The following is a 72,089-nucleotide window of genomic DNA, read 5'->3' on the forward strand; positions in this document are numbered from 1 at the left end:
AACTTACCATGAATATGTAGGTGTCTGCCCACAATACCGTACACAGCTGCAGTCACCCTTGTCCCCCAAGACATCACTGTGTGCAGGAATGTCCATCTGACAGTACATGAGGACAGAAAACAACACAGTGTATAAAATTTCACATCTGAACATCTCTTCTAACAGCAGTACCATGTAGCTGAAGCAGCACAGACACAATCACCTACAGTACACACTATCCCCTGTACACTTTGTCCCCATATTGCCAAATGATCAATGGCTACCCTGCAGAAACAGTTTGCTACCTGTAGGTGTACAACACAAAGGTCTGACTGGAGTACAAACTACCTGTAATTGATCCACATATTCAATACAGAAGGGAATACTGGGCATGCTCACACACTTAGAGAAATGAAGGCAATGTCAGATAATAACATACTGAAAGGTCATACTGGGCATGCTCACATACTTAAACAAATGAAGCCCATGTCAGCAAACAACAGTGAACCATACATATTTGGCAGTTGCAGATGTTAGTGAAGGCACTTCTCAGTATGCACCAGCCGTGCTTTACACACACACATTGGATAGGAATACAGACATATATCCAAGGACGACACACTATAATAAGCCAAAAGTAGATGTACATAGATGTGTGGAAGAGAGTGACTGTGACAAGAAGCCATCCAGTATGAGGCCTGTCCCACCCAGCACACAGCCAAATAGCTATAACCACATGAGATCTAAATGTCACTCACTATAGACATTAGCCTCCAGTATCCGTCAACATTACAGACTATGTGGTGCAAGTGTTAGCTGTGCAATATGACTGTACAAGGAAGTAGTCATCTAGCAGCTGTATACATGTACCTGCAGAATATAACCCTGTGTGTGACTGCATGTGGTGTGTCAACCTCTAGATGAATGGGTTATGGCCCATGCACACACACTGCCCTCCCCATTGCCCTACTTTGGCAAGGCTGATGATGTCATTCACTGTGAAATACACCTTTGGGAAAGGTTCAGTGCAGTAATTTCTGTGGCATGTCCTATAACTGCATAGTGCTGTAGTGTGATAAACTAGTTAGATAGGAGTTCTAATCCCAGACATGGCAACTGTGTGTGAGAGAGAGAGTGTGTGTGTGTGTGTGTGTGTGTGTGTGTGTGTGTGTGTGTGTGTGTGTGTGTGTGTGTCTCTGTTTGTGTAGAGGGCAATGCTTTTTAGGCTAGTCACACTCACTACAATCCAAATGCCCTACTTTGGCAAGGCTGCTGATGTCATTCACTGTGAAGTGCACCTTTTGGAAAGCTGTAACGTAGTAATCTGTGTGGTGCATCCTATAACTGCAAACTGCTGTAGTGTGATAAACTAGTTATGTAGGAGTTTTAATCCCAGACGTGGCAACTGTCTGTATGTGTGTGTGTGTGTGTGTGTGTGTGTGTGAGTGTGTGTGTGTCTGTGTAGAGAGAAATGCTGTTTAGGCTAGTCACACTCACTACAGTCCAAATGCCCTACTTTGGCAAGGCTGCTGATGTCATTCACTGTGAAATACACCTTTTGGATAGCTGTAGCCCAGTAATCTCTGTGGCATGTCCCATAACTGCATACTGCTGTAGTGTGTTAAACTAGTTAGGTAGGAGTTCTAATCCTAGACATGGCAACTGTTTGTGTGTGTGTGTGAATGTGTGCATGTGTGAGTGTGTGCGTGTGTGTGTGTGTGTGTGTGTGTGTGTGTGTGTGTGTGTGTGCGCACGTGTGTGTCTCTGTCTGTGTATAAAACAATGCTTTTTAGGCTAGTCACACTCACTACAATTCAAATGCCCTTCTCTGGCAATCCTGCTGATGTCATTCACTGTGAATTACACCTTTGGGGAAGAGTACTCCAGTAATCTCTGTGGCATGTTCTATAATTGCATAATGTTGTAGTGTGATATAGAACTCTGGTAGGGGTTCTATTCCCACACATGGCAGGTGTGGATGTTTGTATATGTGCTCCAAGTCTGTGTAGGAAGCAATGCTTTTTAGGCTTGTCACACTCACTACAATTCAAATGCCCTACTTTGGCAATCCTGATGATGTCATTCACTGTGAAATACACCTTTGGGGAAGGAGTACACCAGTAATCCATGTGGCGCGTCCTATAAATGGGTAGTGCTGTAGTGTAATAAACTAGTTAGGTAGGAGTTCTAATCGCAGACATAGCAGGTGTGTATGTGTGTCTGTTTGTCATTCATATCCTGTGTGGAGTTGGTTGTGAGTGTGTTACAACTGGACTCACTGTGGAGTGGGTTTTGCAAATTTCTTATATGGTGGCCCTAGTATATGTCACAATGTCCACCATACAGTTTGGAGGGCTCCTCAACATGTAACCTATGTGGTGCATCCAATAACTGCATAGACATGTGATAGCAATACATAGTCAGTCAGGGGTTTGATACTCTGTACTGGTAGGTGTGTGACACAAACATTCTTAAGTTTTACTCTCCAGCCCCTCCCTGACTTATCTTTGCCTCTGTCTGCCTCTCACACTCCCTTTCTGGTGAATGTGGAGACTTACCTGCTTTGCTTAGGCAGCAGCATTTGTATTGTAAGTGATGCTCATCATCAGCTGATGACCTCTGTATGAATTTCAGCCCAACTCTAGCTGATTGCATGTGGAACAGTGTGGTAACATTCCTTTAGCCAATTGCATGGAAACACACCCAATATCTAGTAACATCATGTTGGTGTTGGGCCTTTTCATTCACTGTGAGCAGGAACTAGATCTGTTTGGCAAACAGCATCACAGATGGACTGGGGATTTACCTCTAACAACATACACTGTGGAAACAGGCCAGCTCACAGGAGGTGGATGTCCCTGACTTGACTACAGACTGTAAGTGCTGCTATACTGCATTTGGAGTAATGTTGGTTTAACAGGGTGTGTGCGGATATAGCTGCCCTGCGGGTTTTAATACCTGTAATGTCAGTGCTATGTTTATGAGGAATCCCCATCTGTAGGGTCATCTGCAGACTGGGAAATGTGTGATGCCTTGTGTTTCTTGTGCTACCCACAGACCACCTATCTGTGAACTGCAGAAGGTAGTGTGAGGATTGCAGTCAGTAGATAGTGACAGCTATGAGAGTTACTGACCTCATATCCCTCATAGAACATATGTTGCAACAAGCCCTCTTAGAACAATAAATGATTGAGGTTATCACAACAACATGTCAATATTGGCCCTGTGTTTGTGCCTCCAGCCTCAACTCTGTCAACCTTTGTACATATGTCATGCAGTAAGAGGTGCATATGTTCAGTATACCATATTTATTTACATTGTACCTGATAACAAACCAGTGAGATATCAGACTGCTACACATGTTATGTATAGTAGGGTTATATTTGAGGACATAACCTGGGCATTCTGTGGTTGTGTGTACAGCACTGAGGTCTGTGTACTTATGGTGATTGTTGACAGTGTGTGTATTGTGAATAAGTACCGTGGCTTGTGTACAGACTGTGGTAGATGTCACTGTTCTTGGTCCTGTTCTATCTGATGTTACATGCTGCTCCACTGTATGTTACTTTATCGGCCTACATTTGTCTAGGGCCAAACACACACATGTCCCATACCACAGACAGGCATTGGACCACACTTTGTAGCAGCCCAGTATATGTAGGGTTGGTGTGTGAGTGGCACATATGAGGATCGTGTTGATCAGATAGTCCATATACTATAATATTACACTAGCTTACCATATGTGGCTGTGGCTTTCAAATTGGTTGTGGTTATGCACTTTCACACAGGTGTCTGTTACTCTGTGCTGTGACATGCATGTAGAGCCTGCTATCTATGCAGGTACGTGTGTATTCCCCCATAGGAAATGTAGGCCAGTGTTGAGGCAGTCTGCCTGTAGCCTGCACAGTGCTTTGTTACATGCCTGGCATAGTGTACTTACCCAGTGAGAAGTCATGTCCAGATACTTGCCAGATGTACTGCTGCCAGGCTACCATAACAGTCATATATGTTAGACAAAGCAGTGGGATGCTGTACATATGTATGTCACTAACTAGTGGGTAGTATGTGGCCATGGCACCTCTGTACCAGTGGTCATTATGTGTCAGGACAGTCAGGGGTGTGTGAATGCATAACCTATGGGGGAAAATGTATACCAGTATTTACGTGATATACCCATCTACATGGCTGTTAACATCCACATTGTCAGACTTGGTCCACATGTCCTGCACTAAGGGGTTCTGTGTATACCTGTGGCCTGACCAGAGTGTGTCAAACTGTCCACATGTATTGGCCATATCTCTGCTGTAGTACACAGGAGCATTACTGTGCTAGCAGTGGTACTGTACAATGATGTCCTCAAGATGTCTGTCAGTAGCCAATGGCGCACATGTTAAAAGCAGATGTGACCTCCCACACACCATGTCTGTGAAGACAATCCCTATTACAGTAGCAATAGTCTACAAATATACCTGCAATACATACCTGACATCACCTTGCACTAAGAGGTTGGGACTATTGGGGCTGAGGTAGGGCTCCACTCCATGTTCAGGACATATGGTGAACATATATGTATATATAATTATCCATATATCTATATAGATATATACACATACACATATTGACATACATAGATGGATTTGTATATGTACACACACACACACACACACACACATATATATATATATATATATATATATATATATATATATATATATATATATATATATATATATATATATATATATATACACTCAGATATATACATATACACAGCAGTATATGTCTACACATATACAGATAGAGATACATATGCGCATATACATATGGATATCAACATATATATATTGACAGTAATTAAGTATATCAGACTAGATATGTATGCACATATAGTTATAAATATCTACATATATACACACATAAATAGGCATATCTGCATATCTGTACACATAGGATGTGCATACATATACAGCTATATATACATATATCTATATATGGGTCTACTTCATAAGATCAACAGACCATTTGATCGACATTCATTTGGTTGACAGCTCATTTGGTCGACAACCAGTAGTCAAGGCAAAAACCAGGGAATTCCCCCCCCCCACCAATGTTGTGTGACCCTGGAGTTGATATATATAGTTAGGGGAGTATTGGGGGTGTGTCGGTCAAAGTCCCTACCTATTTCCATTTAAAACATGAAAATACAACAAAAACTATACATTTTAAACAAAAATAGGTGGGGGGCTTTTCCTCCCACACCCCTAATATGGGGGGCTGTGCCCCCACACCCCCCTAACTATATATATTAACTCCAGGGTCATACAACATTGGGGAGGGGGACAATTCCCTGTTAAGGGCCTTGAATACTGGTTGTCGACCAAATGAGCTGTCGACCAAATGAATGTCAATGAAATGGTCTGTCAATCTTATGAAGTAGATCCCTATATATACATATATGTATGTATGTGCATATATATATATATATATATATATATATATATATATATATATATATATATATATATATATATATATATATATATATATATATATATATATATATATATATATATATATGTACATAGGAAGAGATGTACACATGGCCATATATATATGTTGCGCTGTACAGATGTGTATACAGACATATGCATGAGTATACATGTGTATGTAGACATATATAGACCTATTATATGTATATAACCATATTCCTATCATGTGTAACCCTCACGTTTGCGTGTACCCTTCCAGATGTATCTCACCGTATGTATCTGCTATGTGTACATTATGATAAAACAACATATGTGATGCAACAGTCATATTAATAACAAGGACTACACAATTTAGAAAGTAAAGGCAATTGTTCAATACTACTCAATATGTGTATTGACAGCTATATTGGTAAAACAACAGCTGTATTCACAGTGGTCATGGCGTAGTGTTTAAGTGTTGTGACTTTAGTGTACAGGGCTCTGGGTTCAGGACCTGCAAGGGCTGTTCATTTTGTTGCTGGGCAAAACAAGGGCTGTTGGATAAAGAGTGGTTAAGGTTGTTTTGAGCAGCTTTAAGTGGGTTTGCATGGGTTTGTGCAAAGCTAGGTGGTGCTAAGCTATGGGTAAACGTACGAGCGCTTACACAGTGTAGACTTTGCTTACCAGTGCGCAAATCAGCTCAGCTGTTATTTTGCATCAATGTTGATACTTGCTAAGCATGGCTTAGCCCTGGTAACCAGGTCACACCACCCAGTCTGATAACATAGCAGAATAATGACATCTGTAATAAGTGTATGTAATGCCATGTACAATACATGCATCTATGTGCTATCATTGCAGTAACAAGGGCTGTGAGTGTCATGTGTGGGATACAGACATGTATGAGGCCTGTACAGCACTGTTATCCATGTGAATGTGTTACATGCAGGGGTTGTAGCCCAGAGTATATGCTGTCACAATGGCATGTAGTATATCATGGCAGTACCACTGTTGACAGTGCTTACCCAAGCAAGAGCAGAGTGTTAAATGTAGCACTGACGACAGGCACACCTGCAGGCATAGCAGGACACTGAGGCCTCCCGGTTGTATCCCTGGTGTGTGAGTTGTGTGACAGTATATACCCCTTACTGGGCAATGATCTGTCATGTAGAATGTAACTGTAGACTACCGTCTGTACAGCACTTTAGTGACGGCTTCTGACATGTAGTTATGACATACATATTGTTGTCAAACATCTATCTGTCAACACACTCATTCTACTGCATAGCTACTTGCCAAGCTAATGACTGTCAGTCCCAGTACAGATGTGCAGATGGCAGGTATCCAGCTGGGATATGTACATCCAACCTAAGCTTGATTGACACTGACATCTCTGCCCAGCTGTGTAAGAACAGGCACATATAGGAGATGTCACCATGTACGCACCACATGCCACGGGTACCTCCACTACACTACCACAGTCAACAGAAAATGCTTGGGTAAAGGTCTCCATCACAGACACTAACCATGTGTTGTAATGCATGATGCATACATGTCAACTTGATCACCTCAGTGGCTATGTGCAGGAGGCACCTGGAGGATAAGCTGATGCATGTCATTCTCACCCTGAGGGCCACCACAGTAATGTCTGTTGATATATTGCCTGCTGCCACCTGACAGGTGGCAGGATACCTGTGTACGCACAACCCCTATACAACCCATCTTCCCTTGGACAATAGCTAGGTACACAGCTATGACTACCTGCAGCGATGCACCCCTGTACTGACACGTGTATGTGTGCATGACTGAGTATAGCAGTGTATGTGTGTTAGCACACCTGCACTTGGGAATTCCATGAGGGCCTTCATAACCAATGCAACACACATTGCCATAGTCAGATGTGGCTGCTTCTGTATGGAACATTACCTGTACCCTGCTAAGCTCCTCCCCATACTGGCTACATGAGTTTTGCAGTACCAGCACAACAGTGTTTTACAAATGAGTTGATAGGCATGGGATACCCATTGTGTTCTCACTTGTGTGTGTAGTTGTGCATGTCCTTATATCTGTAGGGTACAGCATTCTGAGGCCACATACTTCTGTTACAATACCCATTGCCTCACAATAGTACAGATAGTGTTGTTGCTGCCCATAAGTGAGGCATGGCAATGCAACACTATACTATGCGTGTAGCATGTGCATGAGATGCATAGTCCTGTAGTACCACTGTTGGGGTATATTATGGGTTGTATCATAGTTGCGGCAAATGTGTGATGGTGGATATGGCAGAGTGTCATCTTGGGTTTCAGGGAGTACAATATCCACTGGTGGATGTGGGTGCTGTGTACACGGTCATTACACCAAGGTTCACCCGGTATATGTCCCATGTACCACGTTATGTTTACCACTGTCACCATCAATCATACATGTAACTGATACCACAATCCAAGCCAGTTATGCATGTGCTGTGTGCAGCCTAGCTGTAACACATTGGACACATGGTCAAGTTAGTTATCAGCGATAGGCCCTGGCATCTCGGATGTGTGTCTGCCTGTTATGTGTCTGTTTATCTGTATATGAAGATATGTCACACTACATATTGTACATATACACCCATTTTATCTCCCATTAGCATACTGTACATGTCTGGGGATGTTCTGCATGTAACATGTAACCTGGGACACACCTCAACCTAAATGCTGTGTTGTGTGTGCAATGTAAGCCACACACTTCATTATCACTACATAGCTAGGTAGGAGTCTAGTCCCAGTGTTGCCAACAGTGTGCGTGTATGTGGATGGGTCTACATCAGGTTTCAGGGTATACACACCTCAGCAGGTCACCTGTCCTTGTGGCACAGGCAACAACCATTTTAGTAACCTGTGACATGTGTTCAATTGTACCCCAGTTATGTCACAGCCATGGTGTCACCACAGTGCCATACCCCATTGTGGAATATGACTGCAGACTATCCTTGTGCTGACACATGTACACCTACAACACAAATGGATAACATTACAGAGACCACAACCAACCAGTGTTACTAACAGCTATAATGCATCATTGCTGGATTGCTACACTACCTGTCATATATGCAGTACACTTTACTTCTTACAACATTTTACACTGCAGTACTGTGGTACACTGTAGTACAGTCACCTTGTGCATCAGAACCATATTAGCCTGTTACTGCATTGATGGTATGGATGACAGGGATGTGGCACAGGTGTGATGCCCGTGCCCTGGCCCAGCAATCAAGGAGCCTTAATCCTCATCACTAACACCAGACAGTGCATCTCATATATGAGGAAAGGATAACAAATACACACAGTAAAGTGCAATTTCCCTTAAGAGCACACAGAGCTCACAGTCATTCCGGGGCTGCTTGCTCCCTTGCTCTCAATGTTGCCAATAAGACTCCCCACTGGCACAACTATAGGGTCCAGATCTCAGCCTAGTGGGAAAGCTAAAACCTCTAGCACCCTCTCTGTCCAACCAGTGCTTCATGTCCCTGTCCAAGTCACACACACTTTGAGAATAGTTTTTACAACCACACAGACATTCCTGGGGAAGGCTGGCACAGGTACTCCAGCTTTGCCCCTTTTTCCCAGACTATACAGTAGTACCAGCTGCCACCACCCACTAATACTTATCAGCTACTTAAAGGCCTTAAAAGGGAGTACAATTATTACTATCCAATATTATTATCCAATTGGTAAGTGTGACTAATCAGTCAAGGCTTATTTGGACTGACTTGGACAGTAAACTCTATAAATATGCAATGTACTCTAGAGCTTAACTTATCTCTACACAAACCAGCCACTGTTAAAAGGTTTTAAAATATTTAATAATAAATAATTAAAACCACAAGGCAATACTTTCTACTACACAGTGCTATTCAAAGCGTTCAGAGATCACACAGAAATGCTTAACATAAATCAGTAGTACAGTTCTGACATCACAGAAAAACACTTAGTCTAATCTTTCTAGTTCCTAGCTATTTCTGAAAGAAAACACAAGTCTAAGATAACTTGCATATGAACAAGACAATGCTGTGAGTTGGATGATCAAGACAAAAATGCTTAATGCCTTCTGATTCTCTCTGTTTAAATTGAAATTGCAGTTTTTTTTTTTTTTCCCAAAAACACTTTTATTAAATGTTGTTAATGAACATGGACATAAAGTATTAAAAATAAACAATATAAAACATAATAATTATATATACTATATACAAACATCCATGATAAACATTTGTTTTTTCCAAGAAAGGTAATAAATATTTATCTAACAATCTCTCCAATTTTTGGCAAGCTAGTCTTTTGTATGTTACATTTGATGATCTCTGATAAATGGTTTGCATTTCTTTTTTACATACAGATTTTGCTATTGAAATAAACTCAGTAAGCATAAGATCTTGCTTATTTTTCCAGTTCAATGTAATTATTTTTCAAGCAATAGCTAGAATTAACCAAAGAACAGGTAACCGATGTCTAGGAATTACACTTGGGTAGGGACATTGAATAATATCAAAGATCTAGTAATTTGACAGTTGTCAGATCACAGAACTTTTCCAAAATGTCTAAAATCACTCCAGTATTGTGTGAGAGTTCTACATTCGATGAACATATGAACCCAGTTGGCTTCAAGAATATCACCACACCTCCAGCATTTGCTTTCATTACCCTTGGTTATAAGGTCAATTCTATGTGGAGTGTAAAAGCTTCTATGAATAAATCCCCAGGTATGTAGTCTCCAATATAAAGATGATGAAGTGTTTCTTATTGAATTTAATAACTGTTTCTTATTATAGTTAGATAAAGGTTCACCATTAATCTTTATGGAGTAATTCCAAAAGCTTGGTCAGAAGTAATCAAGTCTTCTCGTAGGATTGTATATACAGGTGATATGCTTAATTTATCTTCAATGTTCATCAAACTGCACCATATGAATAGTTGTATCAATCTGGGTATAATATCAGTTTCCAGATTTATTGACACTCTCACTTTATTTTCAGCAAACTGTCTTAAATATTGAATACAGAGCCAATTATCTTAACAGACATTATATCTGGCTTAGAGAAAGTTCATTGTTTGGATGTTCTTATTGTCTATAAACTGGTGCCAAAACTTTAGATTATTCTCTTTAAGATTCCGCATCTTATTGATATTGAAGGTATCTAGGCAATCTCATGTATAAGCTATGGGAAATGTAATGAAAAAGGTGCTCTTTAGACTATAATTGTTGTTGATTATATTTTTGAAAATATAAAATATTTGGTTTATACCATGTAAGAAGTGGCTACATTTCTTATTATATAAGCAATGTTCACGGCGTATCCAACATATTTTAATCCCAAAGGTTTCCTTAAACTGGGTTTCTGAGTTCTCAGAGGAAGGTATATGTATTTCATGCAGTTGTTTCCAGCTAGAGGTGTATATGGATGAAATCCAGTGTAGTATTATGTTAACAATAACAGATTTGGAATATAATTCTATGTTGGGAAAGCCAATCCCATTACTGTCCCAGGCTGTAACATGCCATTTATAGGCTATTCTTGATTTCTTTGGGAACCATAGAAAAGTTAGTAATAGGGAATCTATTTGTTTAAAGAATTTCTTAGGAGGAGGTAAAATCAATGATTGCATGTAAAATAAAATCTTGGGCAAAATAATCATTTTTATTAATGTAAGTCTGTCTTCCATGGTGAAAAACATTTTGTTCCACTTTTTAGTCAAGTCACTGATTATAGCTACTAGTTTAGTGAAGTTAAATTTAATAGTCTCATTCCATTTATTCTTAATGCTTATTCCTAGATAATCTATCTTATTGTTTTCCCAGTTGAATGTATTGCATTTTTGCAAATTGCTATTTATTTTTTTATTGATTAAAAGTGTTTTGGTTTTATTTTGGTTAAAAATTGAGCCCTGAGATTTTTCCAAATAGAGTTATGGCATTCATGATATGTTGTAAAAAGCTTTCTATGTCACTGGATGTTAGTAGAATACCATAAGCAAAAACCTGATCTTTTGGACAGTATTCCTCTTTAACTTGAAATCCTTTGATATTTGGGTTATTTCTAATAAATGAAGCAAAAGTTTCCACTGATAAAGCGAAAAATAATGGGGATAGAGGGCAACCCTGTCTAGTTCCCTTATGAATTTTTACAGGGGATGTAAGACATGAACCATTCTTAACAAATGCTTTAGAATCACTATAAATATTTAATATCAATTTAGTGAAATCTGAAGTAAAGTTAAATTCTTTAAAGATTTTTTGTAAGTATGACCAACTAAGGGAATCGAATGCTTTAGCAATATCCAGACTAATAATAGTTAATTGTTTCTTGGTTTTGTTCGCAATGTCTATTAGAGATAGTAGCTTAATAATATTGCTGTGTACTTTTCCATGTAAGATAAAGCCAGTTTGATCAAAGTGTATTAGATTGGGTAATATATTATTTAGTCTTTTGGCCAGGGTAGACATGAAAATGTTATAATCAATATTTAACAATGATATGGGTCTATAGGATACACATAGTTGGGGGTCCTTGCCTTGTTTCAGAATGGGGGAAATTATTGAGTACATCCACGAGGGAGGGAAAATTAAGTCTTGTTTAACTATGGAGAATGTGTTTAATAATAACTTTATTGTGTGCTCTGGAAGAATTTTATATATTTCTGGGATTATTCCATCTATCCCTGGGGATTTATTATCCTTCAGATTTCTAACTTGTTCTTTCACTTCTGCTAAGGTTATTTGTTTATGCAGGATACTATTTTGTTGTTTTGATAGCTTAGTCCTGATATTTTCCTGTAGAGATGTATCTATTACATCGTCTGAATCTAGTGGTGATTGCATGTCATTGATTGACCGATAATGATTTCTAAAGGCTTCTAATATACCTCCTAAATCAGTTGTTCTTTTGTATTTAATTTCAATAATGTGATTTTATTTATTAATTTGTTTGGATCTGATCTGGAACTGCATTCCAAAACTTATTCAGATTGCAAGACTATTGACGTCATTTACTTTTGTTTTGGCCAGCAATGTCCTGCCTTCTACGTTGGCAAAACTAATAGGCTTTTTAAAGATAGAATTTTAGAACATATCCGTGACATTAGGAATAATAAGCAAACAAATGCACTTGCTAATCATGTTATGTGCACAGATTCTTCTCATTCCTTCAAATTCTTTGTCTTGCAACACATATATAGAAATCTGAGAGGTGGAGATCTAGAAAATGTTACAGAGAGCCATGAACAGAAATGGATACTGAAACTTAATGTAGAAAGATACCCAAGCCTCAATGGCACCACCTCTTTGATTCCATTCTTGAAAGCTAGACGCCTTAAACATTGACAGTTTTTATTGTTCATTTTTATTTTTGTTACTTTTATTATATTACATTTTATGCATATGCAAATGTATTTTATGCAGTATTTATTCAGCATTTTATATCTTATTCATACCATTACTATGCTCATGTTGTAACTGTCTCTTTAAATAACTTTTGGTGTATGACATCATTAATTCATGAGATAATTGGTTTGTTACCTATTTAAGCAGTGCTATTCACTTGATCGTTGTCTGATGAAGCAACTATTGTTGCAAAAGCGCTCACCTCTGTCTTTTACTTTTTGTTTTCATTAAACGTTATTGTGTGTTACCTTGGTGCATTGTGTTTATATTTTTACTTATTTTTTTGCAACTTAGTTTTACCCGCAGCCGTTTCTTTTTTATTTCTATTTTGTTTTTATTCGGCTAAAGGGCACACGCGTTTATGGAGGATTCCTCTACTGAAGTGACTATGGATGGATATCACCATCGTCTTTTACGAATTCTGGATATTCCAGTAAACCCACTTTTGAATATGGACTTATGTGATGGCTTCAATGATACTTCAACTACTCAACGTATACCTGAGTTTCTTGAGCAATATAAAAATTTGGAAAACTTAATGTATAAATACAAGAGGCTATAATGGCAGTGCCTGCACTTACAAGCTTCACTGGAAGCCAAGATTATCCCGCGTGGTCTCAGAATACTCAACATGCCTACTTATGGAGAAACCTATCCTGTGTTACTACGTAAATGGCAAGAGCTTAACTTACAGTTTAGCTCCAAATACATGGAACTTCTACTGGAATTTTTTTCACCAATTGAACTTGAGCTGAAAGCAGAAATCATTGCTTTAGAGTCCAATATTACTGAGAGTTTCTCACCAGATATTACCATCAATAAGATGAGCCAGTTGCAAGATAGTATAATCGCTTATGAAAAAAGGATGCAAACAACTAAACTATCTAAATTAAACAGAGATAAATGTGACTTTGCTAATAATAACGTTTTCTCATGGCCCAGAGAAAACATGCATAGAACAACTCAAGGGAATCTTATGCCAAATAGCGCTCACAGCATCTCTTTAAATGAGCGCACAACTAGAGCTGCTACTTCCGGTACCATTTCCGGTTCCTCTACTGATTTGGCAGCTACAGCGAGAGTACTTTCAAATGCTGCATGCATTGATAGCATTCAACAGGATGTAGCTATTGTATCAAATGATAGCAAGATCTCTAACAATGTTAAAGAAAAAACGGGACATAAAACGAAGAATATACCTCTACCAACACCATCTGCAGCATCGCACATTTCTAATAACTCTGCAAATGTGGATTCAAATCCAAAGGAGAGCAGAAATGACACAAGCATTTTTTTAGACACCACCAAGAAGGGCGACTTCACTCTAAAGGCAGCACTTCCCTTCAGAACTCGAACGAAGAGTCTTCCGCACAATGGATGCATATCCAGGACCAACCAGATGGAAGGAACAGTTCACCTACACAAGAGGAGATGCATATAACTACAGGTCTGATTATTAATATCTCCTCTTTTGAACTTAATCCTGAACAACTTAATGTACTAAATAAAGGGTTATCATTTGTACCTGCAAGGAAAGCAGATATAACTGAAATGTTGAAAGATCTAAGGCTACTAGGGAGAAATTTATCTTTGAAATGTATGTTTCCAGTAAATACAGACAATGTGCAAAATATTTACAAACAACCTAGTACATTTATACCAATTACTCCACCTGGGGTTCAAAGATTTATTGATATATGTGAAACTACATTCAGAGAAATAAGTGTATCTGATAGCAATGATTACTCTTTTTGTAATTTGACTTCAGAAGAGCAGAGAGCTCTGAAAGAATTAAGGAATTTACACTACACACACACACACACACACTCTCTGGTTATTAAACAAGCAGATAAGGGTGGTGGTATAGTTCTCTTAGATAAAGAACTATATGTACAACAAATGGAAAAACTTTTTTAAACACTGATACATACCAGTGCATTTCTAAACCTGCTCTAAATGCAATTATTGATAAAGTTTAGTTTTTCCTTTTTGATCTACTTATTACTGGTTTAATTGATGAACCACTTTTAAAATATTTTAATATTACTAAACCTGTTGTCCCTAGTATTTATGGTCTACCTAAGGTCCATAAAGATCTTTACACGCCACCAATGCAGCCCATAGTCTCAGGGGCTGGCTGGTGCAATGAACCCTTTTCTATATATATTGAAGGTAGTCTACATGGCCTTTTAGAGAATTGTCATACTATACTAAGGGATACCAAGATGTTCTTAACAAGGTTACATAATAGAATGGATAGTATTGATACAGATTTAGATTTTGTCTTGGTTACCATGGATATAAAATCACTATTCACCAGCATACCCAATACATGGGGCATTGAAATGATAAGAGAGTTTCTGACAGTTAACAAGTGTTTTAATAATACCAAAATTCAATTGATTTGCAGTTTACTAGAAATTATCTTGGAAAATAACATTGTTACATTCCAAGACCAGTTTTATTTACAGAAGGTTGGCATAGCCATGGGGACTCCCTGTGCCAACAGCTATGCCAACCTTGCCTTGGTTTGCTGGGAAGAAGTTAACATTCTATCTGACAAGAATTCTTTCTTAGGACAAGTACTATGGTATGTATGTTTTGTAGACGATGTCTTCATGTTATGGAAAGGTAATGGTTCGGACTTTACCTCATTTTTACAATACCTACACACCACCACTGATTTTTTGAGATTTTCTCACCAGATCTCTGCCACTGACATCAACTTTCTTGATGTACACATTACTAGGTCTAGTTTAAATCAGTTAAATAGTACTATTTATTTTAAACCGACCAGAAAGAATACACTTTTACATAAATCCAGCATGCACCCTAGACATATACCTAAGAATGTACTTAAAGGCCAAGTCTTTAGGACCTTAAGACTACATGATAAAGATGAGGATGCAGAGATTGCACTTAACAGTTTAAAATCTGATTTTCTGGAAAGGGGTTACCATGATACTGACATTGATAAGACTATTTCCAATGCTTGGCAAATGAGACATACCAGATGTAGACCATACTTTCAATCTACTATGAATGATTCTGCTGATAACAATGTCATTCTGACTAGTAATGATTTTAGAGTTGTGTTCCAATTTGCTAGTAACATTAACCAATACACTGATGTTATTAGGAGACATTGGCATCTGTTACAAGAGGTCCCTAACCTTAATGTCACAATTGCCAATACTCCACGCTTTAGCTTTAGGAACAATAGGTCACTTAAACAGTATCTTTACAACAGCGAACCACGCAACACTGCATGCATTTCCACCCGTCACGGCATTTTTCCATGTAGATCATGTAGTGCATGCCCATATATCTACAGTAAAAACATATATATTCATCCAACCAGACATTTTAAACTACATTCCAATACTTATTCAGATTGCAAGACTACTGACATCATTTACTTTTGTTTTTGCCAGCAATGTCCTGCCTTCTACATTGGCAAAACTAATAGGCTTTTTAAAGACAGAATTTTAGAACATATCCGTGACATTAGTAATAATAAGCAAACAAATGCACTTGCTAATCATGTTATGTGCACAGATTCTTCTCATTCCTTCAAATTCTTTGTCTTGCAACACATATATAGAAATCTGAGAGGTGGAGATATAGAAAATGTTACAGAGAGCCATGAACAGAAATGGATACTGAAACTTAATGCAGAAAGATACCCAGGCCTCAATAGTACCACCTCTTTGATTCCATTCTTGAAAGCTAGACACCTTAAACATTGACAGTTTTTATTGTTCATTTTTATTTTTATTGTTACTTTTATTATATTACATTTTATGCATATGCAAATGTATTTTATGCAGTATTTATTCAGCATTTTATATCTTATTCATACCATTACTATGCTTATGTTGTAACTGTCTCTTTAAATAACTTTTGGTGTATGACATCATTAATTCATGAGATAATTGGTTTGTTACCTATTTAAGCAGTGCTATTCACTTGATCTTTGTCTGATGAAGCAACTATTGTTGCGAAAGCGCTCACCTCTGTCTTTTACTTTTTGTTTTCATTAAACGTTATTGTGTGTTACCTTGGTGCATTGTGTTTATATTTTTACTTATTTTTTTGCACCTTGGTTTTACCCGCAGCCATTTCTTTTTCGTTTCCATGTCTGAGTACAGCAGTGGGTCACACATATCCGGCAGTTGCATGTGTTAACCCAGGAACCTCTCACTATTCACCAATTTGCCTTGTGCACGCAGGTATATGACAACAGACACATATATAATATATTGGAACCCTGTCATAATCAAATATGTACTACAGATACTTAGGTTGTTCATAGAAAGTGGGAAAGCAAAGAAGATAAAAAAACCTGCAATCAGTATCATCAATAAACAATGTGCACTCCAAACATTATCGTAGGTTCATAGGCTGATACTAGGCTGTCTGCCCTAAGGCATTTATAAGTCTAGCCAGAGTGTGTTTGGCTTTCACAACCCAGTTAGATTAGTAGACTGTGCCTGTGAATAGTAGGTCACACAAGATAGCCCTTTTATGGTTAGTTTATTGTGCCTCTGTCTAGCAGGGACCCAGAAGAGATCCCAGGGGTAAACATACGATCACCCATTCACTTGTCAAGATTTCTCCTGTAGAGGGTCAGTGAGGGGCTCTGCCTATGCGGGACTGGGATCTCATTCCAGAGACAGGGGAGCCTCTGGGATATGAATCTGTCCCTCCAGCATGTCCTATTAATATCTGTGCTGAGGTTTAAATCCCTGGAGCGTGTAGCTCTAAGGGATTTGGATATCCTGAGGTGGAGCATGTCCATTAATTCTGGGTTGTTCATGGCTTTAAACATCAGGCACAGATCACATCTGAGTAGGCGGTAAACAATTGAGAAGAGCTGGAGTTACTTTAGCCGAACTGCGCAGGGCATCTGTGTGAGTCCCTAGATCCACTTGGTGAGATACTTTTGTGGCCATTACAGTTGCTGCAGGTGTTGGGTAAGGTACATCCCAAATGGGGCATTGTATCCAATCATGGGCCTGATGAGTATAGGGGCACAATGACCTCAATTGATCTAGATGTGCAACCTTTTGGGATAAGGTGGGCTATATAGAAGGTCTGTCTAACCAATTTGGCAACTTGATTGTCAAAGGCGAGATTACTATCTACTCAGGTCCCCAAATCCCTAATAACTTCTTCCATACTTAATGGATTACCACCTATGTGGTAATGTGTGGGCACTTTGTTATTCCCAAAGGGGATGACTATGCATTTAATGGCATTTAGCTATAGGACATGGCTCTGGCACCAGTTATCCATCTCTGTGAGACCCTTTTGGAGGATGCTTGTGCCAGCTGGGGACTCGATTATGGCACCCAGTTTGCAGTCATCTGTGAACTTGGTCAGCCATAGTCCTCCTGTGTTAGCCTGTACATCAGAGAAATATATACTGAGCAAGAGAGGTCCCAGGACTGAGCCTTGTGGGATGCCACTTGTAACTGGTGTAGAGTCAGACATGGCACCTGCAATACTGACCATGTGGGTGCTATCCCTGATCCAGTTTGCAATCCATCTTGTGACGTATGTGTTGATATCTAAGCTGGTGAGCTTATTTATGATGCCCAAGTGGGGTATTGTGTCGAAGGGTTTTGCGAGGTCCAGGTAGGCTGTTTGGACTACCTTCCCTATGTCTATGGACCTGGTAACTGTTTAAAGAAGTCGACCAGGTTCAAGAGGAAAGATCTGCCCTCAACAAAGCCAAATTGGGTAGGATCCAGTGTCTGTAGGTTCCCAATGTCTTTGTGTATGAGTTCCATGATGATACTCTCCATAGCTTTGCAGACCAGGCTAGTTAGGCTTATAGGGCGATAGTGTCCGGGGTCCGTTGTGGCACCACCTTTGTGGAGCAGGACCACTGTTGATGTATGCCATTCCTTAGGTACATATCCTGTAGTAAGTCTGATATTGAACAGTGACTTAATGTAAGGGTTAAGTTCTTCATGAAGCTCGTGTAAGATGCAGGCCGGGACACCGTCCGGTTCCATTGATGCTGTGTTGTCTGCTTTGGAGAGGGTAGCTCTCACCTGTTCATCTGTGATGTCAGGGAGGCTACACTCTGTTGGGATGGACATTTGCTCTTTAGGGGGGATGGGGGGAGACATTTGCACTGAATCTGTTTGCCAGGATGTTGACAATGTCTGTGGGTTCAGTGTATCTTTTGTCATTTTGCACTAACTCACAGCATATCTGGGAGTTGCCACCCAGGTTCCTGACATAACTAAAGAAGGCCTTGTGATTGTCCTTAGTGTCTGGTGCAATTTTCCTTTCGAAGCGGGCCTTAGATGAATTCATGAGTGATCGTAACTTCTTGCTAGTACTGATCAGAGATGCCTTCCCTTTTGGGGATTGTGCTCTATCATGTAGTAGCCTCCTCCTTTCGTTGTATAGCTTATTTATGGCCAGGGTCCACCAGACAGGTCCCCTGCCTTTGGAGGAGTGAGTCTTGTTTTTATTTGGGATAGCACAATCCATGCATTCCAGTAGGTGTCCGTAGAATGCGTTTGTAAAGGATTCTGCGGTCTGAGCCATATTTACCACTGTCCCAGGGTCTTTGAAGGATACCACCTCGGTTTTGAGAAGTGTGATGTTTGCTTTTGAGAGGTTCTTCACCGAGATTAGCTAGGATGGGGGTGGGGGTGGAGATGGGATATGGATATCCAGTGAGATAAATGTATGGTCTGACCTTACCAATGAGGGGTATACCTCTGGTGTGGAACATAGAGTCCCCATGTTGGTGATGATCAGGTCCAGTATGTTTTCCCCTCTTGTGGGTGTGATGACCAGTTGTGCCATAGCATTTGAGTTTATAAATCCTAGCAACCATTGGGCGAGGGTGTTGGGGCTTGAGTAATATTCCCAGTCAATGTTTGGGTAGTTGAAGTCACCCAATATAATGGTGTTTGGAGAGACCTTCATATTCTCCAGTGTTCTCGCGAAAGCCAAGTGGGGTTCCTGAGTTTGGGAGGGTGGTCTGTAGCAGGCTACAAACTGAAAGGCAGTTTTGCCCACTGTTAGTTGCACATGTATGGTCTCCGATGCTTCATGCAGTGCTACTAACCTGGAGGTGTGTGTATCTGTGATGTATATGGATACTCCCACTATTTTTGTTGGTCGGTCCGAGTATTGTGGCTGAAAAGCATGGTATCAAGTATAACCTGGTAGTGCTGGGGTGCTTTCAGGAGCCTGAACCAGGTGTCTGTTACTGCACAGATATCGACATTCTCCATACTGAGGAGAGCCTTGAGTGTGTGCATTTTGAGGTTTAGACATCTGGTGTTGAGCAGCATTACACTTAGTTTCTTTTACCTTGTATTGTCTATGGAGGTGGGTTTGTTTTTTGAGCCTTGCCTAAAAAAGGCACTATGGGGGTGGCAAGAGCCTTAGCCAGTATTCGAAAGTCCAGGGGTGACAGGTGCAAGCCGTCTCTAGCGAAGCAATGTGGCAGGTCGAGCATGTCATCCCAGGCTGGCAGACACTGGATCCCCTTTGAATGACACCAATATGTTAGCCAACTGTTAAAATTGATCATTTTGTCTGCATACTGTGCCAACATTCTTGGTGAGGATAAGATGCTACACAAGGTCAGGGTCATACTGGCCTGGGCTACATGATCAGAGAGCTCCTCTATGTCTCTTGTCATGTAGTCCAAGGAGGAACATCTGAGGTCATTCACACCAGCATGGACAATGATGGAGCCATATTTGTACTTGTTTTGGAGTGACCTGAGTGCATGTGTTATGTGGTGGATCCTGGCACCCGACAGACAGCTCAAAGTGACCTTTTCCTTGTTCAGCCTGGTGAGTGGGACATCAGTGTGTCTGACAATAGAGTCACCTATTACAAGTGTATTAGGTGTGTTGTTTAGCCCTAAAGGCAGTTACTGTGTGGCACACTGACTTTGTAAACTATGTGATATGTGGGTATTGTTGTGGGGTAGCAGTTGTTTGGGTGTCTGCTTTGGAGGTCTCTGCTGCTTAGGCAGATTTTATTTAGAGCCTCTGAGTATGTTTTTGTGTGGTAATGTGTTTTGTTTGCTGTTGCTATAGGTCTATGTGAGACTGGATTTGTAGTGTGTGTGGTTACCTACACCACTTGATAGAGTGTGCCAGTCATGGGTCGAGAGAGCTCAGCCTCCTGTTTGTCTATATAGTTGCATCTCTCACATATATCTGAGTTTGTTGGGAGGAGGAGAGGGTTGTCTGTGTACATAAGGCAGTTGTAACATTGCCTCAAAATTTCCATATTCATCAGCTGGACTGGAGAGTACACATGAAACCGACCTTTGGACATGCCAGGATATTATGATGAACTACTCTTTTGACTGATCAAAAAGGATCAGAAGGGTGTTAAGTGTGTAAAAGAGTATAACAGGGGTTTAGTGCTCAGGTTTGTTGGTGGTTTGGAAAGATTATCTGCGAAGGAGTCCAGACAGAACCATGACACTTTCTTCAGCTATGTCATAAATAGCAATGTACACTCATATATGTCCTGAGTCAGGGCCAACTGTACCTGACTGACAATGCCAACATCCTGTCAGACAGGCCCATATATACATACCCACCTCCCACTGACAAAAGGCCCTATCATCATAACAGGAGATATCACATGTAGAATGGGTAAACAGCTCCTTCCAAAGCCGAAAACATGGCATCAATTGGATTACATTGTTTCCATAAATGTGTCATAAGTGAACTGCAGAACAAACAGACCCTGCACCTGAACAGTCTGTTGAGCCTCACCCTTTCTACAAAATCTGAAACTGTTGAATGGGTTACAGCAACATATGGCACACCCCACAAGTGTTGGTGCACAACAAACCATGGGAACTATAGTCCTATAAGCCTATGAAGTCTGATCTGCAAGGCCATGGAGTCCATCATGATTGACATCATAAACAGAGCTATTGGAAGCCAACAAACACACAACCCTACCAACTTTGGTTTGTTCATGGGCAGATCATGGTTCCCAAACCTGCTAGACTGTTTGCAAGGCAGCCACCCAGGACATACATCACTGAAAGGAGCTACACACGTCCCACATAGACTTTGAATAGCCCTTTATCAACATCCCAGACACATGTCATATCTACAAAATCAACAATCTGTGCATAAATATGTATTGTCATATGATGGAATGGCAACTGGTCCACAGATAGATCACACAAGCTAAGAATTGTGGAGTCCTGTTCAAGCTGTTAACACATGCTGTCCCACATGGTTCATTCCTGGGATTGTATAAAACAAAGTGCACACACATTACCATGTCCAGTCTGATGATGTCAGCATCTTTCAAATATAGCAGGAGAAAAAAAAAACACCTAGTAAAGCATATAGTGTGTTGTGTTAATGCATATCTCTCTAGTATCATAACATAGTTAGGTAGGGGTTTGAATCCTGCAATTGCTGAGTGTGTGTGTTGGGTGTGTGTGTGTGTGTGATTTCCTTTGAGAGGAGTGCCCTTTTTGGAGACTAGGAAAACACATTAAAAGAGGTAAATTCCTCTTTGGCAAGTCTGATGATGTCAGTATCCCACAAATACAGCAGTGGAAAGGAAAACTCCTAGTAAAGCATATAGCGTGTTGTGTAAATGCATACCTCTCTAAAATCATAACATAGTTAGGTAGGGGTTTAAATCTTGCAATTGGTGTGTGTGTGTGTGTGTGTGTGTGTGTGTGTGTGTGTGTGTGTGTGTTCTTTTGAGAGGGGGCTGTGTGTGTGATTTCCTTTGAGAGGAGTGCCCTTTTTGGAGACTAGGAAAACACATTAAAAGAGGTAAATTCCTCTTTGGCAAGTCTGATGATGTCAGTATCCTACAAATACAGCAGTGGAAAGGAAAACTCCCAGTAAAGCATATAGCGCATCGTGTAAATGCATACCTGTGTGTGTGTGTGTGTGTGTGTGTGTGTGTGTGTGTGTGTGTGTGTGTGTGTGTGTGTGTGTGTGTGTGTGTGTGTGATTTCCTTTGAGAGGAGTGCCCTTTTTGGAGACTAGGAAAACACATTAAAAGAGGTAAATTCCTCTTTGGTAAGTCTGATGATGTCAGTATCCTACAAATACAGCAGTAGAAAGGAAAACTGCCAGTAAAGCATATAGCGCATCGTGTAAATGTGTACTTCTCTAGAATCATAACATAATTAGGTAGGGGTTTGAATCCTACAATTGCTGACTATGTGTGTGTGGGGGGGTGTATGTCTATGTGTGGGTGTGTGATCCCTTTTGAGAGGGGGCTGTATATGTGTGTGATTTCCTTTGAGAGGAGTTCCCTTTTTGGAGACTAGGAAAACCCATTAAAAGAGGTAAATTCCCCTTTGGCCAGTCTGATGATGTCAGTATCCCACAAATACAGCAGTGGAAAAGAAAACTCCCTGTAAAGCATATAGAGCGTTGTATTAATGCGTATCTCTCTAATATCATAACATAGTTTGGTAGGGGCTTGAATCCTGTGATTGCTGAGTGTGTGTGTGACACTGTTGGTCAATGTGTTGTGGGATTTGCTTTTACTACTGTATGACATATCAGTAAAAGAACAGTATGTGCATTTCACACTTCAGGTATCTGTGTGGCAAATACATATATGTACATGTGACCTCAATTAGTTCATAGGTGTGAAGCCTGCTTTCTACATGAATACATCTGTTACCATTGACAGTTTATGCTGCTGCTTCTCAGACCTTAGGTCACATATGTATGATTGTGACAAGGCCAGCCACTGTAGTGATCTGTGGCCTAGGTCATCTGTGTCACACACACCCATGACAGTTTCTATAGAATAGTGTGAGCGAGGGTTCATGCCTGGGGTATATTTCAGACATGTTCAAACACAACACAGTCTGTCAATAATGGGCATTCATTATAGGTGTACAACAACTTCGTGGATATGCATACAGACCCCTTATTGCTTATGTGATACACCGAGGGACATCAGAATACTTTTGGAAATGTGAATACCAAAGGACAGATGACATAACATGTGGCTGCATGTACACATCGGTACTCCTGCTACATGTTGTGGGCTACTACCTATGTGGTATTGTCAGGATACTATGTTTAGTAAATGTGGATGACTATGCTATAGTTGGCTTATAGCTTTACAGCATGGGTTGATCAACAGGTATCTGTCTGTAAGATACCCTTGTGGAGGATAAGTGTCTCATCCGGAGAATGCATTGTAGGCCACTGTATGCATTACCAGATGTGGACGGACATATCCCTAGTGTGTTTGCTTGTACCTAGGACGGCTACATGCCAAACAGGAGTGGTCCCAGGAATGGGCGGTAGTCAATACCACTGGTTACTGGTATAGTATAGTACCGGAAGGATTCAAATGCTACTGTGTATCCTACATCTGTGTGTCAGTTGTCAAGACATCATCTAATGATTGGTTAAAGTCAGGCTGTTGAGGTTATGTATACTACCAGAATGCAAACCAATGACCGATATTAACAGTATCACCCACAGCATAGTGTCAGACCATGTCATACACACATGTGTACCCAAGTTGTAACATATGTGTAGTAAAATGCATACTGGCCACCAATAGGAAATATGAAGTGTTAACACTGTGTAATACAGGGCATGTCACCCTTCCCATGTGTCCACTATGCACGTACATGCAGACAGTGCACCTCCACCATGTTCACAAATGTACATCTGCAAATCTGTACTGCACACATCACACACATACCGTCCACTCACCAACACATGCTGCCAGTACCACACACATCAGCCAAGTGGCACATGGGCGGACAATACATTTTTTGGAATTAACACTGGTGTAAACAATACTACATTGATGATCATAGCTTTAATGCACAATGCCTGCTCAGCTATACCTACAAGGATATCATTACACTTTACTGTTGACAACATGCTAACATTGCTACACTGCTATCAGGTCACCCTGTGCATCAGCACCAAGTTAGCCTGTTCCTGCATCAATGTCACAGATGACAGGAGGTGGCACAGCTTCATCATATGCACAGGGTGTGTTGTTGGTTTGCCAGAACCCGACAATGACCCATCCAATCAACATGTATGTTTGTGTGTGTGTGTGTGTGTGTGTGTGTGTGTGTGTGTGTGTGTGTGTGTGTGTGTGTGTGTGTGTGTGTGTGTGAGGGACAACCAACAACCAAAGTACCAACCAACCTATGAACCTATGACAACAGTACAGCATGGGTCAATGTTGATGTAATGTGTGTATGTATGTGTTTGCCCTAGGTGTTTGGTTTATGTGTGTGTGTTTCCATGCACACAGTTCCACCATGTGGCTGCCAAAAACGGGAGGTTGTGGGACAGACAGAGACTGTACCTGCCAGGCTGTACAGATCACTGTCTCCGGCCACAGACACAGTACCTGTGCCTGGCAGGGGTGCCACGGACACTATCAGGTACTAAGCCAGACTGGATACTATTGTCAGAGGCAGAGGGATGTTGACTGGACCCATGTCCCTGCTGGGACTGGCCAGAGCCATGTGCACGTGGTCATCTAGGACGGTCTATTGACAGCCCAGCCCCAACATTGCTGGGGCTGGTAATGCAACTACGGGAGCGTCTGGGACCTGTGTGTTGTCCGCGATGACTGCCAGCTGATGATGTTGCTGGCATACATCCACACTGACGTCTCAGCCATCCTGCAGTGTCCTGGCACATGGACATTACATTGCGGAGGACATCTAGTGTCTCCCCCCAATGTCTATCAATGACCTCGGTGTAATTACGGATGGCACTGGCAAGGTCACGGATACTGTCATTGATAGCAGTGTTATGGTCCCTCTGCGCCCTTAGTCCCTGCCTGGTGTACCGTTCCATATGTGCCTGTGCCTCCATTACAGTCCGGAACATACCTGAGGTTGTGAGACCTGTGGGGGCATGTCTGCCAGGGGCATTACGACCAGCAGTGCTCCCATGAGAACCTCTGGACATATGCCTATGTGGTACCATTCCAGGTGTCTGGGTATGGCTACTGTGAGGGGTTACATGTGCCATCGATACCACACTATCCTGGTCAATGCCTACTGTATGTTGTTCCTCAGCTAAGGCCATTGGTGTTGAGGGATGTATTGGCAGTATGAATGTGCACATAGATGGGGTGGAAAGTTGTGTACTGTCAATTGGCGGACCAACGACAGACCCTGTCAAACCTGCCTGTGCCACAACACATGTATCGTCATGTCCACTATTTGTGGCAGTGACTTCAGGTTCCCTGTTGCACTCATCCAACAAAACCTCAGCACCTGTGAGAGGAAGACAGGAACACACTTTACAATCTGTACAAGATGTTAGCACACATGAACACATGCACACATGAACACATGCACACATGCACACACGAACACATGCACACATGCACACATGAACACATGCACACATGCACACAAATACACTACTCAGTCAAGTTGACACACACACACACACACACACACACACACACACACACACACACACACACACACACACACACACACACACACACACACACACACAGCAATACAGAACATACTCATTAGTGGTTGATGGACTAGTACAGTATCACAAGCCAAAGAGTCCTATCACACGTGTCAGCATGCAGGATGTGTGTTGCTCAACAGCATGCAGTGCAAGTGTAGAGAGTCCTTGTTGATAACAGTATACATGTCTTTGATGCATGTGTGTTATTCAATGATTGGCCTCACCCTGGAACACAATGTGTACATGGGCACAACATTGCTGTGCAAGTATAAAATGCTTTCCAATGTCCTGTGCACCATCACTCATAGGTATACATACCATGGCTGGATGCACACAACTGTCAGGTGTATAGCAATGAATGCTATGTGTAGTACTGTAGTTACTGTAACTGGATGTAGAGTAGTACCATGAGCTATCATCAGGCAGCATCATGTGGTCACTCAAGGCCACTAATGTATGCCACACTGGCAACTATCTTCCTGTACCTGACCTGCACCACTTTGGCTACATTAACCATTTCACAGCCAGTTGTTACATGGGTATGTAAGGTGTTCAATAGGGAGCATTGCCTAACATGAATGTGTTGTGTGTTGAAGCGTGTCACACCACCCCATGATAGGCCTCTACCCCTTAGGTATAGTATGTGTGCTGTGTTGATGACATTTGGGATACTGGAGTCTGACCTTACAGCAGGTGTCTACATATGCCATGTGTATCATATTAACACTTACTGCATATGACAAAGTGGTGTATGTTGTGTGCATGTGTATTGACTCTGCCTATACAATGTCCACTACAGTGTACCACAATTGGTTGGGATGCTCTGTGTATTGCATGTGTTTGAGGCAGCTACTCATGTTACTGGGATGTGCATAGTCCCACAGAGAACATGCAGAGCATGCATTATGTGTAGGTGTTTTACATGTGTATATGGCCTACAACACTTCTATGACTTGCACATGTTATATGCTATATTAAATGTAAAACACTCACCAGCATGGGTCTGCTGTCTTGCTATCACACCAGAGGGACGTACAAGGATATGAGACAGTTTGTCAGTGTCAACAACTATGGCATTGCTGCTGTGAGTTTGCAATTTTACAGTAGTACAACAGGTGACAGTCACAGGCCTTCAGATATGTGCCAAATTATCAGTATTGCATGACACCAGGCTCCACATCTTCTAAATACACAGTACACATCTGATAAATGCATGTTCTAACAATCGAGCTAACAGTAGTCTACAGATATGCCATGTTACCTGCACGCTCTGAGTCGACGTGCTGGGTGACTCCGGCCTCCATGATGACACATGTCTGTTGTAGTGGTTGGCCAGGAGCCACCACGCTGAGGAGCAGCTCCTCCACTCTGGTGAGGGGTGGATGTGTTGCTGCACCACCACCTGTGGCAAGCTGTTGTCTATGGACATTGGAGGCATGCTGCCGGACATGTCTGATTAAATCACTGCAGTGATGGCGTACCTGCTCATACGTCCGGTTTTACATGCCTACATCATTCACCCAATGGACAACATCCTGCCGCAGTGCAGTGCGCCCATACTGGTCCTGGCTGGTTCTGGAGAACAGCAGGTTCTGATGTTGTATTAGGGCATCTAGGATGACTTTCCCCTCTTCAGGGGAATATGCAGGTTTTCAATTGTGAGATATGTCCCTGGAAGACAATAAAACAATAATTGTGAGCAAGTCATGTGGCACACTTAACATTCTAAAGTACAGACATCAATGAAATGCCATATATAGCAACCTATTGGCTGTCAGTAGATACACACTTTTAGTACCACATATCACTGCTCAGCCCACAACTGCCTGACAGTGCCTGGCACATACTATATACTAAACCATGTTCTGCACAGCAACAAAGTGAAACCAGTATGTAAGACTATACAACAGTACATGGCACACTGTATGTGACACAATGCACCACCTAGCCACAGGAGGTATATATCAAGCTAATGGATGGGGAATGATGTCATCTATTGCAATGAATGTAAATTACAGTTACAGTATTACCAGTATACCACAGTAGTCATTGATGCCAAACCCCTGCCTAACATATGTGCACAGTTGTTGATATAGGTGGCATACTGCTGTAGTAGACTATACATGTTCCAAGATACATACGTATACCCTGTAACACGGATATGATTGAGGGCATGGTACAGGCATAATTGCACACATCAGACATACATACAACACACAAATGTATGCCAACCCAGATGAGCTTTACCTGTGTACCATACAGTACTGTGTGTCACTACTTAAAAAACCTAATGCCTGAGGTACGTAATCTGTGAGGACTACAGGGATGACACAAAACAGTGTTTCTAAGCAATGTGAACATACACCATACTGTTCTGTTTAGGCTTACAGCTTCAGGTAGTACTACAGTTCATATGGGAGTTGGATTCACCAGCAGTACCACACACTAAGCATACATGTATTGCTTTAGCCTACAATGGGACACCACAGTCGACAACAAGGGACTACGTCACACTGTATGCCATACTACATTTTCTGCCTAGCAATAGCATACACATCTTTTCTGTGATCACAGCTAGGACACAAACTACCATGACAGAAACAATGTCACACTAAGCTATGACACCTTTACAGACCTTGCACACATTCACCAATACATTCACCATCACACTCAGTCAACTTCACATAGCAATTATTGCACTAAGTACATGTGTGTGTGTTTTGTGTCATGGGTAGATAATACGATATTGGCCCCTAGGCCTACATAAGCCTAGCCATATGCTACCCTGGCCTTTGACACACATGTAATTTAATTTCACTTGCCCCTGCCAACCAGTGCCACAGAGGTGATTCCCGGGGTATATTTCCTATCTCCCAATCATCAGGAGTATTTACAACAACTGCTAATGGGGAGCTTTGTTTGCTATTGATAGGTGGTTTGTTCCAGAGTATGGCATGTCTCTGAGTTAGGACTATATCACTCCAGCATGTGCTGTTTAGTGTGCTGACAAGGTGTAGGGCCCTGGAGCATGTATCTGGGAGGGATTGTAATATGTTTACGTGGAGGATGTCCAACAGCTATGAGTGTGACATAGCTCAGTATGTTAGGCAGAGGTCACATCTAGGTAGGCGGTATGCAACACAGAGTAGCTGTGGTTTTATGAGTCGGTCTGCATAGGGCATCTGTTTGAGGCCAGTATTATTCTTTGTGAGGTATGTCTGTGGCCTTTCCAGTTGCTGTAGTTGGCATTGTACTCTCTAATGGGTTTTAAGTGTGATATGTAGAGGGGAACACTGACCTCTATTTCCCTAGATGACACACCTTTTGTGATGACGTGTACCATGTAGACAGAGTACATGACCAGTGTGGCAATGTGATTATCAAAGGGGAGGCTACTGTCCACTTGTGTCCCATGTTCCCTTATCACACCTTCGGTGTTAGGTAGACTACTAACTATGTGGTAGTTAATGGGTACAGTGTTCTGGCAAGAAGGGATGGCACTGCAGTGTCAACACTGAGCTTCAGTCCATACCTTGGTCGCCAGGCACCTGTTACTGTATGTATGCCCCATGTCTCTCTCTCTCTCTCATATAATCATCCATTGCTGTACATATAGGCACATATACAGTCCACTGTTCATGGTGGGAATAGCACTTATGCGACAGTTGTGAGTTATACAGTTATGTAATAATATTGCACAGTATTGTGCAGACTGCATTGAAGGTGTCCTCAGCCAGGTAGCTTTAGCAGGCCTCAGTGGCTACAACACTGCATAAATGACAGAGCATACCCACAGTGTTTAACCACCACATGTCATATACCAGCACTGCATGCTACTGTCTTTTCCACACACTACAACCTACATAGACATATGCACATAACAACCTTCAACAATGTATATATGTACACTCTTCACAAACAGTTGCAGTATGTCCCTTGCCCTATGCACATGTACAGATACATAGAGATACGTACTGCTGCCACATATGGATGATTCACAGTATGATGAGTACTCTTCATAAACATCTACTACATGTCAGCAAATACATATGTGTTACATACCTTTTGTTTGTATTGCTGTCCTCAGATTGTTTTTAAAGGTTATGTTTTTTTGTTTGTTTTTTCCTTTTGCTTTTCTCTGTCTATTACACTTTATTATTCTGTGTTTCCCTGTCTGTCTGTCTGTGTCTGTGTCTCTGTCTCTGTCTCTATCTCTATCTATCTATCTATCTCTCCCTCTCTCACTCTCTCTCTTGCTGCAATGAGATTATTGCATGTGTAGACAGCAGGTACAGCCTGCTTTTCTAGGTATCTGCACATGTGCATGTGATGGCCTCTGCACCAATTGGTGCCCACCATTCAGTAATTGCATGCAGCCTGCCGTGTGTTAATTGCACTACTCACTGTCTTAGCAGCCCACTGCTATAAAATGCTAGGTTAGGTAGGCATAGCCCTTTTAGCTTTCCAAAGTGGGGCCCGTGCTTGTTTGCTGTGGACACTGTTGTGTCAGTCAGAAGGTTGGTATACTCCTTATCTCTGAAGCTAGTGTTGTAGCCAGTAATTTTCATGTTGTACTCAAACCTGAATGTTGCTGCTTCTAGTACACACTTGTCAGTGTAGACTTTTACTCACCCCTACACATGCTTACACAAGATACATGGGAGTATGTACTTTCTTTTCTAATTAGACATTTAACTGCCATACAAAAGTAGTTATTGTAATGTGTTCCTCTGGCGCATGAACTGTTTGTGAACTACTATACTGTAAATATTAATGACCCCACTTCTGAACAGTTTGTTTATTTGTGTTGACATTAGCCCAGGCTGCTCAAGACAACTGGATACATTTCAGTACTAAGTATGCCTACCTACATCCTTGGTAGAGCCTGAATGCACAGGTATATTGTTCTTTTGGGTAGGGGAGCAGAAGTACAGAGAGCATTATATATTATTGTGTGATGTTTATTTTGCTGAACATACAGGGTTGCTGTGTACCTGTTAGTAGTCTGTCTGCGTAGCTCCCACTTGTGGACATATCCAGATGGTAGCCAGAGGTTGGCCTATTATTCTTTGCCTGTGCACCACACCTGTTTTTTCTGCACTGGAACAGTGGCATTGTCACAGTTGGTTGCTAACAGTACATGGCTACATCCTTTGATATTTCTGTGTTGTACTCCTACATAAGGGTATGCTTGTGGGACTTGTTCCAAAGCTATTTGCAGAGTGTGTAACACCAGACAAGCTGTAATGCCTGTGTGTTTCTGCCTCTGCCAGGCCTCTGATACACTCAGGTATATATTTGAACAGCCTCAGTGGAAAGGTACATTTAAGTGGGGTACACCTGTAATATATTACAGACATTAAGTTGAGACTGTGAGGGAATCAGGGCATATGTATTAATACACCTTTCCTGACGTGCATGCAGTGTGTACTATTACTTATTGTCATTATTCATTAAGTGTAATTCCCCACTCTTTGGCCTACCATCAGTACTTTTCAGAGGGATTCTGAAGGACAATGATAACATTTGTTTGGAATCAGGGACATCCCTGAAAAGTAGTCACAGCTGGGAAGTATGGCCTCTGCCCTATTCAAATATGCCAATGTTTATCCTGCTCTGATACTGTGTGGGGTTTGTAAAGTGCTACTGTAGCATTATTTCCTGCTAGAATGGCTGGTTCTCTTTTATCATGTCATGCAATTCCACAACAACTGCTGGTAAAGATCCACAGAACAATATTTGTGTTATGACATTCCTATTTTCCCTTTACATTCACTCATTGTAATGCATGATATATTAATTACAGCACCAACTTGTTGTAAATCTACAGTGGCCTAGTGGTACTTCACGCAGTCTAGTGTGTCCAAGGTCCGGGCTTCAAGTCTGACAGAGGTGTTTTATTTTGCTGCTCAGCAGAACAAGTGTCCTGCCATGCAGAGTGACTAAGGCACTTTTAAGCAGTTGTAAGTGGGTTTGCGTGGGTTTGCGTGATGCTTAGTGATGCTTAGCTAAGCGCACACATGCGCACACTCGCTTAAACCCACTTACTACTGCTTAACAGTGCTTACTCCTGCTAACCCCCACGCTAATTTCTTTGAAAGAAAAGAAAATGGGGAGATAGGAAAGTGGTGAAAAAGGGGGCACAAAGAGGGGAAGACAGTAGGAAAACAAGCTTGGGATGTGCAGGACGGGTGTAGGGAAGGTCCATAGCTGCCCATTTCTTTAGCAGCGACAGCTGTGCATATGCAATACATTTGGAGTGAAATTTGAAACCTTCCACCCCTGGGAGAGGGGTGAGGACTACAAAATATGTTGTACTGCCAATTATAATTATCAGTTTACATGTCCAGCGGACATGTGTGTGAAATGGGCAGCTATGTATGGGGCGTAATTTTTTTGTGGGTACAGATTGCCCTTTTTTTTTTTTAGGTGAGAGTGGAAAGTGAGGTAGAGGAAGTAGGTATATTTGGTGAGGTAGGTTGGGGAGGTAAACAGACACGACAAACAAGATGCATACAGGGGCAGTGTATGACACATGGGGTGGGTGAACACAATTGACGGGGATGGATGTTTGGAAATTGCAAGCCCATGAGCCCACAGATGGTAACAGTGGAACTGAGATCCCCAACCATGGGCAGTCACCACTGCACCTTCACAGCCCCGAGGGTAGCTGTGCTGGGGGCTGCATAGGATGGGCAGGCTCACCCATGAGATGCGCCACTCTCGCCTCAAGCTGGTGTAGGGGATCAGTGACTGAATGCTGGTTCTCCCTATGCACCACAACCCGGACTCTTTGAAGGGTGACAGTTGGCCCTTCTCTGCCCACACTTGCACGGGGGGGACGAGCCCCATCCCCTGCAGCGCTTCCACCCGAAGGTGGCACAGGACCAATGGAGGAGGGGAGCCCGGGCTGTGCTCCGGACCTGCTGGTGCCAGGTGCACTCGCCAGCTGAGGAGGGACAGGTGGGTCCGCTGGGACCGGCCTTCCCATACATTCTGTGATTAGGTGTGTTTAATTACAACATAACCAACAGCATTCCAAATTAGTTGTAACAGCATGCAGTAATATTCCCATTAACCCAACACTCCAAGGTTCCAACAGTTGAACAGCAAGCATAACACATGCATATATTGAACTACAGTGGACATTCCAACAGCATGCAGGGATGATTGGTGGCAACAGGCCACCAAGATTGTGGTGTTTGAACAGGCACATGCATCAAAGTGAATGCACATATTTATAGAACAATAGGACATATGTCTCAACAAATGTTTTGAGATTACACATACCCATTGAGGTGTGGAATTGCATTGTTTATGCACATACAGTAGGGTATAGAAAGAAACCTCAATTAACATCTTATAAGTACTTTTAGTCTACACTACATTCCTATTGACTGCAGGTGTATATCCCCTACATGTTTTATTACACTTGACAACATGCATTAGGTTGTGTAATGGGTTTGGCTAGTTCATTATATACCTGACTTATATCTGACATACTAACTGTCCAAGATGCAGATGTTACTGCTACATAGTTATTGATTTTATTTATATTTCTTTATCTACATATCTGGATGTGTTCACATGACATTTTCAGTTAAATTTGTCAGAATCCTACATTTCGTGTAGCACACTCACATTTCTGGGGAACAAATTAACAAGCTACTCGTGTGCCAGATTTACTTATGCATGCCAGCCATTAACTGACTGTTGAGGACTGTATATATGCTTCACAACTACTGGCACTTCCATCAACCACATTAGATGGGACTGCCCAACTGTGGGCTACCAGCACTTATTAAAACAGTACTATTTGTATAATGCAAGGGTACAACAATATTTCAAAGTAAGTGACGCAGACACACTCCAGGTTGTATACCTTTATTAATTATATTACACACTTTTCCACAGGCTCTCTCCTTTATTTGATATTACAGTGCATATGGAAGACATATTCAAGACATATTAAACCTTTATTAATAGGTTAGAACACTCTTTTTCAGGCTCGCTCACTTACTTTATATGACAGTACATGCAGAGATATTATTCCGGACATATTTTACCTTTCTTAATGGGTTACTACACTCTTTTTCTGGCTCTCTGACTTATTTTATATAACAGTACATGCAGTGGAATTATTCAGGGCATTTTATGGCTGTTTTATTGGGCTACAACACTTTCTTTCAGGCTCTCTCACCTATTTTATATAACAATACATGCAGAATAATTACTAACCTGCCTGGTGGTGCAGCCTTAGCAGCCTATCTGCATAGGCTTGCTGATTCGCAGCACGGACACCTGCAGCTGTGAAGTAAATGAAGGGATATTGAGACATACCTATCCATTATATAGAATAAATTAGCATGTCTTGCATACTGCATTCCATGGCTACCTACTCAGTAGTGGTGCAACTTGCATCCCACGGGCCTCCTGTATCCATTGGTTCAGTAGGTCCTGCTTCCATCTCTTCAGGTCTGCATGTTGGTGATGGACCTGCTCACCAGTCCGAGGAACGCCTGTGACACTGGTGAGGTCATAAGCTAACCGGTTCCAAGCCTCTGCTTTGTACTCCATCCCTTAGAACTGGCCCTGCAGGAGTCTTGACTCATGACGGTGGACAAGGAGCCAAACCATGTATTTTGTCTCCTCGATGCCCCAGCATTGCACTCTAAAGTGTGTACCCTCTCCAGCACCAGCCATTCTAACTGCAGATGGGAGCTACAATCAGTTATGGTGAGTATTCCTGCCTATGGGGCTTAAATATGCCATATTTCCTGCACTTTTTTGTGATTAGCCATTTTTGAAAATTCTCAGCTGACTGTAGACCTGCTTAGCAATGGTTAATCTACCATTTATAAGTATATGTATGTTAACAGTGGCTGTTTATCCTAACCTGTCATGGCTTAGTGGTTCAGTACTTTGATTATGGTGCACAGTGTTCCGGGTTTGAACCTTGTCATTGCTTTTTATTTTACTACTGTCCACACAGGCTAGGGGGTGTGGTTGTGTTTAGGCAACTTTGCTCTATGTTGTTCTACGTTGCCCTACGGTGTGCTGGTTGGCATGGCGCTCACCTCCGCACAAACCGATTGCGCTGGGTAAAGTGCTATATAGCTATGGGCAACTCTATTGTGCTTGCTAAAGCACTGCTTAACTACAGGCAACTATATTGCGCTGGCTAAAGCGCTGCTTAACTGCGGGCAACTATATTGCGCTGGGAAAGTGTTGCTTAACTGCAGGCAATTATATGTCAGGATCCTTTATAAATATACATTTTGTTCACTGATACATAGGCCATTTCAATCCTTTTTAGTAAACTTTTAATCATATATGTCAGGAATTATTTCATATACTAATTTAAAACATAAAATAGGAAGGGGAGTGGTGGGACATGAACCGTGAATGCCTCCTCTTTGTGCAAAGGCTCTACCACAATGCTATTGCTATTTGGTGTAATTTGCATAAACATTCCTTATTATGCTCTTCCATGTCGAGATTGCTAACTGCAGCTAAGCAATGGGCATGCAAATATGGGCAGCTATATCGGGAATTAAAAAAAAAAATGAAAGTTTTACTTTTTATAACTGTGCTGGGGGTTTACAATGTCAGGGAGTGTGGTGTTGGGTATGTGGACATTTGAGCGGACTCACTCTTGTGTGTTGACATTTTACAATTCAGATACTTGCAGGGGCGTGGACCTTTGGACTGCTCGGCAGTCGGAAATGCCCCCTGCTTTCCTGCATGGTCCGTGTTAGACTTGGAGTGGAGTCAGTGTGCCCTCATGAATATTCATTGCACGCTGACATCATACCGTTCAACTGCAGTCTCCGAGTAAGACTTATTTAGTCTTACACGGAGGATTCGTTAATCCGGGGGTAAGCTTCCTTTTCTGGTACTCCATAGATTCTAATGTTGTTTTTCTGTGACCTACTTTTAAGGTCTTTCAGCTTTTCTGTTAGTTTTGTATTCTGTTTCAAAAAAAACTCATTTTGACTTTCACATTCCATCGCTCTGCCATCCATATGTTACAGATTCCTCTGTAGAAGCAATTTGTTCAGAATGCTTTTTAGTCATTTCATTAATAATGTCCAGCTGCTTACTACAATCTTGTTTAATAGTATCTATTTTATTCTCTAGTTTGTCCACTTTTATAGATAGTTCTTGATTCGTAGTTATTAATGTTTGCAGCTCCTTCTTTACCACACTGTCCTGAGGAGAGTTCTTCGAGTTAGTCATACTTGGATTTCTTGAAGAAAAACTTCTTGACAGGAAAAATACTAAAAACTTATGTTTTAGTACTAATTTTTGAAAAATAATAAAGGACCTATATTCACAAATCCTCTGATATATGTTTGGATTAGTATTTCCAAAATTAGATTAAATTTCCTGTCAGAATAAAAATGTTATAAGCAGAGCTAATGTTCAGTGCTGCTAGCAGTCTGGCATCTTGGCCACGTCCCACTTGAAATTGCAGTTCTGATAAACCTTACATCATTTTTTCACTTTCCTGGTGTTCCAAGGCTAACAGAAACTGCATTCTTTTGTTATCTTTCAGTTGCAGGAAACTACATCAATAAAAGACATTCCATATGTAAACTCTAGCAATTATTCCTTAAGTTAAAACAATAGGCAGGATGCCTTCATCTAGCCAGCTGGAGCCGAATTGTAAACATCAAAGACAGTCATGAAATAATTTGAACTTCAAAGGACAAACAAGAAATGCTTGTCTTAGCTTTCTTTACAGCAGAGGGCAATGTTGTTACATTGTTTTAAGTTCACATTTCACAGCATATTCTTTCATTTAAGAAAATAAGTCTGTAGTTCAACATTCATATTACAAATGATAGAATTATTTATAAAATCCTATCTGGCTAGGCTGGCAGCCTTCACAACAGGTATCATCATATGCACAGGGTGTGATGTTGGTTTGCCAGAGGCTGCGGATGGGCCATACATTTAACACCATGTGTGTGGGTGAGGGGTCTACTGCGGTGAGCTGGGTGTGGTGCTGTGGTATGTGTACGTATGCGGTTGCCCTAGGTGTGTTTCTGTAATGTGTGGGTATGCATTCACACAGTTCTGCCATGTGGCTGCCCTACACAGGTGTTTATGGACAGCTGCAGACCATAACTGACAGGGTGTGCAGTTCAGTGCCTCTGGCCATGGACACATGGACTGTGCCTACCAGAGATCCATGGGCACGTCCAGGTACATTCCTCGATGTGCTACTCTCACCTGCTGATGACAAATGTCCGCTGGTACCAGGCCCCTCGTGGAACTGGCCAGGACCATGTGTATGTGGCCTGCTGTGGTGTGGTGTGGACAGCACCCCCCGCTAGTACGGCCACTACGGGAGCCACTTGGTGTCCTAGCATGTCCATGTTGACTACCAGCTATTGGCATTGCTGGCCTACGTCCACGTGGCTGTTGCCACACTCCCACCACACGTTCAAGTATGGACAGACCATGGTCGATGAGGGCGATCATGTCACCAGACCAATTATCCATGAACTCGGTTAATGCACAGATGGCACCAGCCAGTTCACGGGCATTGTCACTTGCAGATGTGAGAGCATCCCTCTGCAGCCTCAGGCCCTGTCTGGTGAAATGTTCCATATGTGCCTGTGCCACCATGACAGCCTGAAACATATACCTGCTGATAACAGCTATGTCACCTCTACCAGGAGCATGATGCCCAGTGGCCCTACCATGAGCACCCTGGGACATTTGCCTATGCGGTGCCCTGCCGGACATCCAGATATGTCTGCTGCAACTGGACACAGTAGGCATGGTTACCACACTTTTCTGTGCACGGTCACCAAACTCCAGCTGTACCTCTGCTATGGCCACTGGTGATCGAGTATTTATAGGCAATGAAACTGTGTGCGGGGTTGGGGTGGCTAAAAGAGGGTTGTCAAATGGCACAGTTTCAGCACCTGACAACCGCACTTGTGCCTCAACAGTACTATCATCATCTCTGGTGTCTGTATAGACACCAACATCAGATTGCATGCAGGAGGGACACTGACTCACCTCGCCACCTGTGGGGTAAAACAATAAATGCACTTTAAAACATGTACAATATTGCTTAACAGTATACACACACACACACACACACACACACACACACACACACACACACACACACACACACACACCTCCGTAATATCTACCTGTCCATGGATTTATAGACAGTCCCACGTATATGTCCATGTGGTGCCCCATCCTGCATCACACTTGTTAACATACACGCATTGATACCACTCATTAACATATCAGTCCTCTAAATGCCTACACAAGCAGTCATAACACAAGATCTGTTACTACATTGCATGCCTGACCTGTGTGTAATGAATTTACATGGCCTCACTGCCGTCATTTGGTAGGCACCCTCTGTATGTCTAGACATCATGAGCATGGTCCCTATATGTGTGGGCTACTATGTTCTATCCATAATATCTTGCACTGATGTGTCATGTGTATGTAATGCTCAGTACATGCCATATATGCTGCTCATTCAGCCTATCATGTGACAACTGTAATATTTGGATACTCCCCCTGGTGTTGAATAGTACTTCCCCTAAGCATCTTTAGTGCTGCATATGTGGGTTGTAGGTGACATCTGTGCTGAATGTGATATCAAGGGTGTACCTGGTGTCTACCTTCCCTCTCAATGCCTGTTCTATGCTACAGACCATATTATACTATCAGCTGTACTGTGATTATACGCATGACAAGTATTCCTGGTGTGTCATGTGACAGTCCATGTACGTGTACTGTATGATCCCAGAGGGAGGTACTGCTGTATGAACACCCTACAATCACACATGTGCATACATGGCCAGCCACACAAACACACACACATGCGCTCAAGAATCCTACATGCATCAGTCTCCCTCCACTTCATCTGAGTAACCATACAGACAAAATAACTACCCACCAGGATGCACACACACACACACACACACACACACACACACACACACACACACACACACACACACACACATACAGGTGAGGTTGCACAATGATAGTACACACAGTCCTCCTATTACCCCCTCTGTGAACATGCATAACATATGGCACCCAACATGCAGTGCAGCTATAGTCAATCCATGCTGGCTACAGTATACATGTGTGTGATGCATCTGCTGTGTCACTAGGTGAAGCCCCTTCCCCTGGATACCACTGCACCCATGAACATGGTATTTCTTTGCACCTGTTCTGCACCACGTCTCACAGGTGTACAGCCCATTGCTGAATGTGTACTACTGTGCTGGTTATGTCAGCTTTAATGCTCACAGCCCCTATGTTTTCCAGCAACACATACCTGGTATGATATGTGGACTGATGTCATTTGTAAATGCCTGATGTCTGATGCACAGCTCTCAACATCAGCGGACTATGTATGACCAATTCAATACTCTTACACTGACGACCATCAGGGCATAGAGTGGCTATGGGGGGTGTACACATCATTATTGATATGACACACCAATCCCTGATCTGCCATGTGACCACATCATCGCATATCTTAGCAGTACATCAGCCCGATATGTGACATATGTCCTATACTTTAATGTGCAGTGTCTACGGAATGTGTTAGGTGTGTGGATGCTGACCGCGATGCATACACACCATCTGGGCATATGTGTGCACACCCTTATCAAGATGGTTTGTCGCACCTCTTGCTGTGTGTACTAAAGCAGTCACTACTCCTGGCAGGGGTATACCAGTGTGGGCCATCTGCATTTGCTAGTGTATGTTCAGTCTGCCCTACACATGTCCACCTATTCTGCATGATACTCATGTGCACATCTTTTGGTGTTCACACACACTGCCATCACTATTGCTGTGGGTGTAGGGTTACAGCTGCCACAGGTCCTGAACCTGACTATGTGCAGATACAGCTATTCTTAGCATCGTTAGGATCCCTGCTGCAGTGCACTGGTTTGTCAGGCTGACACCCCTCCCCACTCCTGCAGACTTTTTGCAGATGCATGATGAGTAAGCCCTACACATGTGTGTCACTTTGCAGTGTCCCCTACACTGAACACCACATGTTACAGCCTAGTCCCAGCTGATAATGTGGACCACTGTAATGCCTTGTGCAATAGCGTATCTCTGCAGCAGTAGCCATTGTCCTACAGGTATATACACTGGTGTTGCACTATATATGGGTGATATTCCAAACACGCCCCTACTGTAGGCCATGTCTCTCACCATTATGTTACTCCCTGTGGACACATTCTGCAATGACAGGATGTTAGTTATCATGCAGGTGTCTGACATTCCCTTCCAGTACCCCATCATGGTCACCCCTGTGATGCCGTGCATTTCACAGCAACAATACGTGCACATGTACCGCATGCATTCTGGGTAGCTGTGTTAGATGTGTGCATGGCATATACCATAGCCATTACATGCCCGGAGTATTGGTAAGCATCTACATAAACCATACTCACCAGCTACAAGCTGCTGCCTTGGTGTTATACCAGAGGGACCTACATAAGAGGTTGAGAGATGCATAGTCAGTGGCCACAACTGTGGCAATTCTACAGGGTGGGTGCAATATTACAATACATCAACAGTACATTTTCACAATAGTATCACATATGGACATCTGTCTATCACTACTATGCAGCAACAAAATATATCTATGACATGTCAGATATGCATGAACTACCTGTACCAATGTGGATGTATACTCAGCAGTTGTCTACAGATGTGCCCTGTGGCCTTACCTGCACACTCCTCAGCTGGTATGTGGGTGGCACTCACCTTCACAAAGATGTCTGCCGGTTGGGGTGTGTCCAGATGGGCAGGTGCCATGAGGCTGGCTAAGAGCTTTTCTACATGTGTCAGGGGGGATGGATGCCATGGCCCCCCCTTGTAGTGAGGTGATCCCCCCAGACTGCAGTAGTACGCTGATGGACATTGCAAAGAAGGTCAGAACAATGATGTAAGACCTGCTCGTAACTGCGGTTGTGAAGTCCAACATCATTTACCCTGTGGACTAGGTCATTCCACAGGGCAGACTGCTCCTGGTAATCATGGATGGCCTGGCCAAACAGTACAGGGTAGTGATGGATTAATTAGGTTTGCACTACTTTATTTTCAGCAGCTGACTAAGATGGTAGCCGTGCATGTGACATCTTGCCTGAAAGACATAAAGATGGAAACAGGTCTTAGCAACTCTTACAGCAAAGTTACCACAGTTCTTAATACACATCTCTGTCACCCCCAGCATATCAGTGACAACAAACTGTACACACAGCTCATTAGGTATGGCTACAGCTTACTTACCAGTGGGAAAGATATTGTATTGTACCACACTTTGTGCTATGTGTTTGAAGCCATGTTCCCTGTGTGGACACCTATCATTGCTAGCCTGTTACAGACTATTCATCTGTGTGCCATTGTCAGGGCCACTATGGTTCCATATATGCCTCTGGTATGGCTGCTTTGTGATTGCGGCACATCTGCCATTCTGTGTTATTGGGGATATCTATGCATGATGTTGGACATGTTCTGGGATTGTGTAGACTATCACTACCAACATATGTTCTACAACAGTGACACACTAGCATGTATATGTACTATTGCCCAGCAGAACCACCTCTCCAAACCCATCTGCCCATGTTACCCAGCCACATCACATGTGTGTCTCACCCTGGGGCCTCCTCATGTACTGGTCCAGCAATACAGTCAGGTTGAACCAACCCAGGGGATGTTGTCCCCGTGGGGGCACACACAGGCATGTTCCTGTTCCCCTGAGGGCAGGTCTAGGGTATGTTCCATAACGGGCTCCACAGACACATGTGGGATGTGTTACATCACTCTGAGGCACCCAGCACACATTCACAGGGCTGACATGCTCCTCCTGCTCAGGTTCCAGGCCAGGCACCTTCAGGACATAGGCTGCTGTTGTGACTAGCAGTGGGTGGGAGGCTTGTTCTCACTGTGTCCATATTGGGGCCCATGGGGCATCCACGTCACAGACCACACATATCATCCAGGATGTTTGACACCACATGTCACATAACCACCCCTGTAGAAGGTCCTCTATATTTACCAGTAATGACCACCTCCACAACTATACATGCCATACTTCCCCATATTCCCATTCCATACTTTACATACAAGGGTAATGTGGTACCAACAAGGGTTCACATGTGACATACCCATCCATGTTGTACATACTGACAGCTGTAGATATCTGCGTGTATTGCTATGTGTGGTGTTTCCTTGCACATAGCATGCAGCACTGTGGTGGTAATATACGGGACATGTATTTACATACATATATGTTTGTGTGTGTGTTTGTATGTATGTAGACGTGCATATAGGTATATATCTATATATGTGATTATATATGTGCTCATATATATGTCTACACATGGGTATCTGTATATTTGTGGACATACATGTATATATATATATATATATATATATATATATATATATATATATATATATCTATAGACATATATATATATATATATATATATATATATATATATATATATATATTTATATATTTATATATGTATATATGTACACATATGCATTCCTATATGTGGGGTACATTCAGACATCAGGTCCACAATCTCACAACACCTTCCTGCACAGCTACACTGTTTTGACTTGTTACAACACAGACAGGTGCCACATATGGACACAGCCTGACATTAGGGGAGTATATGTAGGGCCATATTTCAGGTAACCCTTTTATACACCTATGGCATTCCTGCATGTAACAATACAGATTAACCTGAATATCCTGCAAAGGGTGGGCTGTGGATCCCACGTGTCCAGCATAATGGCATTACTTCCACCTCCAGCTATTGACCATGTAACATACATACTTCCCATTACACAACTCACACTATGATGGCTTACATCTTATCAGTCAATGCTGATATGCTTGGTTGAGGGGTATAGCCCACTACCCACAAGGATGGTCTCTATTGTCCTTAACAGTTGTTCAGCTGAACATCATTACAACAACAGCTGAAGGCACATATAAAGCATTCCACATCATCAATCTCATTATTTTGGACCAGGTACTACAGTCAGTTACATACATATATACTTCACACACCTGTTCTAGGACTGCACTCACTTCTAGAGTGTTTGGTATTTCTTTTTTTATTTGCTTACACCTGCACTCTATCTCTCTCTCTCAGTTTCTCTCAAGTAAATGGAATGAGCTGCTTTGCATAGATTGCAGCATGGAATTTGTAGGTGATGCACATGATCAGGTGATGACCTCTGCACCAGTCAGTGTCCTCCACTTGCTACCTGCATGCAGCATGCTGTGTAGTACTTCCAATTACCACTGCCATGGCAACCCACTACTATAAATCCCTACATCATGTGGGTGTGATTCCTTTACCTTTCCTGTATGATGGACATCCTTCCTGTGTGTGGGCATCAATGTTACAGACAGCAGGTAGCAATACCTCTTACAGGAGAACCTGCACACTCAGGCCAGCTACATATTTGTAGAAGTTTCCAGAACTACGGTGTGAAAAGAGTTGTTGTATGCATTGTATAGCACTGGTGTTACAGGGTTTGTGTGTACATATCAGTTTAACTTGGAATGCAGTCTGTCTGCATAGCTTTCAACTGTGAACCTATCCTCTTGATGGCCAGAGGTGTTCCTATTATGTTTTGTCTATCCACCATACAGGTCTTTTGTCAGATATATCACTGGCAGTGTGTGTGTTGAGTGCTATCAGTACACGGCTACATCCATTTCTGTTTCTAACTTTACCTCTTTGGCCGTCTTCAAAAGGAACCTTGATGACTGGATGGAAGAAAGGAACTTCACCCCAGGGATCACGTCAGTCACCCTGCTAGACAGGGGTCCAATGAAGTAAATAGTGTGGGAAGAAATAGCCATGGAATTGTTATGGCTAGGGTTGTATAGGACCTAGGGCCGATAGCCTAGTACCAACCTATGAATCTATATTCCTGACTAAGGGTATATTGCAGACTATCCTATAACACCAGCAACTTGCTTAGTGTATTACAACAGTTTTACACATATGGGCCTGTGTTCCAGCCTCTAACCTCCACCTACATACCAGGTTTTGCACATATGTTGTCAGGGGTTGTTCTGTAGTGGGCTGTGAGTATGTCATGCTGCCATTTCTGCCAACAGTCCACTGTTGTTGTGTCCCCCACACATACTGTGGGGTTCGGGCCATATGTGTGTGGGCTTCACCTACACAATGCATGTGTGCCCTTATGCACTCCAGAGGCCAGTGTATGTAACAGTGGTATATGGCCCTGTCTTATTGAGTCTAGGGGGGATGCACCATAACTAACCTTGGCTGTTAGAACATGTAGGGGTATCAAGGGTAAGCTGCCTTAAGGTATCTGGATGTACATTACCATACAATCCACCTTGGGTAAATGCAGGCCTACTGCCTACTGCCATACAGACTGTTCTGTTTGTCAGTGTGATTGTGATAGTGTCAGTTATGCCTTGTTATGTAACAGTCACATCCCATTGTGTCAACTGAGGTCTTTACCACCTAGGGATTGTGTACAAAATGTAGATAGAGGCTGATGAGCTATACATCTGCATTACTTACTGTTGATTGTTTGGTATCCTGTGGCCAAGTCTGTCTTTACTATTGTACTACTTGAAGGCCTCGACCTGAACAGCAACATCTGTAAACCTTTGCAGACTACTGTATTAATATAACTGTTTCACATTTGCATTAATCTGTTTATATGGATGTCAGTGTCTAAACTGCTATATGACATGGCATATATAACTGTAATAGTACACAAATAAAAATTTCCCATTTATGCAAACCTGTGTGTGGTGTTATATCTTTTGACCTCTCTGTGGGTATATGTTGCATGCAATGATTGTCATTTGTATGGGTACCTCATACAGTGTCCAGTTGTTAAGGTGGTAACTGCAGGCATAGTGGCTGTTCCATATTGTGTGCACCTTCAATATCTGTATCTTACTATACATATCTTTGCGTGTGTATGTGTAGTTACACACATAAATATATATATATATATATATATATATATATATATATATATATATATATATATATATATGTATCTGCATATATGTGTTTGTGTATATGTATCCTAGGGATGGTGATAGCTTCCACATTGTACATTCCCTTTGGGAGCCAGACTGTACTGCATGATATGTTATTGATACTAGCCTGACATCATACAGGTGGGATGGAATACTGTTACCATCTTGTACCCATGTCATGTCAGGTCCTGGTTATTGGTTCTGCAACAGTTGGTAGTGTATTGCAGGGCAGACGATATATGTTTTTATGTGCCCATTGTTATCTGCAGATGTATGTCAGTATATCCCTGTATAGATATATATCTGCTTACATATACATAACTTGCTGTATATATATATATATATATATATATATATATATATATATATATATATATATATGGACATATAGATGTAGACATATATATCTATAGATGTATGCATTTGTATGTATATATGCTTATATATATATATATATATATATATATATATATATATATATGTGTATATATTTCGGTATGCATGGATTTGGTCATACGGCCAATTGTCGAATGCACCATGTCAAACTGCAGAACGCCAGTACAGCATAATTGCGAACACAATTATGTCAAAACGCCAAACATCCCCCTTTTTGATATATGGTAGTGCTGGTTTAGGTGGTAGAGTGGTCAGAAATGTCAAATGTCAAATTTTTTATGACTTTCTGACCATTCGACATCTAAATTTTCGTCATTTAAATTTGGAGAACATCCTGTTCGACAATTGGTAGTACTACCAAATCCATGTAAACCATATATTTCTATATTATAGCTATATCTACATATATAGATATGTTTTATCTATTTAGGTATTAATGTATATGCACACACACACACACACACACACACACACACACACACACACACACACACACACACACACACATACATCTACATGTTGGAATACATTCCCTGTACTGTTGAATGACTGGGCTGGATGATATGTTTGTGAACACATCAGTGTTATGTATATCTAACATGGCTTAGTGGTAAATCACTTTGGCTATGGTGTGCAGGATCTTGGGTTTGAGCCTTGCAGAGGCTGTTTATTTTGTTTCTGGGCAGAACAAGGGCCATTGAATAGAGAGTGATTAAGGCAAATTTAAGCAGCTGTAAGCGGGTTTGCACGGGTTTGTGTGGAGGTAAACACTGCTAACTTCCGGTTACAGTTTCTTAAACTCAGCTTCTAAATTGCTTAAACAGTGTCAGCATTGCTTATCCCCGCACAAACAGTAGTGAAAAAGGGGCACAAAGAGGGGAAAGACAGTAGGGAAAATAGCTAGGGTTGTGCAGGATGGGTATAGGAAAGGTCCATAGCTGCCCATTTCTTCTACAGCAACAGCTGTGCATATACACTGAATTTGGAGGTAGATGTGGACATGCAAACCCCTGAGAGAGGGATGAGGACAATAATAATATGTTGTGATGCCAATTAAACAAGATTACATGTGTCCAGTGGGCATCTGTGCGAAATGGACAGCTATGTATGGGGCAAGATTTTTTTCTGGGAACAGATTGCCCTTTTTTTAGGTAAGAGTGGGATGTTGGGGGGTAATAGGTATATTTGTGGAGGTAGGATGGGTAAGTTAACAGACAAGACAATCAAGATGCTACAAGGGTGGAATATGACACATGTGGGGTGTAGACACCTTCATGGGGAGGGGTGTCGGAAAGTCAGAAGCCCATGAGCCCCCTAGTGGAAACAGTGGGACTGAGGTCCCCACCCATGGGCAGTCACCAATGCACTTTCACAGCCCTGAAGGTGGCTGTGCTGGGAGGCTGAGTTACAGAGCCAGGCCGAACTTGTATTTGCAACACACAGCCCTCGAGCTGGCATAGCAGATCTCCAACCTCCCTGCGGAGCTCACTACGCACCATGATCCGAACCTGGTGACAGGTGGCAGGTTCCTGTCCACACCTGCTCCCAGAGGGGATGAGCCCCATCCCCCGTGGCGGTTCCTTCCAAAGGTGGTGCAGGACCAATGGACGAGGAGGTACCGGGTTGTGCCCCAAATATGCTGGTGCCCAGTGCCAAGGCCAGTTGAGGTGGGACAGTAATAATCATATCATATGTGGGTTAGTAATAATCAACACATTTCAGGGTTAGGTATAACAGCATGCATAGATATTCCCATTGACCCAGACACCAGATACAGAACAGTTGCATATCAAATATAACACATGCATATATATAGGATCACAGTGGTAATAACAACAGCATGCAGGTACATTAATGGCACCATGCCACAAATGTTGGAATATTTCAGTATAGCACATGCATGGAAACAGATTTAAATAATTATCAACCACTAGATCATAATCAGAACAGTGAAGTCATTAAATACCAGTTGAGGTGGGTATGTAGTTTATTGTTGGAGATATGGTGGGGGGGAGAAAGATGTCAATTAACAACTAGTAAATTCCTGTAGTCCACATTACTTTCCTAGTCAGTGCTGTTATCTGTACCTTACAAGTATTACTACACTAACCTATAGCCTTAGTTTGGACAGTGATATGGCTGTCATCATTTTTATACATTAACTGGTTTTACCTGCAGTATACACCTCTTACCTGGTATACCTGTGAAGGAAATGTTTTTAACACTAACTGTTTCTATACATACTCCTAGATTCCAGGTTTATGTTGTGCACATAGCTGTCCATCTCTTTCTGCACAGACTCTGGCCATGTCTTGACCACATGCAGGTGAACTAGGACATATCTAGACTATTGCCCTCTTCAACCTTTAGTGACTTACCACACTCTTATACAGGCTTTCCTACACAGTTATATTATGTGACACAGTGTGGGTGACAGTGATCAGTGATACTTTATTATTCAGAGCAACAGCAACACTCACAATTCTATACAATACCAGAGTAAACAGTACCAGTTCAGTGTATCAAGGCTTTTATTTCTCGGCACAGTGTTCGTATCAGACGTACCTCTGGGAGCAATGTTTGTTAGCACTACGTGAATGTTGCCACACAAAGTACCAGATTCACATTAGTATTATGCACATACATCTCACTCTGTTACTGTACACACTCTGGTTACAGCTTGACAACATGGGGGTGTAGATAGGACATACTTGGCTTATTGCTCTCATAACAGTTTAGGGAGTTGCTAGAGTGACAGATGTGTTGTCATAGATGTGTGACAATCATTTGTATTCCCTGTTTGCTGCCTAAACATCTGGGATCATCCCACAGACTTCCCAGGGGGACAGGCTGAAAGGCAGCAGATATGGGCCCATATACTGGACATGCTATTCTTATCTGTACAGTTGTGTGGTATGATTCTGTATGCAGCCTACTTCCACTCCCAGGATTTAGACCATGGCTGTGTCTGCTACAACTTAAACACTGTCCATCAGAGTTGTGTGTGCTATATTGATATTACTGTATAGCTCCTATCTGCTTTTTGTCTTATAATTCTCCTGTGGTTTTGCATTCTGACCTTGTATTACTACACTCTTTTACAGGATTTCCTAGGCAGTTATATTTTTAGGACAGTGTGGGCGACAGTTATGGTAATACCTTATTATTCAGAGCAACTGCATCAGTCACAATGCCATACTATACCAAAGTAAACAGTATCAGTACAGGGTATCATTCTTGTATTTCTGGGCACAGTGTTGGTATTTGACAGACGTGTGAGAGAAATGTTTGTTAACACTACCTGAATGTTGCCACACACAGTACCAGTTTACACATTACTGTTATGCACATACATCACACTCTGTTACTGTACACACTCTGGCCACAGCTTGACAACATGGGGGTGTAAATGGGACATACATGGCTTCTTACTCTCATAAGGTTTTGGGGAGTTGCTAGTGTGCCAGCTTTATTCTCATAGATGTGTGTCAATCAGTTGTTTTTCCTGTTTGCTGCCTATACTTCTGAGATCATCCTACTGATTTCCCAGGGGGACAGGTTGACAGGCAGCAGATATGGGTCACTTTACTGGACATTCTGGACATATTTGTACAGTTGTGGGGTATGATTCTGTATGCAGACTACCACCACTGCCAGGATTCGAACCATGGTTGTGTGTGCTAAAAATAAGACAGTTCACATCTCAGTTGCATGTGCTATTCTGATTTTGTTGTCTGTATTTTCAATGTTTTCTATGTGTCTCTCAGTTGTACTAAATGGCCTTTGGAGATTACACCAGTCATATACAGGCATTCCTACATATTATATTTATGGTGCACAGTGTGTGTGTAACAGTGTTTAATACAGCAGTACTATTACGTGATTGCAAATTTACATTACCATATTATACCAGAGTATACACATGCAGTCCAGCAGTTAGACCCTTTATTGTCAGGCTAATATGCTTCTATTTACATGCAAACCATATGAGACTCTTCCTGCCATATTCTCCGGTGTATGCAGTACTTGCCTTAAACAATCCAGGTTTTATACAGCCAATTAATTTACTAATACATTTAGATATATTTCCTATGACAGGACATGCAAGAGCATTACTGACCTGCCTCACATCATAATCTCTCTAGGCAACTTCTGTGGGCCTTCTGGTTCACAGCCTGCTCACTTGCAGCTGTAGAGAACATAAGAGGAATATTTAGCCATACCTATCCATGATATACATGAGCTGCAAATTAGTACACATATAGTGGAGTGATAACTTACATGCCCCTGCCTCTACCATTCTAGCCTCTTGGATCCAATGCTCCAAGCGGTCCCCCTTATGCTGCTTCAGGTCGGCATAGTGATGCCTAACCTGCTCACCAGTTCAAGGTATGCCAGTGGCACTGGTGAGGTCATGGGCAAGATGGTCTCAGACTTCCGCCTTATATTGGGAACCCTGTTACTGGTCCTGCAGCAGTCTCTGCTCATGGTCTTTGACAAGGAGTCCTGCCATGACTCTGGACTTCTGGATACACCAGCGGTGCACCCGAAAGTGCACAACATCTCACCTTTCTGCCATTATGCCTGCAAGTGGAAGCTAAAACCAGTTATGAGATGCATTCCCGCCTGTTGGGTTTAAGTAAGGCTGATTTCCCGCACTTTTTTGTGATTGGCTGGTTTTGAAAAGGCTAGGCTATGGGCAAACCTGCTTACCTAAGGTTAGCATTGTTTAAAGGGGTATACCACTGTGCACATTGAGTTACCTGGCCTACACGTTGCTTACACCTCCTAAGCTGGCCTGCGCAATGCTTAGCATTGCTTGCATTAGACTTTGCATTATATTTTCATTTTGGCATCAATGTCTTATTCATTACATCTTCTATGTATGCCTGTATCCACGATTCATGTGTATGGACATTGTATGGGGTCCTTGTGTTTTATTGGGGACTTCAACACTCTATTACAATTACACCTCACATCTGGGCTTACTGCTGTACTTCAGTTCCCATATTTATGTTATGTAGTGCATTATAGAACATATGACTGTATACTGATTCCTTTCACAGGTTCAGTTTGATTTTACTATAGTGAGGACTTGTTTAGTGATACCTCATTATTCTATACTGCTGTGATGGCTTGGTTGTTAAAGTGTTATAGTGTATAGGGTCCTGGGTTCAAGACCTGCAAGGCTGTTTATTTTGTTCTTGGGCATAACAAGGGCCATTGGATACAGAGTGATTATGGCACTTTTGAGCAGTTGTAAGCAAGTTTGCATGGGTTTGCACGATGTTAAGCAATGCTAACCTCCAGTTAAATATGCTTACAGAGAGTTAGATTCAATATTGCTTAACCTGTGTGAGCATTGCTTACCCCCACGCAAACAGGCTTAAACTCGCTTACTAGTGCTTAAATATGCTTACTACCTCATATCGGTGCTTACACTTGCTTACTAGTGCTTACTCCTGCTTACAATTGCACTGATTTAGACAGTAATATCTAATGGTTTTTGGGAAGGTGGGGGATTTGGAAGCTGTATGGAGCTGTCATTCATTACACATTTTACCTTCCATTTGTATCCATGACTCCTGTGTACATATACTGTATGGGGCACATGTGTTTATCTGGGGACTTTGCAACATTATGACTCTGACACCTCACATGTGCAGTTAATGCAGTACTCCAGTTCACAAAGTATGTTATTTAGTGGGTTATACAACTAAAATATTGGTCATAATGTGATTTCATATGAAAAATGGAATGTGTTGCAGTGGGACTCGAACTGGGAATGCCTACTCATAAGGCGATTGCTCTGCCCAGTTCACTATTGCAATACTGCTTCATTTGTATATATATCTTCCTTGTTATCCTCTTCAGCCATTTAAGCTGCATTAACCGTAGCTAAGCAATGGACACACCCGTGCACCTACGGTTAGCTTTCATTGGATTCTTAATAAAAAAAAAGGTTTGTTTATTTGATTTGTATTTACTCATGCTGTTGTACATGTGGGGGAATGTTGCTGGGGATATACGGACACCTATGAGGGGCCGCACTCATTCCTTTGGCCTTTCTGCAATTCATCATTGTGGGGGCATGTATATTCTGAGAGTTCTGCTGTCAGACACGTCCCCTGCATTCTTACATACTCTGTGTAAGATTAGGAGCTCAGGCAGTGCACCTTCATTAATATGCATGGTGCACTGCCGTCCTGCTCCTAAACAGCTGCTTCCATGCCTGACTAAGCTAGTCCTGCATGGAAGAATAGTAAATCTGGGGGATTATCTATCACCATTTAGTGTGGCATTACCTATGTGTTAAAGACTGAATTTCACATTCTTAGTTGTTTTTGTTTCAGCCTCTGTCATAGAAAATATAATACCATTTTTCTCTGCAACCACTTGAGTTCTATGAAGCAGTTCATTTGTTTATATAAAATGTATTTTATATAGAACATATTCTTAAAATGAAATTTTCACTGATATATACATATAAGAATGTGGTTGAACAAGAAACCAAAGTTTTTTTCTTATAACTTATCATTGAATGAAGACTGAGTAACACTGCCAGCAAAGCATATATAAAATTCATATATTGAATAATCAGCATCTATGTCCTTTTATGCTGAAATGATAACCATGTCAAAATAATACATTTATAGGTTATAATTAATTCTACTGTTCATACACATGTTAAAATATTAACAGTGGTATTTTTTTTAGTTTGACATATATAGATTAAGAACTCCACAAGTAAAACATTCTGCCCGCATGGTTTGTATTTTTGTCTGTTTCATTTAAGCTGCTGGTGTCAGAGAAAGGTTATAATAAATAATCATAGCACATATATTTATTTCTTTACTTATTTCACAAATGTATTAATTATCTACTTATTACCTTAAAAAGTGTTATTTTAAAACTTAATCAGTAAATTAGTTTTTAGATACATTTTTCATTCCCCTGTCATTGACAGTACATAACATTTTCCAATACACTACCAATATAGCTATTTTATTTTAAAACAGTGTTCAGTGTTATTTTCCTTCTAACACTATATTAGCTATATGAATTGTCTTGTAATTGTGTTTATTCTTTTTTATTAATCAAGGTAGTGATGATAAGTTAAATGATGTTGTTATGTAGCAAATGAATTGTGTTTTTATAGAGGCTATGTCAGATCCAAATTTATATTACAGTGTGTAAAAACTATTACTAAGCATTCCACTGTTGTTAATTTTTTCTTTGTTCTTGTGGAAGAAAATAAGTTTAAATGTAATAAAAATCTATTATTTAGCACAATTAATGGTATATATGTGCAATATAGTAAGTTTGTGTGAATACCATTTAAAACTCATGACAGTCTCATTATATATATAATTATATAATAATGAAGTATTTTACCTTGTTTATTTGAGGTTAAGTCCTTTGGTTTTATGTCCCCCTGCTTGCCTTGTATTTCATATTATTTCACATTTTGAACATAGTATTAAATAATTAAGGTATTTATACAAAAATTTTCAGGTCAAAACTATATTTGAAAAAGTTATTTGTCTTTCATTTGTCTCTAAACTTTTTCTTTCTCTTTTCATTTGTGCTCCATTTACTTTTTTCTGCAGGATGCTTCAGAGAAAAACTCCTCCAGTCCATTTTTTTCTACTTTATACAATGTTTTATTAGTTTATAAATAAGATACAGCTTCTTCCAATGTGTCAAAAATGTTGGGACCTTCACTAAGAAGGAATTTAATTCTTGCAGGAAACAGCAAGTGAACTCTGAGCTGTCTTTTTTAAGTTCTTTTATCAGAGGCAAGCATTATTTTCTTTTTGTAATTACTTCCGCTGAATAATTATTATCAAACCTGATTATATCGCCTTTGTATTTCACAGGTGAATTTGCCCATGCTGTCTTCAAAATAAGTTCCTTGTCCTGTGATTAAAGAAATTTTATTATTATTGACCTTGGGCTCTTCGTTGACTTAGGTCAAGAAGGAACTTTTAGAAATCTGTGGGCTCTTTCAATCCCATATAAAGTCAAGTCAAGTCTAAGTTAAGTCAAAGAAAACGTTATTGTCATTCAGAACTGCACAGCAGTGTAGCTGAATGAAATTACAATGTTTCGTTCTCTATGCAGGAAACAGTTGCATATATAGACAGAGAAAAATTAATAAAATATCACAGTAGAAATTTAATAAGTAGCAATTTGTAAGTAAAGTAGGATAGCAGTGACCCACACCTATCCCAGAACAGGAGACAAGGAAAACAAGGAGCAAAAAAAAAAAAGAAAGCAAAAGATTCTGGTAACTTTAGGACTTCTGGTAACCAAGAAGTTGGGAAATTCATCATGTTTTTTCCTTCTGTCCTTTCCGGGCAGCCCATATATCCATAGGTTATTTCTTCTTGACCTATTTTCTAGGTCATCTATTTTGTAAAACAGAATTTCTGTTTAGTAAGAAAATTAAGCTGAACTTCTTGTTCTTTAAGTCTATTCTCCATATCATTAAGTGACTCTTCCATGTCAGATATTTGAGATTTCTGCTGTGTCATTAGTTCTTATAGTTGTTCTATTTGTTTTGTTCATTTCTCCTTGAAAGTGTCTAATTTATTGTCAGTTCTGTCAATTTTCATAGACAAGTCCTGTAGAGTGGTTAATAAAGACTGCAGTTCCTTTGTCTTTGTCTGGTCCTGCGATTTGTCCTTTGATTAGCTCATTTTAAGTGGAAGTTGATGCTCTTTCTTCTTATTTTTTGATAGAAAAAATAAAACCTGAGTTCAATTTTTTGATGTAGACTTCCAGGAATGTTAGCAGAAGTAGTTCAGCAAAAATAGTAAGTGTACAATATCTGGCTTTTATAATTTTCTGTCAGAAATATCTTTGTGGTAACAATTTCAAAACAGATAAAAGATGCTGTCAACCAGTCTGCATATTGGCTACACCCCCCCAATATGCATAGATCTGAACATTCTTTCTCTTCTACGATAGAAAACCATGTGAAAACCATTATAAAAGGAAAACTCCTGACAGGAACAGAGTGCTGTATGTGCATAGCTTCTTTCATGTGCAGGACATAATGGAAAATGAAGATCTCCTGACAGAGCAGAATAGAACATAGGACTTATGTACAGTTAGGTGTGTGCATGCGTGTGTGTTTGTGTGTGTGTGTGTGTGTGTGTGTGTGTGTGTGTGTGTGTGTGTGTGTGTGTGTGTGTGTGTGTGTGTGGTTAGCTGTTTAGGGCAGTGTTGGGGGTGGTATAACAAAGTGCAATGACAGGATTACAAAATGCAATCTTCATCATTGTTGATTATATACTACAAAGGGTTTGCTTCACATAATCTAACATCCAAATGTTCGACTTTCATATGGCCAAGACCATATGATCAAACATGTGAAGGTTCGACAATGTGAAAAAAAATAAACAAACAAAAAAAAAAACTAAACAGTGCTAGGAGGGTGGCAAGCCCCCCTGCGCCCCCCCATACCCTCCTCTATTTAAATATACCAACTCCGAGATCGCACTACATTGAGGTAAAGGGAAATCTTCCATTCTGTGCTCTATGGACATCCCCATTCAGACCGTTTGAACTTTTAAAAGTGCGATCATATGGTCTCGACCATATGAAAGTTGAGCTTTTAAAAGTTCGACCATCTGAAGGGGACCACACTACAACATATACATGAGGTATAGCATACTATGTCTGCTCTGCTTATGAAAGATCCATCACCTGCACTAATAAAATGATCCTTGGAAATGTGGTTGGCATTTTAATCAGTGCTTTATTTCTTTGAAAATCGTTTATTTTCCACAATGATTTTGTCGTATTTCAGACCATCCATCTCTATTTTCCTATGTGCCTATGAACAACTGACTGAAATGGACAATATCCCTCAGCTGTCCTTGAGAAGAGGCAGATGTATTTAGTGCATTTACCTGGTTATCAAAAAAACAAAAAAGAAATGAAACACTAGACAGTTGCCACCGAAGGTGTTTTTCTGTGATTAGTTACATTTGACTTAGATATTCAAGCATACATTTGAGTATATGAACAACTAAGGCAGTCTATACCCTACTGTGAGGTTTAGAAGCTGGCTTAGGTTTTAGTAACAGACCTTCCGACAGTTTTCTATTTAGTACTGCATGCTGTTGTGGAATGGATTTGTTGGAGGAGAAGAAAAATAAATAAAACTGCTTTCCTTTTGAACGCAAAGACTACACAGTGTTACTTTCACAGGTGAGTTATTTCATCTTGCATGACAATAAACAAGTGCTGGAGCCACATGCTGTAAGAAGAATCTTGCCTCCATGTTGTTTTTCTTAATTGTACCAAATTGTCAGCCACTGTTGAATGTACTAATGTATCAGATCTCTAAATACATTTAGTTTCCTCTCTTTTTGTAAAGATGAGAAAAAAACTTCCCCAATTCTATTAAAATAATTTCATATAATTAAAATAACACGTGTTTCTATGTATTTATTTTTATTTATTTAATATGTTTATCCAGATGGACCATTTTCATACTCAGCCCAAAGAAATACAAACTCAATAAATATGGAAAAAATATAAGTTAAAAGATTTTAAGGAACTAATAAAAATGTCATTCAAACATACACTATGCAAACATCTTAAGCGTAACTATTAACATTAAATCCAGTCAATTATGCTAATTGTTTGCAATATTTATACAATATTTATAATGTATAAAAAAAGGAAAACATGGAAAGGAGGATTCAAAGAAAGCATGATCTGTGACAGAAAAAGACAGCTGTTGTGAAAAGAGAGAAGGTAGGACAGATCAAGGAAATCACAAATGAGGGAATATTTATTCTTGCAGTGAAGTGAACTGTAGTAATATGGTATTTCTGTGAATATAAATGTTTATGAACTATAAGGAGTGGTCACCCTTAAAATAAATACAAAGACTTATTTTCCAGAAAATCCCAGAGCCTTTAAGAATTATCCAAGGCTATTTCCTATTAACTAATGGCATAGCTAAATTCCATTCCCCTCCAAACTCAGAGAATATGGTGACATCTGCAGAAGTGTTTTGGGGAACCCTGTATAAGCGCATGAATAACTGCATAAAAACAGCAGTACCACAACCAGCTGGAGTGGGTGTGCATCACGGTTCACCTCTAAGACCACTGCTGTTAATGCTGGTGATGGATTACATTAGCAAACCGGTCAGAGGGAATATGTCAATAAAGTTGCTATATGCAAATGATGTGACGTTACAGGCAGACTGTAAGCAAGAACTTCAGCAAATGGTTGGGGAATGAAATACAAAACTGACAGCACTTGGGATGAGACTGAGTACAGATAAAACTTTTGTAACAGCAGCAAATGAGGGAAGTCAGAAAAAGATGAAACTTGAGATGGACAGGAAAACAGTGGAACAGGTTAACAGCTTCTTGTGTCTGGGAAGGGTGGTTGAAGAAAATGGAAGTCTGAGTGAGGAGGTCAAAGCTAGAATCAGGGGGGGGGCTGCAGCCAACTGGTGTTATAAGACAGAAGAATGCTAAAGAAACTGAAAAGTAAGGTGTAAAAAACAGTGGTGTAGCCAGTACTATTGTATGGTACAGAAACCTGGGCAGTAAAGGGAGAGAGGTTGAGGAAGCTAGAGATGATACTGATGAAGTGCCTGAGATGGGTGGTAGGATGCACACTGTAGGAAAGTTGAAGAAATGAGGACATAACAGCAGAAGCCAAAGTAGATCAAAGTATAGAAAAAGTAAAATAAAATGGATTACAGTGGTTCAGGCACAAGTGCAGGAAAACAGAAGACAATCTGATGAAGAAGATTTAGGACTGACAAGAAGAAGGCAAGATAAAACTATGGCATCCAGCACAGAGGTGGTTGGATTGTGTGTGGGAAGACCTTCAACAGTTAGGCATGAGTGCTGAAGAAGGTAGGCGAGTGCCACTGAATAAGTAGAGTTGGCGACAAGTACATCACACCACAATCCAATTTAGAAAATGGGAAAAAGGATGATGATGATGATAATGATGATGATTAGGATAAAACAGCAGTGCCAAAATGAAATAAACTTAGGACAAACTAAAAAAAAATACTGCCTTGGAGGACCTCAGTATAAATCGGTTATACAACCAAATAATGACTTTTTTTTTCAAAAATAGGAAGGGCTATGCCCAAAAAACTAAGAAATTCCCACAATAGTCTGAACAAGTATCTCAAAAGACTAATGAAGTCCACCAAAGCCAATGTCAAGGAAAATTAGCATCCCTGTCTAAGGAAAACCATAAGGCATTTTTCATTTATGTACAAAAGTTTAAAGGGAGCACCCAACAGTGTGCTGAACTCATAGTAAATGGAACTTCCTGTACAGAACTGGAGGATACAGCAAATTTGTTGGCCAATACATTTAGCACCAGTTTCACCCCTCTTTTACCTCTAGCTCCCCCCAGGAAATATCCTTTACCATTTCTTGCTCAGCTAACTCTAAAGAACAGACCCTCACTGCACTCTCAAGAGCTAAAAACACTGCATCAATGGATCCTGATAATATTCCAGGGTGTCTCCTAAACAGCTTGAAACATGACTTGTTAGGCTCAATTGAATCTCTATTCAACCACAGCCTCCAGACAGACTTCATCCCTTGCGAATGGAGGACTGCACAAAGGTGGACCTACAGACCCATATGTTTGACTAGTCATATGCAAGGCCATGGAAAGAATTGTCATAAACCTCAAAAACAAAGTCATAGGCAATCATCAAACAGTGGACCCATACCGGTTTGGTTTTGTCAAGGTCAGGTCATGCTTACTAAAAATGGCAGACTACTTTGAGAATGTCACAAGAGCCATGGACAAGGGTAAAATGGTACATAACAGCTACAATAACCTAGCAAAGGCATTTGAGACAATACTTCATTTGGTTATTACAGACAAACGCAAATTTAGGCATAAATCCCTGTGTTACCTAATGGATGGCCAAATTATTCAAATATAGGGCACATCCAATTAGGGTGAGGGAATCCACCTCCACCAAGAGGTCTGCCACTATTGGTGTCCCACAGAGCTCAGCACTGGGACCTTTCCTGTTAGGAATATATTTCTTTTAAGTCAAAGAAATTGTAGAGGGTCTTTGGCTGACCATATTTGCTGATGACTCCAAGTTAAGTGCACTCACTGAATCCCCAAAGATGTAGACATCCTCTAAGCAGGTCTGACACAGACAAATAACTGGTATAAGAACCATGGCCTAAAACTCAATGTAAAAAATAAATCATAATTGCATACTTTGGGAAGATGCTCACCCCTGCAAATGACAACCTTGGTAACACTCCTGCATGAGCAGACCCAGTGGTAAGAGACTTGCGAATTCAGGTTGACAGTAACCTGAACTTTGATCACCATGTCTCCATTGTAGAAAGAAAATCCTAATATGTGGTACAACTTATAAGTTACAAAATGGCTACTAAATTTAAGGAGATCATAGTCATAATTATGCTCAGCCTTTATTAGACCTATAATTGAGTACAATGCACCCTTCATTATATATCTGACCAGGCATTTGCAACAGCTGAAGTGGCCACTGAGGTTCCTCACTAAAATAATATAAGGTGTAAATAATAAGACCTATGTGGACTGCCTCAAAGCCCTGTCCCTGCACTCACTCTCCTACAAATTACTGAAGAGTGATCTATGTCTGAACTACAACGCATTCTCTAGTCCAGCCCCGATGCATCTGCTACACATTCACAAAACAAAGAGCACTAGAATTACAGTCTAAGGATCTAAACCTTGTCTGTGACATAAACAAACCATGTTGGAGAGAAAGGTATGTGTCTCTGAGATTAACCTTTGTCTGGAATACACTCCCCATTCATGTGAAACAGAGCTCTTCCCTAAGCCTATTTAAATGCATTTTGGACCAATGGATGGGAATTTGAAAATTCACCCCTGGCTTGTTGACATACATAGCTCATTAAAATCTTGCCTTCTTTTAAATCTAAATTTTCCTCTGCGTGCATTGTTCCCACAATTTCCATTTCTTTATGTAATTTGCTCATTCTCTTTTTTAAAGACCCCATTTTCAGTTGGTTTATGTCTGTTACTCTATTCACTACTTCTAGTACAGTTGGTTTAGACTTTGATTTCCATTTTATAATAACTGTTTTTTTTTTTTGGCATCCATCATAATTAGACTCAGCAAGATCTTACAATGTCTAGGTAATTCCAACCACCTCCACAAAGAGATTGGTCACCAGTGGAGTACCTCAGAGGTCAGTGCCAGGCCTGCTCTTCTTTGACTTCTACTTCTCTGAGATCAAGGCTAATGTAAAGGACCATTAAGCTCACCAAGTTTGCAGACAGTTGCAAACTGGGAGCTATCATAGATTCCCCCATGACACTAACATCATATAAGAGAGTCTAACACAGACAAATGACTGATGTCAAAGCCAAGGATTAAAATTCTATGTAAAGAAGTGCATTATTGTACCTTTTAGGAAAAAGTCCACCCAGGTTAATGACTCCATTGAAAACTCACCTCTAAGTATTGACCCAGTAGTAGGGATCTTAGAACATGTGTAGACAGTAATCTGGCCTTTGACCTACATGTAACCAAGTTACTTAGAAAATCATAAGAGTATGGCATCCAGGCCCGAGTAAGTTACTGTACCACTTTTACTCAGTTCGTATTAGACCCATCACTGAGTACAATGCCCCCTTTGGCATGTACCTGACCAGGCATATACAACAGCTAGAATGCCCACAGAGGTTCCATACCAAGAGAATCCAGAGTATTAACATTGTCCTGTATAGATCTCCTTAAAGCCATCTCTCTTTATTCAGTCTCCCATATGTTACTGAGAGGCAATCTATGTCTGATATACAAGTCATCCTCAGATCCAGCCCTGATGGGTCTTTTGCATATCCACAAAATGGATAACGCCAGAAACATTAGATCCACGGATTTAAACTTTGCTTGTGACAGAAATGGAACATACTAGCAAGACAAACATGTGCCTTAAAGGATTCCCACGCTCTCAAATAGGTTCCCTATCTACGTGAAGAAGAGTCCATTCAAATCCAACCTATTCAAACAGAACCTTGATTACTGGATGGGAAATAGAACATTCACCCCGAGTCTGGACCCCATGTTTCTGATAGACAGAGGCTGATAATAAATATTCCCTAAGTAACACCTCCCTACACTAAACCTTTAGCAACCTCTTAACTAACATACCCATCCAAATAGATGCTCATGTTACATGCCAACACGATTGAGTTGGGTTGCGCTGCTAAGTTATAAAGGTCATGGCTGTCATTAGCCTAGTATACACCTATGGAAATGTGAATGTATTTGATTTTTCTTTCTTTTCTATGATCTATGGCCTGTTATAACATGGATATTATAATGTAAACAGACGACTATCTTCTCCTTTGCAATGAAAAAATTGGCTTTTGTCCTGTAAACAGAGCTGTTGGAAAACCTTAATGTTGTGTCTTTTGGCTTTTCCCGGTTAGGGGTCGCCACAGCGGAACTCCGGTCCGCTAATGATTGGGAGCAGATTTTTACATGCCGAGTTGCCAGCCCTGACGCACAACCTTCAACGAAGGTATGCCCATTCATGCATGTCTCCACACAGAAGATGCTCTAGCTGAGAATCGAACAGGACAACGTCTTACTGTGAGGCGACAACGCTACCGCAGCACCACCACCGCAGTTCTGTTGGAAAACCTTAATACACAATGATATTGGATTACGCAAAGTAGATTAGCTATGAATTCTCAAAAACCTACAGTTATGCTCTTTGATACTGCACAAAAACTAATTAATTGAATCAATTCCAGCTAAGGATTCAGAACGTAGTATAATTAATCATTCATTTGAAAACTATAGAGAACTTTCTTTGAACCCTTCACTCTCATTCAAATCACATGCAGAAAAGATAGTGAAATAAAACAACAGTTAAAATTAATTATAGGGTAAATTAGAACAGGAGACAAACATGACTAGGAAAAAACTCAAATCTAAAACAAAAGCTGCTCAGTACAGAACACAAGGTATTTTATTGTAATGTTTAGTGCTTTTCATTTTAATTATTAAGACTTTTTATTTAGACAAAAGCCCACCGTTGCCACCTACTGCAAATGTCACATTGGCTACAAATCACAGGAAGAGCAAGTCCCTCACTAGGCTTGTTTTCCTGCAGGTTATAGAGGAAAATATTTGTCCCATTTGGCTTCAAAACTAATTATAACACAATTATTTTTATTCAGCTCTTTTGAAAAGATTGTATGAAGCAATGTAGTTAAATGTTGAGAAAAACATAACTTCATATCATACTCAAGTTTTAAATAACATGTAATGGTAGTTAAAGAAATATTTTATTAAAATAACTAATTAACTGTTTCTCCTTATATTAACACTACTCTAAAATAATTTAAGATGTATGGAGAGGTTTTATTTGCAGAAAATGTCAAACTAAAAGTATAGGTATCTAGTTTATTGTAATCAATTTATAAGGGAGATTAACATGCCAGCTATCCATTATTTACTGTGTAAATATGATCTAGACATGAATACTTGGATTTTACCAAGGTTTGTAGACAATTCATAATGTTGAGAATTGATTTAATGCCAGATTTTGTTAGAATGGTGTTATACTGTAGGAATGGATCAGCAATGGGATACACAAGGCTGTGGCAATGGTGTGAAAAAGAAAGAAGAGAAGGTCATTGTGTGACTATGCAAGAATATAAGGCTGGCAATCATGTAAAAAACATGGCGACAGAGAAGGAAATAAGGTAATGCAGATGTAAAGGAGAGCAGTAAAAAGGCTGTGATGATGTAATGTGCATAAAGGACTAAAGCTGAAAGAACAGAACAAGGACTTTTAAGTGATACCATACAGAAGAAAGGGAAGAAGAGAACTACAAGACTTAGTAATATTAGAAAAAAAAACACAAAAGACTGACAAAAAGAAGAATTACTGAATAGATACACTGCTTTTTATCTTAACAAAGAAAACCATGTGGAGTGTACCATGCTTGCAGAGAATGAGAGAATCGTTGGAAAGTCAGCTAGATAAAGAAGAGATTCAGAGAGAACTGACCGGCCTTAGAGGTGACAAAGTACAAGGCCACGTGGATTTAGCTCCAAGATTCCTCAGACCTCTGGCCTGTGTGTTTGCAAACCTCTTGAACAAAATCATCAGAAGATCCTGTCTAGTGTAGAAGTGTCAGTGGACAAGAAGATGGCAAGTGCAGTATCCTCCTTCTGTGGGTGGACAGAGTACTTGGTGAACAACAGGCCTGTTAACCTAGCAACAGTGACAGGGATAGTATTGGAGAAAATACTGAAATTAAGGCTGATGGCACTTCTCTTTTTATCCTCCTGGCCCTGTTTTGCCTTCCTGATCTCTGTGCCTCTGCAATACACAGAACCCCTAATTGCTCATATCAGGTTGTCCACATCTTTTAATTACTCTTATCAAGTTGCTCCTGTCAAGACCCATGTGTTGGGAGGACCATTAAATTATAAGAAAGTTGAAATTATGGTAGTCATTTAGTGACACCTTGAGAAAGAAAGATCCCATCCAGTGACATGGGACGTGGCAATGGGAGACATTTTGTATATGTAAATTAGGCAGTAGCCTCTGACTTTGTTGTCCAATTAAACATGCTGATATCAACTGGCAGCTGGTCAGATAGAGAGGAATGGCTTGAGTATGTGCTCTGACCTAAGACCATTAGAGCAGCCCACCTCCTGCTTTCCACATGCCCAGCTTGGATTTTTCTTTTACTATGAGCTCCAGCTTTTTGCCCAGCACATCCCACCCATCAGGATAAGTATACCTATAGCCGGCCTTAGGCATAGGCCAACTAGGCAGCTGCCTAGGGCGCCGCTTTAGTGAGGGCACTTTACCAGTATTTATTTGGTGTAGGTAGACCAGGATGGGGGCACTGGGTGGTGTGATGGGGGGTGCCGTTGTGCCCTTTGCCTAGGGCACCAGTTGACCTTCAGGTACCTAAGCCACTAGTCAAACTTGCATCACATGTGTTGTCAGTTCTTTATCTTTCTATGCCATTTGCATTGGCTAAGATTGATAGCATTTCTGGAATATATCAACTGTCAGGATAGTAACCGACATGAGTTGATAGACAGAAAAAGCTGACAGTCAAATCTGATCCACATTATGACATCGGTAAAGGTGGAATATGCCATCTTAACTTCAGCAAAGACATTTGAGTTTGTCCCATGCAGGAGGCTTTTAGAAAAATGGGAGAGGTGGGGAGCTGGATCAAGGCTGTGGAACAGGATAGCTGCATGACTGAATGATAGGGCACTCTGAGTTATGATGAGAAAGACAGTGTCAAGAATTATGAAAGTAAGTAGTGGAAGACAATAGTTGTCTGTCATCAGTTCATTGCTTTTCAGTGTTTTTCTCAAGTAAACAAAAAAGAAGATAAAATAAGATCACCCTATTTGCTGATGACACAAAGATAGGAGCAGTAGTGGAGGGTATGAAGAAGTGCTTAGCGTACGATTTGTAAAGGTTGAACTAGTAAGCTGAAATGTGGTAGCTGTGGTGTATATGTATACAATGTATTACACTTAGGCAAAAAAAACCCAGGTGAGAAGTATCAGCTGTGGTGTGGGATAGATGACAAACAAGAAAGGAGAGGAACAGAGCAGTGTTTATCATAATTGGACTAGACTGCTGGGAGCAGAATGAAAGGGTTGTTGCTACAGCAAATGGAATGTAAGAGGCATTTTCAAAAGGACAGAGTCCAGAGAATGGCAGTGGCTACAGTAAACAGAATGCTTGGGGGGGGGGTGTCTACAGAAGGACAGGCTCTAGGAGCAGAGAGGTAATGTTTTCACTCTTCAAAACCTTGGTTAGACTACTCATTGAGTACTATGTGCAGTTTTTAATGCCATAAAATGAAAAAAAGGACATCATGCTGCTAGAAATAATGCAAAGGAAATCTACATTAAAGACCTCTGGGACAGAACAGGTGTATGAGCAGAGGCAATAGGAGCTATAACCCTCTTATTTTGTGATCAGAAGCAAGAGGAGTTAGCCCTCTTATTATATGACCAGAGGCTAGAGGAGCTAGCCTTCAATTACCCAACACCAGCAAAGCCAAGAGGGACATGTTACATGATCATGTCAGACAGAAATGAAACTGTAACTCCGAAGAAAAATGACAGAAAGGCAATGAGGGTGTCATAGTGGACTGGCAGTAAGCTCTAACTATCCCCTTGGATTTCTGAAAGTACTTATTAATGTAAAGTGCTTAGTACTCATCCACTGAACTGCTGGAATGGATGGTGGAGTGGGAATGTACAACAACATTCATGATATCACAACATAGATTGAAAATGGGTAAAGAAAATGTAGGGATGGAAGGGAGGTAGAACGTTAAATGCAAATAAAAGGCAGACAAGATGCTGTCTCCACTGGCACACTGGGATAAAGCCCTGATTATGACTAATGACCCGAGTTTGATTAGTACATTAGGCAAAAGTTGTAGCTGTTGCTGAGAAGGAGAAATATGAATAGGGTAAGCCTGTGTCCCCTTTGTCTCCAGAGTGAGAGGTGTATACTATGTCTAAGGCATATGTTTACTCAAATTTCCCCTGGTAGGGATCAGAGAAATGTGTAGGAGTGCTTCATCTCTGGCAATGAAGTCACATGTAAGCTACTGTTGACTGTGGATGGGATTAGCAGTTCAGTGCCAATACTCTCTCACTTTGAGGGGAACAAATTAATTCACAGCATACACACAAGAGAGGCTCAATGATAAAGTCTGGAAAAGAGCTCAAAAAGTTCAGACTAGATTGTGTGTTTATCTGTTTTATATATATATATATACATATATATATATATATATATATATATATATATATATATATATTTTTTTTTTTTTTTATAGCAGTTTGCACAGACTGCTGATAAGTCGTAGCTTTTAGCTGACGAAAACGCATTAATTTGCCTTAAAGCGTTAACCTTTGTGTTTATACTTTGGAGGATTATTCTGCTGTGGATTAATAAAGTACGGTTTGAGTGCGCTGTTTCCAGCTTTTTATTTTTATTAGTTTGCACAGACTGTTAATAAACTCTTTGCAGTGGTACTATTATATTAATTTTTATTTTTATTTATCTATACTTTGTTTCCTTGTAGTTATTGCACATGAATCCCGCAATGCATATTTATAATTACTCTATATGCACACACTTTTCCCTGTATATTTTTTTACTTCATGGATAATATGCTGTATCATGCACTCATCAGTCTGGCCCACACAAATGCATTCTCATTAAGAGTTAGAAGATGAAACCCATAGTAAAATTTTCAATGATTTAGTGAAATAGTTTAAAATTGCTGAAATAGTCTGTAGCATGATACCAAAATAAAGTGGTCTTTTTGTCTAGGGTGCTGTACAGTTTGATTTAAATAAATGATTTATTGCACAGACTAAGATTATATACTAAAAATAATAAATAGAAACACGATGTAACCCAAATTTAGATCTGGATCCACTGTGCTAATATTTGGGATCCTAACTATTCCATTTCATTTAGTGGCAGCCCAGAAATCGGCAAAGAATGGGAAATAACTGAATATTTTTGTCTTTCTCATCTGCAAAGACAGATATATGTGCATGTGTGTCTCTCTTTCTGCCTAGATACTTTACCTTCCTACTGCTACAGTTACAGACTTTCTAGACAAAGTCAAATCTGTTTAAGGCCATGCAAATTATTAACTGACTATAATAAACTTGTGGAAAAGATTCATCACTAACTATATTTTGAGTTGTATATGAAGATTACCTGTTCTGAGAAACAAGAAAGTGTTCCCATTTCTGACCTTCTGCTATGATTTTTGAATATAATGGTTATTATTTCTAATACTTACAGACTGAGAAGTGCATGTGCAAAAGAAAGAAAGTCCTGTTAAAAATATGTGTCCATCACTGCTTGACTCTTTCCTCAACCAACCATGGCCACAATTAACCAGGATGAATAGACAAATCAATGAGGCAGATGGATGGGTTGTTAGTTGATTGGGAAGGATTTAAAAAGACTATAGAAGTTAAAAACCTATAGCCTAAATTATACAATAAAGATTCATTCATATTCAAAAAATGTACAAACTGATTCAACAGTTCACTCAATGTCCCCATTATAAATCCAGCATTCCTAAGCAAAAAAAAAAAAAAAGCTGAGTCACTCAAAATACTGAAAGTACTATGAGCAAACAGACTTATGATACATACCTCTCAAGAAAATGACTTAACATCCCTTTCTTCCTCATATTTTTGCTCTGGCTGTCAGTAGACTTCTCATCTCATATTAAATCATTGACTGTACCTCAATCTCACACAAGCATCACACTGAGAAACAAACCTCTTCTTCTATAAACTTTTAAAATAAATTAAAGTAATATTTAGAAACTGAGCAGAAACTCCTCATCTCCATTTCATAATAAAGTAAGTATTCAAAAGCGTGCACACTGGAGAACAACACTCAATGTGCTCTTTTAAAATGAAGTCTTCCATAAGATCAACTGTGGTAACTTATTTTCTCTACACCAGTTACCAGAGAATTTAAAGTATTAAGCAAAGAAAAAAAAAATCCTACTTCTGTAAACTGCTCCATCAAGTAAAATATAATAACTTAACTCACTTCATTCATGGCTCTTGATACTCACAGATCTCTACAGAATAGCTCTCAACCCCTTAACGAAAATAAAAGAAATTGAGATGTCTGTTTTTATTCTTCAGTGATATGACAGAAAACCATACCTTTTTCTGCAAAAGCATGGACAGTTGTAAGATGCTACATTACACAGACCATGTACACTCCTAACAAAAAAACAAAAAGGCATGATGTGCATGCTCATTATGCACCAGAATGCACAAGCTGCAGAGTGCAAAGGTCCTTTTATACAATCATGGGGATTCAATAAAGCCTACATGGTAGTTTTTCACCATGCCCGCATCACATGTTTCAGATTCAGTAAGTGCCCTGTAGAGGCACACACCACTGCACAAACAAGCTAAACACTGTGGCATGCTAATTAAACATAAGCAGCTGAACTGCATGGTAATTAACCAATCCAACACCATTTAGCTATTAAACAAGCTATAAAGCATCTGTGTAGACTCTGTGCTGTTTTTTTCCTGCGGATTCAAAAAACTTTTGAAATACAGACACGGAAAGGAGTTTACACAGACAGAATTTTAGGGGTTGCTGCTGCTTTATTTCATTTCTATGTACTACAGGCTGAAACCAATGCTACTGTTGCTACTAATAGGCCTAGGCTGAGAAGAAGAAAGGTTTTCAGGCCCCGTTAAACTTTTTACAGCATACATGGGCCTACATGATGTGAATATTGTGCAGTGCTACAGGGTGGACAAGGACACACTACAGGAACTCTGTAACCTCTGCCATTCTCACCTCAGAGTCAGAGCCAACCAAGGGGAACCCATTCCAGTAGAGACAATGGTATGTGTAGCCCTTAGAATCTTAGCCACATGTACCTTTCAGAGACCAACAGAGGACATGCTGGGGGTGTTACAGGCATCAACATCCAGGATCCTCCACCAATTCCTGAATGCAATGCTCCAACATGCCAGTGACCCATAGTTCTGAGAAGAGGGCCAGAAATATGCAGCAGTTTTATGCTGTAACACACTACCCTAAAGTACTGGGTGCCATAGTTTGCACCCACATAGAAATTAAGGCACCACACGGGCAACACGGTATTCTCTACATTAAGAGAAAGGGCTACCACTCTATCAACTGCCAAGTTGTATATAATGTCATGGGAATCATCTTGAATGTGTGTGCTGGCAACTCTGGTAGTTACCACGGCTCACGTGTCTGGCATACCTACCAATTGTATCAGGTGTTTGTTAGGGAGGATATCCCAAAGGGGCATTTACTGAGGGATGCAGGGTGTGCACTGGAACCGTGGCTAAAGACACCCATCAGAAATGCAGAAACACCTATGAAAGAATGCCATAATGAGGCACACGATCAAACAAGAAATATTATAAAGCATTGTGTCTGGGCTGCAGAAGTCATGGTTCCGGTGTCTTTATACATCTGGGAACCACTGCAGAACAGTCCATGCACATGTACAGAAATATTCACAGTATGTGCCATGCTACACAACATAATCCTGAGAAAACAGCTTCAGCAGGATCAGCAAGAGGAAAGGGCACTCATCCTACCATCAATGCCAAGGTCACCACAGCCACAGGCAGATGAGGAGTCACAGGGGAATTACCAGCTGCTGTAGGTGTAGGCAGATATAGGCTTGCTCAGTACGCCCTTGCATTGGCTAAGAGCCAATGTGTAGCACACTCACTCACCACCTATAGGCCTAAAGCCTTCCTAATAATTACATACATATAATAACATTGACACCAGGCAACTCACACAACCTTTACCTCCCAATTTATTGGCTGTGTACTGCTTGCATCAGACAGAGCCAGCCCTGAACTAAAACTGTGTCAACTACTGCATTTACAAGGTAAGTGTTGAACCTGGATGTATTGTTTAATAGTATGGCTGTGGGGCATATCCTTGTATTTCATTAGTTAGTCTGGTAAGCTAGTAAAAGATGGGAGATCTGTACCAAACTTACCTTAACATGACAGCAGAGACTTATTTGACTTATGTGTCCATTAGTAGTAGTAGGCCTCAGGCATTAAAGATTCACACAGTCATACCTCTCAGAAGTACTGCTGGTCACTACATGCCCTCAGTTTAACACCATATGTTTGTAGTGGAAAATGATTGAAGAGAGAAGTTAGAAAGTAATGATACACATTGCAGTTTCTGACTTCACAACAGTCACAAGATCATTCACTATAAAGTTGGAAAATTTTGATGCTATCAACTGTCTGACTTTCCAAGACCAATATAAGTCAAAGGTACAATTACCATTTCAACACCAGAAATGCAGATATACTAAGCACTATGTAAGTAATGCACCCAGAGCATCAGACACAAAGCTTTAGTATCCCTGAATTCAAAAGATAGAAAATAGGAATATGACCCAGTTATTATCACTTGCACAGGGTGTTGTGTTGGGGGGCAGGAAGCCTAAGCTGACCCAAAAGGGTGTAGAGTGTGTGACAGTAAGAAAGAGAAGCAGACATACATAAACCAACAAATGGCCAGTGAGACAAAATGAGTAACTTTTTTGTGTGTCTGGAGGAGTCCTCCAGGTGAAATTGGTATGTGAATGTCTGCATGAACACAGCCAAGCTCTGTGCTGGCTCTACATCTTGGCATATCAGACAGGTGTGAGCTGTGCATGTTAGAGGTGGCAGTTCATCATTGTCATCCCCAAGTATGAAAACTGGCTCTTCCAGGAGTTGCAATGGCACATCCACTCCCAAGGTCAAATGCAGTGCAGCTACCTGAACATGACTGATGTCTGCTGGATGAGTTCCCTTCATAGGGATGCCCAGGACCTTGATCCCATGGTCTGCCATGCCTGGGTATGGACAGCACGCTCACTGATGGAGCAGTAAAAGTACTGATGCTATGGGACCATGATCAGGCATGGCCACATTAGATGACAGCAGATGATGTGCCTGACCTATTCCCAAAAGGATGCCGTTCCCCTCCCAGCAGATGTTCCATTGCAGACACTGCTCATTCCATGACAGACACCCCTTGGTCCATCACAGATTCCACTTATTCCAATGTGTCATTTATCTGATCCAGTAAATCGGCGACTTGGTGGAGGCAGTCATGCATGTCAGACTGTGCTACATCCACAACCCTGAGCATTTGTGTGGAACACTTATGGGGACATGCCTATGCCTCCATGATGGCCTGAAACATATGCTGAGTGGCACTGTAAGAGACACCTGCAACAGGTGGAGGAGCAGCAAGTCCCTCTGAGCACTCCTATCAATCTTCCTGCATGGCACCTCACCCAAACTTTGGCTATGGCCAGACTCAACAGGCAATGAAGCCATAGTAGCCACACTTCCCTGATTAATGTCCTCACCCTCCACCTGTCCAATATCTGTGTGATCACTGGACTTGGTAGGAGTAGGCCTACTGGCTGTGTCTAATGGAAATGCAGGGGATGGCCCTATGTCAACTTCTGTGTCAGATTCAACTGCCGCACTCCCCCCCGCCTGTGCCTCAGTTTGGCCACCATCATCAATGTCTGCTGATAAACTGACATTGGGGACACAGGGTCCACACTCCCACTATCATGATCACCTGTGATAAAAAACAAGAAACACAGGAATAAATTAATATCTGCACTACTATAGTGCAATATATGCTAACAAACAAAGATGTGCTGCCACTGTTACAGAACAGACAGTACAGCAATATGCACAACAGGCCTGAGATCAACATCACACACCACAATATTTCTTTAAATTGCTCAGCAGTACTGACATAAAAATATTTGCTTACCATCTGCTGATGAGATACCTCCCTATTGTCCAAATGGCCCCATAATAAGTTAATCAAGAGGTAAGGGCAACATTGTCATAAATAACACTAACACAGGAGGAATATATTTGCCTCTCTATATGTCCTTTAACTATAATTTCAACAAGAATGTGGCTGACAACTCTAACCTAAGCTTATAACTGTAGCAGTCTTCAATCCCCAGCCCCCCAAATAGACATGTGACATATAATTAACATATTGATTTCAATTGTTTTACTATATGACAATATTCAACTGTTCAGATAGCAACGCCTACCTGTTAGCTCCTCCTGGGGTGTGCTTGCTGTCTTAGAAACTGTTACTCCGATATCCAAGACATGCTGTACTGCACTCTCCTGGGAGCTGTCTGGATTTGTTATTGGTGAGGAAGTCTTCATCGGGGGATAGTGGTGATTCAGTGCAGGCCCTCCCCCAGTAACCATGTAGTCATTGCCCACTTCAGCTGCTCACCTCTGTGCAGATGTGATCATGTCAGTGGCCCTGTAGTACACCTGCTCACATGTACTGCCATGGCCACCCACAGCATTGTCTTTATCTGTCTGCTGCCATATTCATATCCCATGTGTCATATCTCCCTATCCCCTTTCCAGCAGAAGTGCACCATGTTGCCTAAAGCCATCTACAATCACTTAGTTCTTGACATTGGTGAAAGGAGGGTCTGCATGGATTGACACACCTGGGTGGAATGCTCATCGGTGTCCTAAAAGACAACAGAAGGATAATACACATGCATATCAAATAACTAAAAAATAACTGTTTCCAGATAAAATAGAAAAGGTAGCCAGTCAGTATTATCTGT

The sequence above is a fragment of the Protopterus annectens genome, chromosome 8.part1, assembly GCF_019279795.1.
Source record: "Protopterus annectens isolate FY-2018-M chromosome 8.part1, PAN1.0, whole genome shotgun sequence".
NCBI lineage: Eukaryota > Metazoa > Chordata > Ceratodontiformes > Protopteridae > Protopterus > Protopterus annectens.